This window comes from Orcinus orca, chromosome 2 (assembly GCF_937001465.1).
Source record: "Orcinus orca chromosome 2, mOrcOrc1.1, whole genome shotgun sequence".
Taxonomy (NCBI): domain Eukaryota; kingdom Metazoa; phylum Chordata; class Mammalia; order Artiodactyla; family Delphinidae; genus Orcinus; species Orcinus orca.
The window spans coordinates 178,919,961-178,992,049 of record NC_064560.1 but is presented as its reverse complement, the minus strand read 5'-3'; the positions used below and the strand labels follow the sequence as shown (position 1 = coordinate 178,992,049).

At 37.4% G+C, this 72,089-nt stretch overlaps 1 protein-coding gene and 2 long non-coding RNA genes across 4 annotated transcripts; 2 read left to right on the top strand and 1 right to left on the bottom strand.

Annotated features, from left to right (window-relative positions):
• Positions 1 to 19,870: 19,870 nt before the first annotated feature.
• On the bottom strand, positions 19,871 to 25,260 carry LOC117198681 (uncharacterized). The gene is made up of 3 exons (XR_004479908.2): positions 25,125 to 25,260; positions 24,038 to 24,460; positions 19,871 to 20,138 (listed from the first exon to the last, which is right to left on the bottom strand). It is a non-coding gene; the product is annotated as an uncharacterized LOC117198681 (long non-coding RNA).
• On the top strand, positions 24,054 to 38,339 carry DIO2 (iodothyronine deiodinase 2). 2 transcript variants are annotated; one of them, XM_033416132.2, is made up of 2 exons: positions 24,054 to 24,275; positions 32,673 to 38,339. In XM_033416132.2, exons 1-2 carry the CDS (start codon positions 24,054 to 24,056, stop codon positions 33,258 to 33,260), a joined length of 810 nt encoding a protein of 269 aa, XP_033272023.1. In that variant the 3' UTR covers positions 33,261 to 38,339. The 2 variants fall into 2 exon arrangements, with proteins under 2 accessions (XP_033272023.1, XP_004262346.2); XM_004262298.3 differs by having other exon boundaries at positions 32,673 to 33,299.
• Positions 38,340 to 42,059: 3,720 nt separating this feature from the next.
• On the top strand, positions 42,060 to 68,069 carry LOC125963396 (uncharacterized). Its single transcript, XR_007475314.1, has 3 exons — positions 42,060 to 42,852; positions 57,276 to 57,391; positions 67,952 to 68,069. It is a non-coding gene; the product is annotated as an uncharacterized LOC125963396 (long non-coding RNA).
• Positions 68,070 to 72,089: the final 4,020 nt, after the last annotated feature.

The following is a 72,089-nucleotide window of genomic DNA, read 5'->3' as shown; positions in this document are numbered from 1 at the left end:
AATGATCAAGGGATCAATCCAAGAAGAAGATATAACAATTATAAAAGTTTATGCACCCAACATAGGAGCACCTCAATACATAAGGCAAATGCTAACAGCCATAAAAGGGGCAATCGACAGTAACACAATCATAGTAGGGGACTTTAACACCCCACTTTCACCAGTAGACAGATCATCCAAAATGAAAATAAATAAGGAAACACAAGCTTTAAATGATACATTAAACAAGATGGACTTAATTGATATTATAGGACATTCCACACAAAAACAACAGAATACACTTCCTTCTCAAGTGCTCATGGAACATTCTCCAGGACAGATCATATCTTGGGTCACAAATCAAGCCTTGTTAAATTTAAGAAAATTGAAATCATATCAAGAATCTTTTCTGACCACAATGCTATGAGACTGGATATCAATTACAGAAAATAATCTGTAAAAATTACAAACACATGGAGGCTAAAAAATACACTACTTAATACCCAAGAGATCACTGAAGAAATCAAAGAGGAAATCAAAAAATACCTAGAAACAAATGACAATAAAAACACGACTACCCAAAACCTATGGGATACAGCAAAAGCAGTTCTAAGAGGGAAGTTTATAGCAATACAATCCTACCTCGAGAAACAAGAAACATCTCAAATAAACAACCTAACCTTACACCTAAAGCAATTAGAGAAAGAAGAACAAAAAAGCCCCAAAGTTAGCAGAAGGAAAGAAATCATAAAGATCAGATCAGAAATAAATTAAAAAGTAATGAAGGAACTGACAGCAAAGATCAATAAGACTAAAAGCTGGTTCTTTGAGAAGATAAACAAAACTGATAAACCATTAGCCAGACTCATCAAGAAAAAAAGGGAGAAGACTCAAATCAATAGAATTAGAAATGAAAAAGGAGAAGTAACAACTGACACTGCAGAAATACAAAGGATCGTGAGAGATTACTACAAGCAACTATATGCCAATAAAATGGACAACCTGGAAGAAATGGACAAATTCTTAGAAAACCACAACCTTCCGAGACTGCACCCAGAATAAATAGAAGGTATAAACAGACCAATCACAAGCACTGAAATTGAGACTGTGATTAGAAATCTTCCAACAAACAAAAGCCTGGGACCAGATGGCTTCACAGGCAAATTCTATCAAACATTTAGAGAAGAGGTAACACCTATCCTTCTCAAACTCTTCCAAAAGATAGCAGAAGCAGGAACATTCCCAAACTCATACTATGAGGCCATCATCACCATGATGCCAAAACCAGACAAAGATGTTACAAAGAAAGAAAACTACAGGCCAATATCACTGATGAACATACATGCAAAAATCCTTAACAAAATACTGGCAAACAGAATCCAACAATACATTAAAAGGATCACACATCATGATCAAGTGGGATTTATCCAAGGGATGCAAGGATTCTTCAGTATACGAAAATCAATCAATGTGATAAACCATATTAACAAATTGAAGGATAAAAATCATATGATCATCTCAATAGATGCAGAAAAAGCTTTTGACAAAATTCAACACCGATTTATGATAAAAACCTTCCAGAAAATAGGCATAGAGGGAGCTTACCTCAACATAATAAAGGCCATATATGACTAGCAGCCAACATTGTTCTCAGTAATGAAAAACTGAAACCATTTCCACTATGATCAGGAACAAGACAAGGTTGCCTATTCTCACCGCTCTTATTCAACATAGTTTTGGAAGTTTTAGCCACAGCAATCAGAGAAGAAAAAGAAATAAAAGGAATCCAAATCAGAAAAGAAGAAGTAAAGCTGTCACTGTTTGCAGATGACATGATACTATACATAGAGAATCCTAAAGACTCTACCAGAAAACTACTGGAGGTAATCAATGAATCCGGTAAAGTAGCAGGATACAAAATTAATGTACAGAAATCTCTTGCATTCCTATACACTAATGATGAAAAATCTGAAAGAGAAATTAAGGAAACACTCCCATTTACCATTGCAAGGAAAAGAATAAAATACCTTGGAGTAAACCTACCTAAGGAGGCAAAAGACCTGTATGCAGAAAACTATAAGACATTGATGAAAGAAATTAAAGATAATACAGACAGATGGAGAGATATACCATGTTCTTGGATGGGAAAAATCAACATTGTCAAAATGACTATACTACCCAAAGCAATCTACAGATTCAGTGCAATCCCTATCAAATACCAATGGCATTTTTCACATAAGTTGAACAAAAAAATCCACAATTTGTATGGAAACACAAAAGACTCTGAATAGCCAAAGCAATCTTGAGAAAGAAAAACAAAGCTGGACAAATCAGGCTCCCGGACTTCAAACTATACTACAAAGCTACAGTAATCAAGACAGTATGGAACTGGCACAAAAACAGAAATATAGATTAATGGAACAGGATTGAAAGCCCAGAGATAAACTCACACACATATGGTCACCTTATTTTTGATAAAGGACGCAAAAATATAAAATGGAGAAAAGATAGCCTCTTCAGTAAGTGGTGCTGGGAAACTGGACAGTTGCATGTAAAACAATGAAATTAGAACACTCCCCAACACCATACACAAAAATAAACTCACAGTGGATTAAAGACCTAAATGTAAGGCCAGACACTATAAAACTCTTAGAGGAAAACATAGGCAGAACACTCTATGACATAAGTCACAGCAAGATCCTTTTTGACCCACCTCCTAGAGAAATGGAAATAAAAACAAAAATAAACAAATGGGACCTAATGAAACTTAAAAGCTTTTACACAGCAAAGGAAACCATAAACAATACGAAAAGAAAACCCTCAGAATGGGAGAAAATAATTGCAAATGAAGCAACTGACAAAGGATATATCTCCAAAATTTCCAACCAGCTCATGCAGCTCAATATCCAAAAAACAAACAACCCAATCCAAAAATGGGCAGAAGACCTAAATAGACATTTCTCCCAAGAAGATGGACAGATTGCCTACGAACACATGAAAGAATGCTCAACATTACTAATCATTAGTGAAATGCAAATCAAAACTATAATGAGGTATCACCTTGCACCAGTCAAGAATGGCCATCACCAAAAAGTCTACAAACAATAACTGCTGGAGAGGGTGTGGAGAAAAGGGAACCTTCTTGCACTGCTGGTGGGAATGTAAGTTGATACGGCCACTATGGAGAACAGTATGGAAGTTCCTTAAAAAACTAAAAATAGAAGCACCGTATGACCCAGCAATCCCACTACTGAGCATATACTCTGAGAAAACCATATTTCAGAAAGAGTCATGTACCACAGTCGTCATTGAAGCTGTAATTACAACAGCCAGGACATGGAAGCAACCTAAGTGTCCATCGACAGATGAATGGATAAAGAAGATGTGGCACATATATACAATGGAATGTTACTCAGCCATAAAAAGAAACAAAATTGAGTTTTTTCTAGTGAGGTGGATGGACCTAGAGTCTGTCATACGGAGTGAAGTAAGTCAGAAAGAGAGAAACAAATACCGTATGCTAACACATGTATATGGAATGTAAAGAAAAAAAATGGTTATGAAGAACCTAAGAGGAGGACAGGAATAAAGACACAGATGTAGAGAATGGACCCAAGGACATGGGGAGTGGGAAAGGTAAGTTGTGACGAAGTGAGAGAGTGGCTTGGATTTATATATACTACCAAAATAGATAACTAGTGGGAAGCTGCTGCATAGCAGAGGGAGATCAGCTCAGTGCTTTGTGACCACCTAGAGGGGTGGGATAGGGAGGGTGGGAGGGAGATGTAAGAGGGAGGAGATATGGGGTTATATGTATATGTATAGCTGATTCACTTTGTTATAAAGAAAAAAAATTAAAAATAAAATTAAAAAAATAAAAAGGAGGAAAATTAATAGTGTGATGATCCAAATAAAAAAATAAATAATCTATAACCTCAGCATCCAGAAATGAGCATTGTTATATTGGAGTTTATTCTTCTAGTCTTTGTTCTATGCATTAGAGAAACATAAACTCTATTCATGTACCTGAATAAGCAAAAATTTTAACGTAATGTGAATATGTATAGCTAAAAGAATAGTCACAAAAGTAAATATCTATGTAACTATCACCCATGTTAAGAAACAGATTATTGCAAACTCCTAGATGACCCTCCTGTGCTCTCTCTATGGCTATCTTCTCCCCATCTCCAAACATTTCTATTCTGACTTAGAATATTATAGTTTGTTTTGCTTGTTTGTTAAACATCTATTTAAGTGAAATAATATGTATTCTTTTGTGTCTGGCAAATTATTTTGTTCCATGTTATGTTTGTGAGATATATCCACATTATATGTGGGACAGTGGTTTATTCATTTTCATTATTGTGCAATAGTCCATTGAATGAATATGCCACAATTATTTATTCACTCTAGTGTTGATTAGCATTTGAGTTGTTTCCAATGTGAGATTATCTCGAATAGTGCTGTTATGAACGTTCTTGTGTATGTGTACATTTATTTCTCTTTCAAATATGCCTTAAAATGGAATTGGTTAGTAGGACATATATGTATTCAACTTTTAGAACCCACGAGCAGTGTATGAGATTTTGTGTGTCCCACATTCTCAGCAACACTTAGTGTTACCAGTCTTATTTTAGCTACCCCAGCTGGTATGTGCTGATATATCTTATTGTGGTTTTGGTTTACATTTTCCTGATGTGTCATAACATTGAGCATCTTTTCATTCTGATGCCTTCTTTTGTGTACTAAGTCTCTACAGTATCTTCTCCCAGTCAGTGAGTTACATTTTTGCTCTCTTAAAGTATCCTTTAATAAGTAGAATTTCTTAATTCTAATGTCTTTTTGTTTAGCATTAGTGCCTTATGTGTCCTAGTTAAGAAATTTCTTTACCTCAAAGTACTGAAGATATTCTCCCAATGGTTTCTTCTGGAAGCTTCATTGTTTTATCTTTCACATTTGGATTTACAGTATACTTACTGATTTTTCTATATAATATGAGGAATATTTTCTTTTACAATATCTAGACCCAGAATAATTCATTGGAATGACCATCGTTCCTACACTGTTTTGCACTGCCATCTTTGTCATGAACCAATTTTATTTATATGTAAGGGTGTTAATGGACTATCTATTACATTCTGTTGATCTAGGCATATACCTTGTTGGCAATACCATGCTCTCTTAATTACTGGAGTTTTAAAATAAGTCTCAACATCTGCCAAAGTAGTTTAATTCTGTTCTTCAAGTATGTCTTGGCAAACTTTTGCCCTTTAAGTTTTTACTTTATCTTAGAGTTAGTTTGCCAACGTCTACCAAAAGCCCACAACAAAATAACAACAAAAACAGCAACGACGACAGAACTCAACTTCCTGAATTTTGACTGTGAGAGATTTAAATGTAAAGATCAGTTTAAGGAGAATACATATCTTTATTATATCTTCATTATATATTAATATATTTTTTCCTCTGATTATTTAAATCAGGAAGTAGTGAACTACAACCCATGGTCTAAATACAGTCCTCTGCCTGTTTTTGAAAATAAAGTTTTATTGGCACACAGCCACACACATTTGTTCACCTATTATCTATTTCTGAATTGGCATTACAGCGTAGAGTTGGGTAGTTCTGACAGAGACCGTCTAGAATGTAAAGGCTAGAATATTTATTACCAGATCCTTTACAGAAATATTTGGTGGCTCCTCACTTGGATACTGCTTATTTTTTTCCATAATGTTTCCTATTTTTCTATGCTTTAGAAATGCTTTACATGCTTTACGTATTTCCTTAGGTTATTTCCTAGAAATGTAATGTATCTGAATGCTATTGTAGATGGTGTCACATAAACTTTCATTTTCTATTCATTGATGATTAGAAAAATACCGCTGATTTTTAAACACTGACTTTGTACTCAATCTGTAGGTTCTTTTTGATTTTCTATGTACACAGTCCTATCAGTTTTTTTTCTTCTTTGCTACTTCTCATACATCTTTATAAAATTGGTGACAGCGGGAAGACTTCTTTTGTTACTGATAGCAGATAGAACATGTCACTATTATGTAGGGTGTTTGCTGTAATTTTTTAAAATAACTTTTTATCAGATTAAAGAAGTTTTCTTCTATTGCTAGTTTACAATGAGCTTTTATTATGCATTGTTGTTGAATTTTATTAAATATTTTCTTTGCATATATTTTCTCATATCATATATTAGGTAGTCGTATGATTTTATTCCTTTTTCAATTAATGTGGGAAGTTATATTGATAAGTTTTCAAATGATAAACCTCACATTGCTGAAATAAACACAATTGGTTATGAGGTATTATTCTTTCGGTGTTTGTTTGCAAATAGTTCATTTATATATTTTTTTATTTTGCCATTATAATTATTACAGAGTGGGTCATAAATTACCTTTCTTGTAAGGTTTGATATTAAGGTTATGCTGCCTCCAAAAAGTGAGTTGGAGAGTGTTTTTTTAAATTATTATTATTCTCTTGAAGAGTTTTTTTAAGATTGGCATTACTGCTTCCTTAAATATTTGGTATAATTTATCTATAAAGTCATCTATGTATGGAGTTTTCTAAATGGAAAAAAAATTAATTGAACTAAATTATTTTATAGCTATAAGAACTTCTACTTTCCTTTAAGATATATAAGGTACTGGCAGAACATTGCTTCTTCTGCAACAACTAGAAAAATCTGAATGAATTAAAAATTATATATATATTATATATAAAAGTCATTAGATAATTGTGTAGTGGTCTAGAGGAATCAATTTCCAGAGATTGAAGAGACCTTCTAGATGGGCAAATTTGGCAAACATCTTTCTCTCTGAGGGCTTTTATCAAGTCTGATCATAGGCTGAGGTTTCAAAACAGACAGGCAGACATTGCTGAGGGAAAGAGAAATCAGGAGCTTTTAACAGAGGGATGGCATAGCTACTTGGAAACTGGATGAGTCTTAAATGCATAGCTGTTTACTCCCCACCATTTTTCCCCACAGGATTCTTGTCTAAGGTTGTACAGTAGGGAGACTGGGCTAAAATACCCAATAAACACTATTTCTGTGTCTCAACACTTAGAAGTCAAAGTTCTGCAAGGTGGAGAGGTTTATTAGGAACACAGAATAGCTCACACCTTTGTTTAAAGTGGCAACCCAGCTCTCACCCAGCTCAATTCCTAATTACTTCAAAATGGTCTGCTTGTCACCCTGTCTGCCTGACAAGGGAAAAGGCATGCATTATATACGTATATATATATAATAGTTTGCATCTGCTAATCCCAAGCTCCCAGTCCTTCCCTCCCCTACCCCCCTACCCCTTAGTAACCACAAGTCTGTTCTCTATGTCTGTGAGTTTGTTTGTTTCCTAGATAAGTTCATTTGTGTCATATTTTAGATTCCACATATAAGTTATATCATATGGTATTTGTCTTTGATTATTCCTTAGGATAGTTTTGAAAATAGAAATAATTGTTCATTTCTGACCTAGATATCTTTGGGTCCATGATTCAATCTACTACAATATTTATACCAATTGACACTCTTACTAACAATATATTAGAGTTGCTATCTTAACATACCCTCACTAGGATTAACTTCTGTCTTAAAAAACATTTGTAATTTTATAAGTGAAAAATAATATCATGAATTGATTTAATTTATATTTCTTTCATTACTATTTCTTTTAAATATATGTTCATATTTTTTTGGTCACATTTTTTCCTACATTGTCTATTCATCTCTATTGCCTATTTTTCTACTGGATGGATAGAAATGTTCTCAATTAATTTAAATAACTATAGAGACGTTATATTTAGTCTCCTTTTGCAATAAATACGTTGGTTGATATTAATTTGGTTGACAGTAGTTTCTAAGCAGAGTTGTATTTAAGTGTAATATACTTAAATTTATATATTTTCCTTTGTGTTTTCTTCCATTATTTGCTTTAATTGTTCATCATCCAAAAGAGATATTTACCTATCTTTTCTTGTAGTTTTTTTTTTCATGATTTCATGCATTTTTAAGTAGGAACATCTTTCACACATGTGAATTTGATTATACACTTTATCTTTAAGATGAGGACCCCTCAGAGGGCAAGGTCCAAATTGTCATCATATTTTTATCTCTAACATAGAGTACAGTACTTGGAGTGACAGGTACATAATACCTGTAGTTAATAAATGTATACAGAATGAAGTTGTCTTTGTGTACTTATTTCTTCAACTACTTTTTTTTTCTTTTTTTTTATTATCTTTTATTCTTTATAGAAAAATGTATGACAGTATTGATGTATTATGAAGAGGTGATTAAAAAATAGTCACAAAATGTAAGAAATGTATCAGGTAGTTAATTAGTAAAGAATACCATGCTATTTTTCTGAATTTTGTGATGTTTGTGGTATTTCTCAGCCTTTTAAAATTTGTAATTTGTTGTGATGTCTTTTCGACATTCTGAATAGCTACTCATTTTTGTACCCAATTTTTGTATTTGTTACTATGTATTTTTTTTTCTTAAAGAGGGCCTTCCCAAATTATAGAAACTTCAGGCCTCATAAAACCTGATTTACCCCTGTATTCTCCCTTATGCAACATTATCGACTAAGAAAAATTGGTGGAGAATTCTTCCAATTTGTGAGCCAAAGTCCTTGGATCTACAAAGTCAACAAAACTCAAATCACATGAGACTTCTATTTTTAGTAACAGTAGTGCTCCTGTCTCTTTTTTGGGCAGTATAGGAGGAAGGGGAGGAAGACCTACATTTTGGCAGGTGAAACTGCTTAACTGATCCTGACAGTGACAAAGATTGTCAGCCTCTCAGGCTGCGACAGTCTCATCAATCAACCCATGCTTGAACTATTAGCACTGTCAGCTTCCTCTTAAGGGATGACTATTGAAGAGTAACTTCCTCACCCACTGAAACTTCCTCAATCAAAAGAGCAAAACACTTAATCAGAAGGAGGGGCAGGAATGCAACAAGAACTGGCCCCATCTACTTTCAGTCTACAGAGGTTGTAGTCATTTTTGCATGACTGTGAAAGAGATCCTCAGCAGAAGCCCTTGACTTGCTGGTACAAGAATTGGGGCAGGGCTTGTGTCCTTTGCCTTGGAAGGGAGTGGCTGTGATGCCAGGAACAAGAAGGTTCCAACAACTTTGCCTATATACTCTCACAAATGATGCCTGATTAAAAACAATAACAATAAACACATGCCCATATTTGTTCGTACATGCATTATCTTTGTAGGATGGGCAAAAATGTATTGCTGGCTGAAGGTATTAGAAATGAAAGCCAGCTATTAAGCTTCACCCTCACCTGGTAATAGGAGGAAGGCTGTAATAGACTATCTTTTGGGGTTGTGAGGATTATTTAATTCTGAAAGCAGAGTTGAAATTTTTTGACCCTAATGCAAATAGGATAGATGTCTAGAGAATATCATGTGACCCCTGCTATTATGTTTTTAAAAATTACATGATTTGGGACTTCCCTGGTGGCACAGTGGTTAAGAATCCGCCTGCCAGTGCAGGGGACACAGGTTCGAGCCCTGGTCCGGGAGAATCCCACATGCCGTGGAGCAACTAAGCCCGTGTGCCACAACTACTGAAGCCTGTGCTCTAGAGCCCGCGAGCCACAACTACTGAGCCCGTGTGCCACAACTACTGAAGCCCACGCACCTAGAGCCAGTGCTCTGTAACGAGAGAAGCCACCACAATGAGAAGCCTGCGCACCGCAACAAAGAGTAGCCCCCGCTCACCGCAACTAGAGAAAGCCCATGTGCATCAATGAAAACCCAACGCAGTCAAAAAATAAATAATGAAAGAAATTTATTTTTTAAAAATTACATGATTTAAAGAGAAATCACAGTAGAAGCTTCTTAGAGTTCTAGCAACTCAGATGGTGTCATTTCTACAAACATTTACAGAAATCTGTTATTGATGGATTTAAGATTCTTTGTGCTTACATATTCTATTATTTTGAAAGTAAAGGGCTGAAAATCTGCTTCCTAAGTTTCTATTTCTCTTAAAGATCATGCTACCTTTTTGCTATTGGGAGTCTTTTAACTAATATCACTTAGTTTTATTTTTTCTGCTGTAGAAAGAACAGAGATCCCATTCGGGGGTGAAACAAGGGGAAAGCATCTCAGTTGGCCTTTTACTAAATCCTTTTCTCCTTACCTCCACTTCTAAATCACCCAGGGAATTAAAAATATGCCTGTTGGCCACTTAAGTTAATGAAACTGTTAATATCTAATGCAGGAACATTGCCTTTGTGTGCTCTAGATACATATATGAATAGAACTGCTCTGGATGCACACCTGCCCTGAATGTCAGTGTAATCCATGTCAATCAAGGATTGGCTTTAAAATCCTCATTCTCAGAAAACTAAATTAAGACATCGAAGAGATATGGAACAGGAGCAAGCTGTTTTGGAGGCTAGAGATCAGTCACAAAATTGTCTGATTAAAAAATAAACTCTCAGAAAAATAACAAAAATAAATGAACGCTCAATTGTTCTTTTAAAGAAGTCTATCTTTTGTGTTCAAGGGGGTCCTTGTTGGCCTGCCTTACAACTTTTATGATTTCCTTTAAAGCAAGACCAATGTAAAAGAGGCATTAGCTCCACTCTTTGTTTCTTAAATTATCCCATTTCAGCAATTGGTTATATTAATTATTATTTATGCTTGTTCTAAATCAGTATTTTCAATGGGGATTGATTCTGTTCCCCAGGGAACATTTGACAGTATTGGAGACATTTTTGTTTGGGGGCTAAGGTGAGGTGGTGCGACTAGCATCTGGTAGATGTGCAGATAGCTTCACCTCTGTTGGCCATCCTATCACAGAGTAATCTAGTTGTGGTTTCAGAGTAATCAGTCAGGTTGGTGTAAAACCTTCCAGAGCTTAGGACAAGTAAGTGTATCTGTAATTTTTATAATTTTCATAAATGGACTAGAGGTCATGATGTCCCCTGTATTTTCTGTTATTCAAAATCTTGTCTACCATCACTAAGTAAATATATGTTGTTTCAATTTGTTGTAGTACCTTATAGATTAAATTCTCAGTATAGAAATCACAGATGCTATTATCTAACAATTTTTTGACAGTCTATTTGGATGACTAGAAGCAATTTGTGGAACTGATAGAAATGCCTGTAGAATAAATAATTAATGTTAGAGGAATTTTGACTAAATTAATGTAAGTATTTATAAGTTGAAGATCATTATTAATTCTGAAAATCACACAGCTACACTCACCCCATTCCATAGCTCTCTCCATTATGCTTAGATCTTGAAAAAAATCTAGTTTATTGGAAATCTGGAACCATTTCTGAGTTTTGCAACTATAGTGGGACTTCAGAGGAAAACTAGAAAGATAATCCTAACACCAGAAATTGGTCCTGTAATAAAGAGACTAAATAAATGAGAATTATTCATCCTGTGAAATTTAACAGTGATATGAAGTCATTTAGAGTATGGAGGACTTTCATAAAGGACAAAAATAAACTAATATCTCTTCCTATAGAAGGCAGAGCAAAAGGAAGTATATGATTTATAAATTAGAAAGAATTATTTCCAAGAGTGAGATGGTCAAATGTTGCAGTGTGTTACTGAAGGAAAAAGTTTAAAAATCTTCAGAGTTTTTAAAAACAAGAACATTTAACTTATGTTCAACAGTTTAACCATTCTAATTTCAGCCTGTATTAGTTCTCTACGGTTGCCATAATGGATTACCACAAATTAATTGGCTTTAACCAATAGAAATTTATTTTCTCACAGTTCTGGAGGCCAGAGTATGAAATCAGTATCACTGGGTCAAAAATCAATGTGTGGGTAGGGTCATGCTCCCTCTGGAGGCTCTAGAGAAGAATCCTTTCTTTTCCTCTTGTAGTCAACATCCCTTGGCTTGTGACCACATCATTCTAATCTTTAAGGCTGGTGTCTTCAAATCTATTTTTTCTCTCTTTTCTCATTACCTTTTCGTGTGTGTATGTGTGTGAAATCTCCCTCTGCCTCCATTTTAAAAGGGTGCATGAGATGGCACTTAGGGCCCACCTGGATATTCCAGGATAATTTCTCCATCTCTCATCTCAAAATCTTCAACATAATCACATCTGCAAAGACCTTTTATCCAAAGAAGTTAACATTTATGAGTTCCAGGGATTAGGACTTAATATTGCAGGGGAGGTTTTTGTTTGGTTGGTTTTTGGGTTTCTTTCCTTTTTTTTAGTCTACTACACAAATTGAGGGATAAACCGATTGAGTGCTTCATGAGCCCTTCTAGCATTAGGGTTTTGTAATTCAGAGACTGTGACCTTTGGCAATTTGCTTTACCCCTCCCCTGAGCCTTGGTTTTCTCACTTACAAAGTGAGCCTAATAATGGTATTTAGGCCAGTAAGATTGTTATAAAGATTAAATGACTTAATACAATTAAAGCATTTAGAAGAGTGAGTAGTATATATGAAGTCTCAATACGTGTCAGCTGTCATTACTTGTTGGTGCTGTTTGTGTTGATATCATCATTATCATAAAAGAAGGATTAAGTGAGATAATAATTGGGTACTTACTTGGTGGTCTATTATATACTCCATATTTCTTTACTGTTACTTTATTTTGTTTGACAAATTTAATGAAGGTACGTCATGGAAGTAAAGTAGTGACTTGGTGTCTAAAGAATGTATTTGGTCTGCTTTGTGGAGCTTATTGAACTTTGTCTACAATAGGGACAGACTAAATTAACCCCCAAATTGAGATGGTAACTCAGAAATCAAGTCTTTAAAAAGTTCCCATTAATACTAATACCTTCGGAGTAGCAGACATGAACTATATGATCAGAGAAGAAATTATTCTATACTTAAAATATCTGAGTTACCTTTTCAACTTTTTATGGACATACGTAAAATTAGACTGTAACAGAAGCCCCTTCTTGCTAAACTGAGTACCATTGTTATGTAACCTGACTTTATAACATCAGTCTTCATTCGGGTTGACTTTTCTACTTCCAAAACTGTCCATCCCCACACCACCCCCTATCATTACTATAGAATAAGCACATCTAATTTTTTAATAACAAAGCAACATATTGTCTACAAAACATTTTCTAGTTAAAGGTTTTACTAGGTCTTATAAATAGTGACATTCTGTGTTCTCACATACATTTTAGGTATCATAATTTTGAAGAAGGAACTGCTATGTCTACTGAACACACTAATTGGTAGGGTGTAATTTCTTCCAGGGGCTACATTAGGCCAATGACAGAGTCATTGACTGACCAGACTAAAAAACAATATTAATTTTTTTTTATTATTAATATGTTATGATTTAAAAAATAAAATTTCAATAATGTCAAGGGTACACCAATGGAAACAATACTTTCATTTTTTTCTATGCATTTCACCAATAAATACCATATGTAGCTTAAGAGAAATGGCAATCTGTAGACTTTTTGCTATTTGAAATACTATTAGGTTAAACAATATGAAATTGCTGTTTTTGTAGGTCAAAAACTGTTGAATATGGTGGTTTCATATAGTACAAAGCAAACTACCCCTGTGAAAAAGGAGCTCAATTTTCCAGCGCTATTAAATGAAAGTGGCTAGATGAAACATTCAGGTATATAGGGAAAAATTTGTATTTTCAAGTTACTTATATTTCTCCAGATAAATATAAACTAAGTCCTGTTTCAGATCCTTTACTTTAGTATCCGCGATTATGGGAACATACATTATTAAAAGAAGGGAAATGAGCAAGAGAAATGCATAGTGGGGAAACTAGGTAAATAGAAAGCAATGAAAAATGCAGATTGTTACAAACTTTGTCATCATTTCTGTTTGACAGTGTTTATGTCTTTAATGTTTATCTTCTTACTTATTTTTATTTCATTTTTATGTGTCTCATAAAGTTGGATATCACTCAATGTTTAGCTCTTTGGTGTCTGAGCATGGAAAGCAGATTGCCCTGGCATTTTTATGTACTGTAGGAAAAGAAACTCATTTTCATTTATTGAGATTTATTATTTGAATATGTTTTCCAATATAGCAAAGCACACCTACAGAATTTAATGGACATGCATATGCAAGTACACTATTCTGGAATAGCATCAGGTAAAATTTTATACTTCCTGTAGGAGAAAATACAGAGAATCAAATAGATGCACGTCCTTCTCCCCTCCTCCCCTCCACCTTCTTCTTAGTGATCAGTAATATGGTATTATATGGTATAAAATAGAAAGGTATTATATTTTCCATAAAACACTGCAAAACATCTATTCATCACTTTTGGGGCTGGGGGTTGTTCTGGAATTCTAAGTAGCTGAGAAGATGCCAGATCTCTAATGGAAGAGATTATTCTGTTTAGGGAATGTTTGATGACTCAAGGAAGAATAACTTTAGAGAATTAGGCATACAGACCTATTATTATGGGTTTCACAAAGAAGTTAAATTTTATATTCATGTGATGTTTGTTTTTATATTAATTTTTTTATATTCTTGTATCAATGAAGTTTCACTATTAGAAATTTCACATCAAGAAACACATTAGCTTGTCATTGATCACCTCCATGAATTCTTATCATAAGCTTTTGTTCTGTCAGAATTGTCAGATTCTTATGACCTAGTAGGCAATTTCATGTCATACCTTGCATTTGGGGGTGGATGCAAATGAGTAAACTGAGACCACCTTGTAACTTAAAATGCAATCTCACTCTGAGTCAGCATGTGTACTGCATACAATCAAAAATGAATGAAAAAAGGAAATGACTGTGGTTCAGTAACTTATGAAAAATGTTATAGTTTTATTATCAATGTATGTATGCATTTTTTTTACAACACCCATCACTGTAGCACAAGGGTACTCAGATGAAAGATTGGATTTAAGCTCAGAAATAATGGGGAGGAATGTCTATTTTACATTTCTTCCTTAGTGGCTTGACAGATGTGTCAGTGATTAAAAAGATAGAGACAAGAGAATATCAGTTAGCTAGCTAATTTATATGATGCTTTCTGTAGTCAAAAAAGCATTGTAGATGTTTTGGGAGAATCAAAAATCTTGACTGGAATGTCCTGCATAATTACATGGGAAGCAGGAAAGTGGGTGGAAATGAAACAAGATTGGTCATGAGTTCATATTTGTTGAACTGGCTGATGGGTACATGAGGGTTCCTTATTCTTATCACTCTACATTTACATGTGTTTGAATTTTCCCATAATAAACACTGTTTTCAAATCCCAGGATTTAACTATTTCCCAGGAGGAGTTTATACTCTAAATATGGAAATAAGAATGTTCATTGTGCACCTAAACCAGAGGTTCTGCATTTCACAAATATACCTATTTCCATAAAATCTTGATTTCCACATCATTCTTGAACTAGCTCATAAATTTTCCCAGCAAGTAAACATCCTCAGTGTTTCTAACCCTGCTTTCTGTACATTGTCAGGGTGATTCGTCATGAGAGGTCAAAGGTAATAAAAATCACAAATAAAGAATCAAGAGAGGTACTCTAAGCTATAGACTGAAAAGAACAGAAAGACTGAAAATTTGGATTAAAGTCATTCTGAGTTTCTGGACCCATTTTTCCCTGTAGCAGTTTAAAGCCTACATTGTTCAATAGTCACTAATTTGGAAGCTTAATGTGCTTTATTAGCTTCCCTGGTGAGGTACCTGGAGAACCTAAAAATGAAATGAATGCCTTGAAATCATGTAAGTGTGGTCATGGAGAACTGGAATTGTTCTGGTCACTGCTATGCCTGTCACTGAGGTATTCTTTAACTAGACGTGAACAGCACTGCCAAGAAGTGCTTCCCAGCTTCCATGGTATATCCATAACATTAAGATGTTAAGATTGAACTTGTACATAGTAACTTCCTGTCAATTGAAAATCAAAGGATATACCCAGGTCCCTGTTTCTTTTTGTTACTGATAGGATCTGTCAAAACAAAGTTCTAAGCAAACTTTTTTCATTATGTGTAGCTATAACAGCTTTATTGTTTATCAAGAGAAGGTTATTGATTCCTAAACAACTTATGTTTCAGAGTCAAAAAATACTATGTAAGTCCCTCTAGTAGAGATTGATGATAAAATATTACAAACATGGATGTATATGAAAACATTGTTTAAAGCTTGTTCCATTAACAAAGGCCACATCTCTAAATTAGATTTTGCAGAACTATATTTAGTGGGGCCTGTGTATATTCTTCATTAACTCTTCCTTGACTCTTATCCCACATAGAATTGGCTAATTTTTCCTTTATACCATACTGTATGCTGCAATTCTATTATAGCCCCTAGACTGTTGAGTTGCCGTCTTTGGTTTACATATCTGTCTCCCCCTACTGGACTCTGAATTTGATTGAGACCCAGGGATCCTTTTCAATGCCCAGTACAATGACTAGCTCTTTGTAGGTTTCAGTAAATGTCTGTTTTAAGAGGATGGCTAACTGAATAAATGTCATCGTGGCTAATCATTTGAGTGAACTTGAGCTAATTTCACAAGGTAAGCAAATGTCTTTGACTTTTTCCTATCCCCTTTCTCCCATTTCCCATATCCTTTCGCTGGGGGCTGCATATAGAAAAACAAAGTATTTTGCCCACTGACTTCCAATTTCACATCCTTTCCTTGAACCTCTACATTCTTTATGTTTCTCTGTTTTTCCCAATATACATCTGTTGTGATCAAGGAATCAAATGCTATTGATTATGCACTGCCCCCCCCCCAATATTTATTACATTTATTCTAAATCCAGCTCTGTCTTCCATCTTTTCGCTTTGCCTCCTGTCTCCTCCCAACACGCAAAGCCTACTAATTCCTTCTGGAAGAGTCATTTTGTCACACAAGAAAACTAATAGCTTTGATAGCTCTTTTGAGACCACAGTTCTGGATAGTAGGGACATGTTTCTGTGTAGGATGAATAAAACAAAATAGTACCACACATATTGGCAGCCATTGACTTTTGTTAAGCCTTCAATTTGACAAGCACGTTATCCACTAAAATGTCAGTGGTTTTCCTCCTTTGTTATTGAACATTTATCTATCCAATTCTGGTCCAGGAAACTTAGGAGAACAATTGTTTTCTAGGATCGGAAGTATCTGGGCAGCTTTTCTTTCTATTCTCCCTAGAATCATGGAAGGTGCAGGAGTGTGACGTGGTGAATAATTTATCGTTAAGTTCATGCTTTTCTAGAGGGCTCTCGAGCAGGTTCAGTTCAGCTTTGAGTTTGGGCAAAGATTCAGGTTGATTATTATCATTCTTTAGGCAAAATTTGCCCATTTCTAACATCCCCAATTACAGGTAATCTTTCCTGTTTTCCACAAAGTAACCAAAATTTCCTTAAAGTCAGGTAGAGCAGGTAGGTAATTAATACTAAAATCAGATCTGACCTGCCAGGAACTTTTTTTATCCAAAGAAGTTTTTATTAGAGGGAATCTATTGACATTGGCAGGTCTGAATAAACATCATCCAAGATTGCTTTTTATTTTGAGCATTTTTTTAAAAAAGACTAAGTTTCTTAAAAGCATGACTATGTTATGACTATCTCAGCCACCAACCTGAGATAAATGTGGGAAGACATCTTTAGCTCCATTTTATAGGTAGAGAAATCAGTTCAGGGGTTTGCTTTTGGTCATACGGACCTGTATGGCCCCAGAAATAGATTGAGTCAGATGATTGTCAGAATAAGACATCTCTTGATAGGAGGTGAATGCCAATTTTTGAGTAAGCTGGTGTTATTTAACATTTACCAGGAAGCAATAGAGATTATGCTCTGAGGAATTTGAGGTCTTAGATTTGTGTATCATTTAGCTCATTACTAATACAACAATCATAAAGAGTATTGTTTCTATTTTGGGAAGGCAGATGTTGAGTCCTCAAAACATGATAGAAAATTCCCTTCAGAAAACAAAATAAGACTATTCAGGAATTTGTATACATCTATTTTTTAAATAGTCATTTAGCTAAGTAGTTGTGTCTTGATAAAAGATACCAGGGTCCATCTAATAAATGAGGCTGAATTTTAAAAATAGATTTGAATTTCACGTCTTATATTTTCTCCTTAGAAGACATCTAAGGAGTTGTCTTCTCATCTCATCTACTCTCCCTTAGAAAAGCATAAGGATTCACTTAATTGTACAAAAATTAGTCTTCAAAATTGAAATGGGCATGGAGCAATAATTTATGATTATGGTATTCTGCCATTAGCCCAGTTGGACGGTTTTATGTATGTGTTATATATTAACTTATTCTTAACTATTACCTTAATAGCACCAGAGGCTTGAAAGGTTTTGAGAGATTATCTTATGGGCTTCCCTCTTTACCTTGAGAATAGGTCCACTGATAACATTTCCATAACCTCCCTTGGTAGCATATCTCATTGTACAATCATCCTCATTGAAGGTATCTTACCCCCATATCAAACATGGATTTTTCATGCTACAGTTAATTCTATTAGCTTCACCATCTCCACTGAGCTTGGAATAGAATATTTCCTCTGTGCATTAGTATCTACTGATTCTTAAGAGAGGTGGTGTGGCATCCTTTGCTCTCAGTGGGAACAAGCTACATTATTACTTCTGGAATGGCATGAACTGGCGTGTATGTTAATACATTTTGTCGTGTTCTGTGTTCATGTACTCAGCGTATGAGTGTGGTGATATATAAGGGATTTTTTTTAAAAGCTACTATAAAACCATTTATAAAGTATGACCTACTTTATTTTAAAACTTAATATCATCTGGTGGTTTCCTATGAGCTGTGGAATGAAACAAAGTAGAGGAAAAGTTGCTCCAAAAATGATGACTGATTTTGATTATGTTCCCTTGTTTCTTTTGGTCTATTGCATTGGGTCAAGGATTTAGGGAGAATGAGGATGTTGAGTCAAATTTTTGGAAAAGAGAGGGTGAGTTCAATTTGTTCCTTCTGAGGGCTTTTTGTCCTGAAGGAATTCACCATGTATAACTTTACAGAGTGTTCTTCTCATCTATTCCACTACCCTCCATCCAACCCTGCTGTCTCTAGAGGTTAATAAACTAGTCTCAAAACTAACACTCAGAGAGCCTCATAGCACCTAAAGAGGTTTGACCAGGTGGGTTGGGGACTGGCCATCAGTTTAGATCTAGATCAGGTCAATAGCAAATGAAGGCTGTTGTCTCTTAACAGCTGTTCAGTGGCCACCGTGAAATGCGGTGCTGGCATCCATCCAGTTTCTGGACAGCTGTCTTCCTCACAAAAAGCATTGCCACAATTGGCATTAATTGACTCTCTGGCTGGCAGCCTCTGCAGGCAATTCATCGAATCTCCTCCTTTTTTCTACATTCCTCTTTCTCCTCTCCACCCTCCTCATCTTCCTTCTCTCCATTTCTGCTTTCCCCTCCTCCTGTGTTTTCCCTTTTCTTTTCCTTCTCTGTTTTGCCAGTAGGTGGCCTGGAAGAAAAAAGAGCAGCAGCAGTTCCTGAGGGAAGAATGCATTAACACCTCAGACCGCGCTCTCTGCCAGGGCTTGCAAAGGGACCTAAGAACGGCTGGGCTGTTGGGATAGAATTCTCATACCACCCAGAGCGTCCGCCTTCTCGACCCCAGCCCTAAGCTGCTTTGCTCAAGGTGTGTCAGAGTTTACCCTGGGGTTGTCTGTTTTATCCATTGAGCTTCTCCTTTCATCACAGGGCAGGGAACATGGCTGTGTTTGTAGAATGGATGGGCCCACAGGGAATTTTGAGTGATTCAGTAGTTGTGGTGTAAACCCTTCATTATAACTCACTCTCAGCACAGTCAGGGGTCACTAGATATGGGAGGTTGTACAGTTTGTGATTTCCTTCTCTGGTAAGAGGCGCACTATTTGAGTGGGGGGCAGGGGGTTATATGTACGGCAGTCATATTTCCAAACCCAGAATCAATGCACCTGCCCTGACCAGACATTATTGGATTTATAATATATTTATTAGACAAGTTTTTATTAAAGTAAAATTTAATCTCCATTCAAAAATTATATTTAGCAAATCACTTGAATTGGAAGGAATAAAATTTTATGAAACTAAGACCACTTGAAAATCCACAGCATGAATTCCGTAGTGTTCTTGAATGCCCTTTGCTGCCTTCAGATAACAGTAAGGAAAGAGTAGTGGTAGCTTCCATCCTTGAAATCTCCAGGTGTGCTTTCAGGTTATCCAACTTCATTTTCTTAATCTAAATTTAAGAGTCAAAAAGTGGACCAAAGGAAGCCTTATCACTCATATGCTTATTTTTCCAAATGGAAGGACGCTATGGTAGGACATGCTGCTCTCAAACTATGAAAAGGGAAAAAAATTAAACAATTTTACAGTGGTTCTGTTCTTATTAAAAAGCCTAAAGCATTTTTCTCTAGGCTACCTCTCTTTGGAATTTAAAACCTGTGTACAGCATTGTGTGGGGAAATTCAACCAACATACCACACATTGGTTTGCATTTAACTCATTACAGTGTTACAGTGTTGATTGCTAAGAACACTTACATGACCAAGAAGATATCCAAGCCTTTCAAATGGAACCAGGAGCTTGAATTGGGGCAATATTAAACAAATGTGAAATCCCAGATATCCTTTGGGCAAGGGTTTTCATTCTCAGAGTTACGACCAGGACCAATAAAATAGTCATATAGGAAAAGCATTGAGGTTTAGAGTTGGGAAAAATATCCCAACACCAGCTCTGACTTTACAACCTTGATGATCTACTTTCTCTCATTTACATGATGGGACAAATCATACTCTATCACCTTATGGGTTGTTTTTGTTACTTAATTGGTATAAAATTACTTGAAGATCAAAGTGCTATAAAGTGCTAAATATTATTAATAATTAGAACAAGCAGTTGTGAATCATGTATAAAAAGAGAAATAGCTTTGGAGAAATGTAATTTCTAGATTGGACAGACTGTCTAACAAGTAAAAGAAAGGCTCTCGGTTTTGTGATTTATTTATTCATTCATTTAAAGAAAATGACAGAAGAAATCTGAGAAATGTCACAATCAGATTGGCTATCTGCCAATTTGTTCTTCTTTTTTTAAAAAAAAAACCTCTCAAATACTTCTGACTTTGTAAAAAGAAAAAAATTTTGATTTATAACCATTTGTAGTCTGCACGTGCCTTGAACTTTGCATTTAAAAAGAAGGCATTTTTTCTGATTCTCTACCAATCCTCCTCCTTGTCTTGCCATTTCCAAACATACGCCTCTCATTGAAAGCAAATGACAAGTGAGGGAGAATTGGTTTATAGCTGCCAAGAAATCTCTACCTTAAAGGAGCACTGGTTTAATTCAAACAGGGCAAAATGAATGTCTGAGAAGGGGTGAGATTTTAAGGCTTGGGCGGTGAGTGGAAGTGTCATTTCCTGAGTCCACACCTTCTTCTGTCGTTGTTGGCTGGCACTCCGTCTGGCACGGTAGCTTTCCCATCTGTACCAGTTAAAATACCATGTTGCCACCTCCCTTTTTTGTCCTTTTTTTTTTTCCACAAGGAGAAGATTGAGAGAATGAATGGAGTAAATATATATTATGTATACAAATAATATCCTTTGCTAACAATGTATGCTAGTCATAGGAAAAATATTTTTCTATGTGGTTTATGTTCATTTTTCTAGGCTTTGAAGTCTTCTCTAAAAATTTAGTCCATGGGATGCAAATCCAAAACTTGTCATGGGCTAAACTGATGATAAAAATGAAGGAATCAGGTTTTTAGGACAATAGGGAATGGTGAGGGTTGTGTCAGTGGGGAGGGCCACACCCAAGTCCACCAGGATGCACACAATTCTGGGGTACCCCAGTCATGGTCACAACATATGGTATGTGAATGGTGCCCCTGGTGTGGAGCAATGCATGCCTGGCCCATTTATCCATTCAGGACACCTTCCTTGCACTTACTACATGCCAGGCATGGTTCTAACTGCTGAGAGATAGCAGCGAACAAAGCCGACAGGAAACTCTGGTCTCTCGGAACCGAAAGGCACTCTCATTCAATTATTTTATTAAAGGCAAAAAGCACTGTGCCAAGCAAATAAAATGCATATGCATGCAGAATTTGGCCCATGGGCCCACCAGTTAATGACCCCTACTCTAGGCTTTTAAATTAGTTCTCTGATCTTGCAGGTTTTAACCACAGGGACAAAACACAGAAATGTACTGACCATATATTTGCACCCACTGCTTAACTCATGCTTAATGAGATCTCCGTGAACACGAAGAAGTCAGCTAATTAATTTTCAATTTACATTCTATATCTCCACCCCAATGTCTGTACTTGCCACTCCTTCTTCCAAGAAAACATAATTCCTAGAGGTGATCTGTTAGGTAAGTGAGGAAGGAAAACTAGAACGGGATGGGGGCCGTGGCATTCTGCCAAAGCATTGTCTGCCTAAGTACCTGTCAGTTTTGGAGGCTAGTGGGAGAGGCAAGCCACTGAGCAATGGTCAGTGTGACTCTTGAGCCAATTCAAAGTCTGCTCTTAACCACCTACAAATTTAATTACATTTTTTTTTTCAAGCAAAAAGAAGGTTCATTAAAGTGTCAGGTCTCTTAGGGGCTAGGTTAACAGAAGCAGGGCAATTGCAGAAATTAAAGAGTTCTCTTATAAAGAATTTATTTCTTATCCTTATGCTTAATGCCACTTAATAAAAATTTTATGTAATCTGCATATAGGCAAAATGGAACTAAAAGAAGGTCTGGTCACCCAGCTACTTTCATGTCTAGAAGATTTTCTTTTTTTTTCTTTTTTTCATTGGAAGCTTCAGTAAAACTAAAAAGAAAACTTGTACTAATTTTCAACAAGAAGCTTTAGAAAAGTGCTGTGGTGGTACTCAAAGAGTTTAAAAGTTTTCCACCTCACAATTCACTTTGGATTTTCTTAAATAAGGTTATGACTCAAAAATATTTAAAGAGCTTAGGTCACAAATCTGACGGGAGACAGTCATAGTATATAGGTGTAAAGATGGAAGGTAAGCATTCACATCTTCCAAGAAATAGAACAGAGACCATCTATGATTAATCTTCCTCTTTTCTACTCGCCTTGCAGGATCCTTTCTTTCCCAAACCCCTTATAAATAAACAATAACAATAATAATAATCAGAGGAGAGAGAGTTTCCCTGTCAATCTACACATTGTATTAAGTAACTTTCCCCAAAGTTTGGGAGCATTTCCTGAAAACCCTCAAAGGTATTAATATTTTTCTCTCTTTAAATCACAAAGCAAAATTCCACTGTCCCTCTGCCCCCCACCCCACCTCCTAAAAAAAAAAAAAAAAAAAGTTGCCGAGTTTTGCTTTTCTATTCACTGCAGTCCTGGCCAAAGTAAAGCCCTCTTTCTCAATGACGTCAAGATCTTTACCAAGATTAGGCTTTCATTTCTCTATTGCAGCAATTAGCCAGGGAATGTATAAAAGGCTTCAGGGAGACTCACTGGGCTGCAGAGAGAGGCACTTTGCACCACAGACAGATAGCACGAAGGAAAAGCCAGAGGGAGTGAGGAAAAAGAGAGAAGTCAGTCAGTCGCTCCTGAGGAAGGGAGAGAGTGAGACAGGCTGGGAGAAGGAGAACAGAAAGTGTGTGTAAACGGAGTAAAGAAGGGAAAAAACTACCCTTAAAGCACATTTTAAAAACTCTGGCAATTCTAGAAAGAAACAGGCTACGTTTCTGAACATAGAGACAATGAAAAGCTAAAGAAAATTTTGCAATCTCTGCCACAGTCTCATAGGTGCTTGGAAATGAAAGTAGAACTGCCTGTCTTTAACCGACTCTGAGAGGGGTAACTGGATTAGGGACGGGTACGCCAGTTTGTTTGTTTTTTTTTAACATCTTAAATCCTGAAAAAAAAAAAAAAAGCAGCAGCTCCGAATTGAATGAATTGATGGGCACACTCCAACTGCTGGGCTGGAGAGACTGGACTTGGTCTTGCCATTTCTGCTTCTTTGAAAAAGGAGACAACTTGGGCTTCCTTTTAATTTAGTTTTTCTCCCTCTCCCCCCACCCCCAACCTCCCCCCTCCCCTCCCCCACCCCCTCAATCACCACCCCCCTTTTAAATAAGAGGGTGAAGGGGAACCAGAGCGCACAAGGCAACTGACCCAGGAGGCAGAGAAGATGGGCATCCTCAGCGTAGACTTGCTGATCACACTGCAGATTCTGCCAGTTTTTTTCTCCAACTGCCTCTTCCTGGCGCTCTATGACTCGGTCGTTCTCCTCAAGCACGTGGTGCTGTTGCTGAGCCGCTCCAAGTCCACTCGCGGGGAGTGGAGGCGCATGCTGACCTCAGAGGGGATGCGCTGCATCTGGAAGAGCTTCCTTCTCGATGCCTACAAACAGGTGAGCTGCGCCGAGAGGGGCTTCTCCGCAGGGCGGCCGGGGCAGGGGCTGGAATGTGGGGGGCCGGGGGCCGGGTGCCAGCTGGAGCACTGGAGTGAGAACGGTGCAGCCCTATTTGGGGGCCTAGCGGTTATGCTCAAGGTTGCTCCTGTGTCTGCTCTCTACACCTGTCACACACAGTAGATCTGGGGATGACAGGTATTAAGTCACAGTGACTGCGTGACCTGAGAAGGAGTCTTCCTAATAAGGGTCGTTAATGGCTTGCTGTGACTTTGGAGTGGGAGGTATTGGTGCCTGTAGAATAACTTTGAGAAAAGTCAGAAAGTGTTGGGGGAGGGCAGACGGCTGCATTTATTCTGCTCTTGTCACGAACTGGCATTTTTTGCTTGATGAAAGGCTATGTGAGGTGCATTAGGAAAGACAGTTCAATGGGTAGGCATTAAAAAGCAAGAAAAAAAGAAAACACCACTCAAAACTCTCAGGGAGCTGGCAAGATTTCACAAAATAATAACAGCAGGTATCATTTAGCAGAGTGGCTGCTTCGTTTCTGGTAGAAGTAAGAGTTAATGAGAGCAAGCCTGTGTGCACCATCATCTACCTTGATTTGGATTAGAACCTTTTGAAGCAGTTATTAAGCACTGAGTCTGGACTTACTAGATATCTGTTTGAAGAAGAAAGATCTGAGAACTAGCTGTCAAAAATCCAGACTTTGTTAGAGAAACCACATTTGCTTTATTTCTCAAAAGTTAAGTAAGTTGTCTTAGAAAGAGCAGATAAATCTATGGTTCATGGCAATCTCAAAGCTCTTATAACTGGTGCCTGGAACACTGTAGCAGTCGCCTCACTTACCTGCAGAAGCTGCGTCCCAGGGGCTGCCCTTTCAAAACCAGAGTGATCTTTGTTTCTAAGTGAAGCATGCTGTTTGGAGATGGTGACGCATCCTCAGCTCAGATCTTCTTAAGGGGCAAAGAGGAAAGGGCACTGGTCCTTTGTCAGTTTGCTGTCTCTCCCTGTGCCCGTGGGACTCCTGAATGTCCCTGGGCTTAGGAAGAATTGACTCATCTGGCAAAAGCTAGTATCAAAGCAGACATTCTTGGTTTTCCCTAACAGTATTGAGAGACCTTGTCCGAGATGCCAGGAAGGGAGTTTGAGAAGAATATGGGAGCTAGTGAAGTGGTGTACTATAGGCAGGCAATACCTCAGAAACAGAGCCGGAAAACTCAGAATAAGAGGGGGAAGGAGAATGAGTCCTCCATAAATAAATACTAGAAAAATAAGTCTAGAGAAGGAACTTAGGCTTACCAAGGGGGGTAGGGTGGGCGGGAAGTGTTAGATTGGGAGTTTGGGATTGACATGTACACACTGCTATATTTAAAACAGATAACCAACAAGGACCTACTGGACAGCACAGGGAACTCTGCTCAACACTCTGTAATAACCTGAATGGGAAAATAATTTGAAAAAGAATAGATACACGTATTTGTATAACTGAATCATTTTGCTGTACACCTGAAACTAGCACAATATTGTTAATCAACTGTACTCCAATATAAAATAAAAATTAAAAAAAAAAATCTATGCACCAGGAATGGAAAAGAAGTAATTTCTAGTAGCAAGGAATCCAGAGTAGGATCCTTCCATTGAAAATCAAATAAGTGTTCAAGACGAGAATACTCATGGTGGATTAGGGAAGTGTTCCTACAGTACATGTCTTTGTTATTGAGAGCAACCTGCAGAAGGTTGGCATTTGTTGTCCTAAAGACAGGAACATAGTAAGAGCTCTTCTTAGTAAGTGAAAATTTCTTTATAATAGTTCGAAACGATGCTCAAAGTTCTAACAGTAAAAACTCACTTTATATTATGTACATGGGGTGAATGGGAGATGTGGGAAGGACATACTGAGATGATCATTTCATTTCCACAAATGCATACGCTGAATGTGAAATGTTCACATTTTGTTCTGGGGGTAGAGAATTTGGAGGAGGGTGGGGTGTGCACGCACAAGTATGTCAGGCATGTTATGAATTAGGAAGTTCCCTCATCTATACCTGTATTTCATAGGTGTTAGGAGATAACAGGGCAATGTCAGTTATTTGGTCTCAGCATATTAAACTCTTATTTTTTCCAAAGACAAGTGACTTCTGCCTATAAAAGAAAAGGCACTGCTTTGGAGAATTTTACCTGTATGCATGTATATTCTCACATAAAATATGGGGGTTGATGTTACCCACAAATATTAAGTGAGGTCGTTTCTCCTATTAAGCAGCTTATTGAAATAAAAAGGGAAAAGGAAACAAATGCCTCTAATAAACTTGATCATTTGTTTATTTTTTCACCAATGTATAGTGTTTCATTGTGTCGCAATATTTCGTTATCCCTACGCTGAGAGACTGAGAAGGATGAGTAATTTGTTTTCCTTTTTGCACACGGTTTGTGTATTCTTCTCCTGTATTGTTTCTGTCTACTGATTTGATTAGTGACCAAGTTCATGACTGACATTATTATGTTTGCTTTTATGACTTATATAATAGCTGCCAGGAGAAGAAGCAACACAAGAACCCATATGTCCAGAGATAAGGCTGGACTGGGTGTGTGATGGATGGAAGCATGGTGAACACAGCTTGCACTGAGTTTAGGTCTCCTTCTGTCTCCAAGTGTAGCAAGGGCGGGCGTTCGCGGCTGTGGTGGCACTTGAGGGTCACTCAGAATCTGTGAAACAGATTGAATCACTTCCCCAAATGCTACTGTCACCTGTGCCACTGCCTTTGGGTGTAGCCCTGTCTAGAGACACACTGGAGGAGTCTCTGTTTGAGACGGCATCACAGTGTTTCACAATCCTGACTTGCGTTATTTTGAGGCTGCCACCCCCAGAAACGGAGTTTTGCAGGGTGAGGCATGTGCACACGCCATACGATGAGGCATGTCATTTCCAATTCTCCCGGTTGTTGAATGGCAGATACTTGGGAAGCTATTTAGAGAAAGTGCAGTAAAAGCGCTGTGCCTGTGTTTGGCTCCTACAAGAGGCAACAAAGAAATGTAAACAAATTAGAACAAAATAAAACAAAAAACCCTTCTTCATTAAAATGTTGAATGGGATTTAAAATTAACTTTATAGGGAAGCCTTTAAAGACAGTTTGGGTTTGGTTAGAGGGAGGTCCATGCAAGATTTGGAGGAAAAAGAAAATCTACTGAATTTTGTGAGAGACTGAGGTGTATAACAGATGTTTATTATTTAAGTTTTCCCTAGTCAGTGTCATTGCATCTAACACTGCATCCTTGTGCTGGTGCTCAAAGACTCAAAAATACAACCAGTAAACAAACTACTCTGTCTGGGAGCCTGGCTCCCACCTAAATGAAGTGTAAAAGTAAACACACAGTATAGATGCTGACAAGCAGTTTAGCTTCTACATGGTCAATATTGCTGTGGCACAGAAAACATATTCATTTGAACATATAATTTTGGTTTTGAAAGGGTCTCTTTAACATTCTCTTCCTCCTCTTCATTCACCTCAGCCTTTTGACACTCGTTTCTACAATGGAAAATGGCTCTTTTAAGAAAGAAACATTCCGAAAAGAACACAAAGAAGGCTACAGCCAGAGCTTGTCCATCACTTGGATAAAACACTGGGAAGTGATAGAGCTTAGAGCTATATTTTTCAAGTTACAAATCAACAAGAGAATAGCTAACAGGGAATTGAACTCAGAGGAAGGAGTAGGTAGCTTATCCTTCAAAGCTGATTTATTGGGCCAATTTGAATATAAATGGTTAAAATGCTGCTTAATAATTGTTTGGCCACATTTGTAAGGACATTGATGTAGGCTGGTCATTATTGTCAAAGAATTTGAAATTTCCTGACAGTTAATAAAGCCATTCCAGGGCTTTGGAGAGCAAAAAGGATGTGTAAAAATAATTCTGCCACATACCTACCCCATTTTTATCATCTGCTTTGCTTTCTATCATGAGATTAGGTGATATTTTGTCCAGGAGCCTTTCTCAGGCTGTGGAAGAGAAAAAAAAAACAAGGTTAGTAGTATATGCTCTATTTCCAGCTTCTCCTTGATGAATGGTTCTTTCTTTTTTTTCCCCTTGCCCTGCATTTCACAGTCCACATGCTAAAGCAGCATTATCCTTTTCCCCATGCACTGAAAACTGTCAGCAAAAGGAATCCCATCATCAAGGGAATCAAATATATGTCATATATTTACATTCTTGTTCATATTTATAAATATGGCTATCACAACATTTGAGCTTGGCCCAGAGATGTCTTCTGTTGTAAAAATACAAACCCTTTATTTTCCTCCCTTGTTGGTGTTGTGTTCATGTTGATTATAAAAACATAAGAAAGGACAACCGTAATAGTGCAGATGAGAGAGAGAAAAGTCAGTGATGACGATATTACATTTTACGTATGTCCTTTCTGATCCTTGCAAAATAAAGAGACCCTTTGGGAACATCGGAACTTCAAGACCAATTAGTGGAAATGATGCTTGTGTTTGGGCATTAAATACTGGGCAGGGTTCTCTTTAGAGCGGCTAATGCTGGCAGGGAAAGAGGTACCGACCTAATTACTCTTCCGCAAGAGTAAAAAATGCCTTTTGAATGCCTCTTTGGCAAATATGTCTCATTAAGGACAAAAACCAAACACAAACCCTCTAAGAAGGAGAAATTAAGATGATAGGTAACTTGTGGCCAGGAGACTTTCTGTGCCACTGTGGGAAATTAAAACAAAGTTTGGGAGTACCAGGGGATAACCTGTTTTTGTCGAGCTTCTTTCCTGCAGCCTAAATGTTATTATGGGACCAACTTTATTTTCTTCATCATTCTGGCTTTTTGTCAAGGAATGATTTGCTCCTGAGGAAAGCAAAGATCTTCCATCATTGAAGACAATGGTGGTTCTCCCATTCCATCTCAGCAGGGTGAAAAGCCAAGCAAACCAAGAAACTCTCCATTTGTAACTTTGGTCACAATACGTATTTAATTTTCATGGTGACCGAATAGGAAGACGAGAAATGAACAATAATGTCCTTCTAAAAGATTCTTTTTTTTCAGTTTAAGACAGACTTGCACTTTTTTAATTGTTAAAGTTTTTTTTTCTTTATTTTGCTAAATTGTCCTCTATCAGCAGTTTTTAGCAAAGATGGACAAATTTTATGATTAGTCTGTGACACTTATAAAAGCAGACTACTGGTCTACTCACATCTGGACTTCCAAAAAATGGGTGTGTGTTTTTCCCTTGTAGTTTTATTAATAGCACTGTTCTTACCTGTGCATTTTCTCTTACCTAGTCATGCTCATTAAAAGGATAATTCTGTTTATGACATTCTAACCTGCAGTCAAGTCCTACGGCTGCTCAACAAAGTGAAGAGGATTTGGTTACTTTCATTTTACGCACTGACCAGCTGGGATAATCAAGAACAGATCAACAGCATTAGGTGTCGATCGTGGCGGTACTCTACAGTGGGATCCAGGATTCGCTCTTCTAAATAAGCTGCCTCAGTTAGCTCATCCATCACCCAAATGTGATTGTGTTCAGTGTAGGTTAAGGTTATTATTAAGCCTAAAATTCTTCACTGACCTCTACCTAGGATTATAGCAACAATTAATAGTAACAATAATGTATGTAATAAAAAATTTTAAAGTGTATGTATAAATTTTCCCCCAGCTTAACAAAATACCAACACCTCCCACCACCCCCCTCCCCCAAATACCAAAGAGCATTACGTACTTGGTAACTTTCCTCACTTTTGATTTTAAAGTTAAGATGTTGTACTTGTTCTAAGTTTTCTAAGTTGAACTAGTCTGTTTGTATTTTGAAAAGAATTATGTGGCTGGATGATACATTGTCACTAAGGAGAAGGAGAAGGTGCTTTACCTTTCCAAGAAAATTAATTACAGGTAACAAGAGTGTCACCTGTGACTGAAGTCAGATTAGATTACTCAGTTGAATAATCAGGAATAATGCAAGGATCAACAGTTCAGCTTGGGTGAGAGTCAGGGGCGACAGAGGCCCATTTAACAAGGCAGCACAGTTGCTCAGAATTCTTAAAAATGACTCAGAAATGCAGGTGGATGTTTTTACCTACCAAGAACCTCCAAGTCTGTAGTCCAGAGATGATTTTTCTCCTGTGTATGGGTTGCTCACTTAATGAGAAGTTGCTAAAACAACTAATGGATTCAGACTGATCTGAATGCATTCAGATCGTTATATCACAGTGTGTTGCAAAACACAGCACAACAATATTGTTAAAAGCAGCCGTCCTAGAATCATTATTGCTATTTGACGTGGGAAACATCTAACAAGAAGGTGATGGTAACGCTACCTATTACCTAAATCTACAAAGAAGTACAAAAAGAACCCATAGATTTAAAAGTTTATAATACCTTTAAAAGGTATATATCTTTAAATTTTAAGTATATTTTAAAACCTCAGAGACAAGTCTAGCTCATATAAAACAGTCCAGCTAAAAGTGGCTTATTCGGTTTCTTCACCTAGTGTCACTTGCAAATTAACCAAGAAAATACAAATGAAACAACTTTCTTCCTGATAGTGACTGAAAACAAATGAACTTATTTAAACCACACCAACAGCGTCCTTCTCTAAGAAAGAAGTTTGTTATTCTAAGGTTTCTTTTAGAAAACTAACAGTACTTGTTTCAGACCTGCCCTGCTAGGGTTTTTCACAAGGGAGAGAAAGGGCTTCTTTACCTCTTCCTCTGCAGTGAAAATGAGTTATGCATTAACATCAGATAGAAGCTTCTGAATAAAAGCCCTTGAGTGCTTTTTTTTTTTTATCAGTTCGGATTGTTGAGTTTTTAACAATTCACTTCTAAGTGACTTCAATTAACAGCAATGTTGTATGTGGTGGTATTTATATGAGGGGAAAAAGTCGATCCAGTTGGAAGTGTTTTATAATGTTAAGGATAGTGTATAAAAATCAGCTATACTGTTGTAAGTTGTCCCCAATGTTACTGGCTTTGATTAAAGCATTCTAGGGGAAGATCCAATTGTATTAATTCAAACTGAAGTAATTGGCTCTTTTATGTTGCCTGCTTTTTATTATCAGTTTACAGATTCAAAGACCAGCAAACTTCCTTTCAGTCTGTGTTCAACAATTTAAACTACGTGCAAAGAGGGTACCTGGAACAATTTTCCTCTATACCTCTTCTGCCTGAGTATTTTATAATTCAGAGGAACTTGATAATAAAATGTGTGGTAGAAAAGTAAATGGTTTGTGACTTCTTAGATTAAAAAAGTGAAACCAACAAAAAACACATGTAATATGAGAAATTAAAAGTAGAATTCTGCAGAAAGTAAAACTTTATGTTTTTGTTCACTCATTTGTTTGTTTAATGGAAATGGCGAGGTTCTAGTCAAAAGAACCCCAAAGTATTCAGTAGCCATAGAAGTCTTTGGGAAGGATGTCACACTGAGGAGAGCTCAAATCACTTCTAACAGTAGATATTTTTTCAAACAGAGAATTGGTCAGGAAAATAGTATTCTGTTTCACATTTTTGGGCGGCATCTATAATGGCAAACTACACACCCACAATGATTTATAGTGTACAAAGCTCTTTTCCTGTGTCATCCTCCTATAACCGTATGAGGAAGATAGGGGTTGTTATCACCATTTTACAGATGGGAAAGCTGAAGTACTGAAGAGATTAAATGGGAGTAGCTCTTCTTATAAATGGTGGACCCCCGGTTTTCTAGTTCTGGGCAGGAATAGAGCCCACTGGTACCCTTGTCCATTGGTTGAGCTTAAATGACTTAGTATCAGGCAAGAAAATAAAGGTCTTTTCTGAGTACTTTAGAATTCAGAAGTGGGAATACAGAAAGAGGTACTATGTCCCACAATTCTGATAATTTATTTTAAAGTGGACCATTCACTTTTTACTTTTAAAATGAAGGCAAGGACTTCCCTGGTGGTCCAGTGGTTAAGCCTCCGCAGTTCCATTGCAGGGGGCACGAGTTCGATCCCTGGTTGGGGAACTAAGATCCTGCATGCTGCAGGGCACGGCCAAAAAACAAAAAACCCCACAAAAATGAAGGCAATTAATCATTTGTTGTATATTGTGTGCTAAGCACTGACACAAAATAAGGATAGTAAAGAATACCAGTCTCAACTTAATTATGAAGAGAGTTAACTGCAGCGCCTTCAATCATGAAAATAATTACCTTTAGTGACTATACAGAATGAAAAGGACTTTTATTCTCTTCAGGGCCATTCATTATATTACCTGCCACAATGGCTCTTTACTCAAATCAATATATGTTTACCATATCCTCTGAAGGAAATACCACATTTTATTAGAGCCAGTTGTTTCTATACAGAGTGAATTAAAGTGACAATGTGTTCAATGTGGTATTCTCTCCCTCTTTCTTTTTTTCACCACCAGGTGAAACTGGGTGAAGATGCTCCCAACTCCAGTGTGGTGCATGTCTCCAGTCCTGAAGGAGATGACAGCAGTGGAAATGGTGCCCATGAGAAAACAGTTGATGGAGCTGAGTGCCACCTCCTTGACTTTGCCAGCCCTGAGCGCCCACTGGTGGTCAACTTCGGCTCAGCCACTTGACCTCCTTTTACTAACCAGCTGCCAGCCTTCAGCAAACTGGTGGAAGAGTTCTCATCAGTGGCTGACTTCCTGTTGGTCTACATTGATGAGGCTCATCCTTCAGATGGTTGGGCGGTGCCTGGGGATTCTTCTTTGTCTTTTGAGGTGAAGAAGCACCGGAACCAGGAAGACCGATGTGCAGCAGCCCACCAGCTAATGGAGCGTTTCTCCTTGCCGCCCCAGTGCCGAGTTGTGGCTGACCGCATGGACAATAATGCCAATGTCGCTTATGGGGTAGCCTTTGAACGTGTGTGTATTGTGCAGAGACAGAAAATTGCTTATCTGGGAGGAAAGGGCCCCTTCTACTACAACCTTCAAGAAGTCCGGCGTTGGCTGGAGAAGAATTTCAGCAAGAGATGAAAGCTAGATTAGCTGGTTAAAGGTATGATTGTAACAGAGATTTTTTTTTTTAAGTTATGTAAAGACAAGGAAACTAAGAACTGAATCCACTATTTCAACTGAGTCCCATTGTCTCACTGAAAGACAGGAATTTACGTGTCAGAAGAACATAAACCTCTAACATCTCGATACTACTTTCACCACTTAAATGGCTTTTGGCTAAATAGTAGCCCCGTTACTTCTCTTCCTGGTGAAAAGCCCTGAATGAAAAGATCCCAAGATGGAGAGGAAGAAACCTTGTTTCAGCATGTGTTCCTTTCTGCCCTGAAAAAGAAGTGATACCTCTGATTCATGCCTTGGGACCTGAAGAAAAGACTTACCTGAATAACTACCATCCTTGTTACTATATGGGGTATTGCTTAGGCTTTCTTCAGCATGGATAGAGCCCAACTGGATAATTCCCAAATGTTTACTTATAATGAATCTTCAAGCCCAGGCCGTGTGGTTAGGACCTTGGTGTTTAACATGTCACAGTAGTCTCTGATCTTCTAGTTTCTAGCCATGTGGTGCTCTATGCCAGTCTAAATATCCCAGAACTCGCAGCTATATTTGCAGATACCAAGAATGGTCCCTACCTGGAGGGTTAGAATGATCATCTGATCTCTGATGGTTACTTTCTAGGCAGGTGGGGAAAGTGCTAGAAGAAAATCGAATTGACAAGCTAGGAAAAGGAGGCGGCAGAAAGATTAGGAGACTTCATAGTGCTTCACCTTGCAACTGTAGAGAGTGGGACTAATTTGTTAGTCACAGAAACATGGAAACATACACAAAGCTAGAAAAAGAAGAAACTCCACTAAAATAGCATCAAGAATATACGTATGAAATCAATGTATTTATCATATACTCCTAGATTGAGGAGAAGGAGAGATTGAGAGGGAAGAGACGCTTTAATATTTGTATTACTTTTTGAAACATGTTTGTGGCGTGTACATTTTCAGTAGGTGAATTATACCCCATGATGCTGATGAAAGGTAAAACCAGTGGGTCCAGTGGTGCTGGTCTATCCTTCTCCATCCCTACGATTTTGCTCTGGTCCCACTCCTTCTTGGTCTCGGTCTCTATGGCAGTGTTCTCTGAATGCTGAGCTCAGCAGTATATATTTTATATATACACATTCTCAGCTGCTGTGGGATGTAGGTTCCCTGGCCATTCAGCTGCAGCACTGTTTTTCTCCCAAAGTAGGTGAACTATAATGAATGATAGGTGAAAACAAACAAGGTTTCTTCAGGAGCAAAATGGAAGAAGAGTAAGTTTGAGACAATTCCCATCAGTGATTTTGGAGGCTTTGCTATAAGGCAATTCTCAGTACCATGGAATTCCCATTAATATTTGAATTTGGACTTGGGTTTTCCTTTGTTCCTCTTAGCTGAGGTATAGTAATCTAAGGCCTCTATAGTACATTTTTATAATGCTATTTTAATATATACCATATTTCTCTTTAAAATGAAGATACTATAGTTTTACTCATAACTAATATAAGTAATAACTAATATCCTAACCTCCAAAAGAATAGACCAACCAATTTTGTATCTTAATTTTTTTATTGTAAATTTGAGGATGTTATCAAATCACAGTATATGGCCATATTTATATGTACAATCAAAGGTTCCTATGACCATTCCATTAATAATTGAATCATAAAATAAAACTAATAGAAAAAGATATCTAAAATTGAAACTACCTTCCTGAACTAGTTGCCTGAAATGAGAAAAAAGTGGGAACTGAGTGTACAAGAACCAAAGGTCTATTTTTTTTTAATGGAACAACATAATAGTCATATCACTACATAGTTTATTGTTTAGATATTAAAGCACCATTTTAACTGATTATTTTTAACTGCAACATTTAAGTTTCCCACTGTTCTAAATTCTACAAAATGCGCCCACAAAGAAACAAATTTTGAAAATGTGACATTATCTAATGAATTTCTGGAAAATCACATTGAGAATAGACTATTTCTGAGTCCTCAATAGTTAAACTCTGTGACTCAAGGCTTATCGGCGGACCCCACTGATTTTTATCTTCAAAATGGTGTTGAGATTTATGTGGTACCCAGGAGAAGAAAAATGAAGAATTGGTGGCAGCCCACTCACACTGTTGTCCTTAAAATTCCCCTTTGTTCTACATGTACAATAAGGGAACAGGATGTTAGAGATGCTGGTGGGGGGATGAGATTTGGCTAAGGCAGGCAGTGCTAGTCGTCTGGGGAAAAGGATGATGGGAAAACTACCCAGCTGTGATATATTTTTAAAGAAAGAGAAGGTTGTGTGTGTGCAATTCTTCTCCCTGAGGATAGGGCAATGGAGAAGTGAAGCAGCGGAAGTAAACATACAGAGGCATAGGCTGACTATCAGGGACAAAGATATGTTCAGTGGAACATAGAAGAGTTACTGGAAGAAAGGCTTTAGGGGGCCAGAAGAGAAAGTAAATTGACAAAGCTCAGGAATCCTACAATATGTAGAATGGCTTGATGTTATCAGAGTTAGGATAAGCCTATAATTATGTAACTTATTTATCTCATCATGAACTTTTATGATTTCCTGTGATGTATCTTTTATGAACTTAACAAGAACTCATTATTTGAGATAGAGGAGAATCAATGTTTAGCTGGTATGTTCAGAGAAATTATTAGATTGTCAATACCCACCCTACCTATCCTATCTTTTATAAGGTATGTTTCTTTGAAGAATTGTAGTTCCTATTCTCACAAGGCAAAAATTATAAGTTTTATATATATATATAAACTTATACATTATAAGCTTATATATATAAACATATATATATGATTTCTTCTTGTTAATACTTAAACATTTGCCCCCCACCCCATAGGCTATGTTTACATGGAGCTATCAGTTTAGTCTTTTAAACTGGATTAGCTTGTCCATTGTAGAAATAGTTTCCAAGCAATTTTAGGTATTATTATAACATCTGGATTTACTCAGACATTTAGTGTTTGAAAGACTTATGTCTTGGAACTATTCAAAACTTACTTTATTTTATTGCTTAGAGAAAACATTAGTGGAATCAAGGATGACTTTCTTGAATGGGCATGACTGAAATGTCTGCATGGTAGGGTAGAAGTGTTTGATACAGATATTAAAATGTAACTGACCTCCTCAGAAGCAGGTTAGTAATGCTGTTCTTGCTTTGTATAGCTAAAGTTACAGTCGTTTAACTCATATGACTTTCGATCTCTGGTCCTTTGTCTTCACCTTGTTTATAGAATGTACCCCTGATTTTTGGTAACATCAACTTTGAAATGGTCTGTTGATTTAGTTAAGTTCTCCTACCATTAACCAGGAAATGCTGATTCTGTGATCAAGGAGAGAAGAAAGGCCTGCTGTCTTTCATTTTGCCTGAGTGTATTTCACTTTTTGGGCTCTTGAATAAAAATTATGAAATATGGTGAGGTCATGCACGGGTGCTGCCTTGATGCATAAAATACCAGAGAGGTAGGTTAAAGGCAATGTCTACGCCTTTTGGAAAACTCCCAGCTGGATACAAGGTGCCCTCAGCATGCACTATGGGCCATGTCCGCAGCAAGAAGAACGCACTGATGTGCAGGACTTCCTGTTCTGTAAATCGTAAGAGGATAAACATGGACTTTTATTCTACCTAATTTCTTATTGATAGTTGGAAGATAAGCTTAATTAGAATCACATGGCCATTGCAAAATGGAAAATGTAGACGCTAACTTCTGTCCCACTGAAGAATTAATAAAAACCTTTACCAGCACTTAGAGCTTTTCAGAATATACCCAATGTTATGTCTCTGAGCAGTGGAGATTAACAATAAGATTTTTAATTCCAGGAGTTTTTTTTTAAAATGATACTGCCAAAAATCAGAGCTAAAATGTTTTTAGTTATATTACAACCTCCTCTGTACTTCTTCCTTTATCTTAAAAATAGAAGCTAAACCCAGTCTTCCTGTGTAAGTCCAAATGGGGCATAATTACCAACCTCTGCTTGGTGACCCACGCTGTCTTGGTAGTGTCCTGAGGTCCCCTATGAAAGAAGGGGGACAGGGACTTGGAGATCCAGGAAGTTGCTAACTGGGAAGAACTAGGCCCTGAGGGCTTGGTCTACTGATCCTGGAAGATTTGAAAAGAAACTTCTCACCTTTGGAGGAGGGCTGATGAGTGTCATTGAGTGACTTTAGCAAAACATTGGGCCACTTCCTAATGCCTTCTGTTCTGGATAGCACTAGAAGCAAGGTCTCAGACTTAAGATCCAGTTCTGTTCCAAGGTGAGTCTGAACCAATAGAAAGCAAACATGTACAGATCTCCAAACAATACTGCTCGTGCAAGTTGGGGCTCTCTGCCCATCTTGGGCAGCTGCACTAGAACTCCAGGGAGTTCATTTACTATTTGCTGCAGAGACTTCGAAGACCCAGGAGATGTTTAATGAAGTCACTATTTTGGCACAAAACTCCCCTTTTCCCCCAGAAAAGCAAATAGGTGAACACGTAAATGAAAGAAGACCCCAGAGGGGAGTGGCAAAGAAATAAAATTGTTTCAAGACTTCTCCAGACCATGTCACTGGTCGGTGTGGTTTTTGTGTGTGTTAAGATTGGAAGATGTGAAGACATTCGTATCCAGTACTTTATAACCAAAGCAATTAAAAGATATTGGGTAGGGAACGTTGGCCAGTTTTGTTTAAATTTGCGTCACATTATCACCAGACTCTATCACTAGCCCAAGTAATCGGGCGCCCAAACAGGGAGATTGGGATGTGCAGAGGTTACTAGTGTGCAAATGATAACTACTGACGAAAGAGTCATCGACTCAGTTAGTGGTTGGATAGAGTCACATTCGTTTGCCTCTGCCCATCTTTGCCTCCCTATCAAGGAGAATATTCGGGGCATGATGCTATGAGTACTGGGTAAATGTGGTGAGAATGTGTGTGTGTATATCTCTGCTTCTTAGCTGCAGAAACAGAAATGCTTTGGAGATTATCAGTAGAAATCAGTTATTATATTGGTGCTGAGTGGTACATGTGCTTTTAAATTTGTTCTTGTATTTTAATAAACTTTGAATAAAAAGAATAAGGTTACTCTTTGGTTCTGTTTGTTTATTTTTAACTTACTCTCTAGACCTTGCCCCTGGCTGGAATATGTTCATGGTTGACAAGGGAAAGGGAATCCATCATTCTAATATTTATTCCTTGGTATTTGTGGGCAAAATCACCAGCAATGCCAGGTTATTTTAATCTCATGCTGTGCGCCAGAGTCTTCAAGGAAATCAAGACAAGTTAAAAGAAAATCTTCAGATACTTTCCATATTCATGAACAAGTTGCACACAGAATTAATGGAAAGGGGGGCTGTTAAAGAGACTGTGGAGCAAACTTTTACTTTGTTACATTTATACCCCAAGTTTCTAAGTGCAATAAAAAAACTTTCAAGGAAGTTGGTTAAAGCAGTACATATAACACACACTGTATGTATGTATGTGTGTGTGTGTGTGTGTGTGTGTGTATATATATGCGTGTGTGTATACTTCGTTACATGATCAGTAGTACAATAGTGTGTGATAAAAACATCAACATCTGAAAACATTTATATCAAGCACTTTCCACTATGCGAAGATATAAAGGATAAGAATGGTTTGTGAAGGCAGTGGCCTGTTAATGACAAGGAATATATTTGCAACATGGTTAAATATGTGCATTTTGTTCCCCAAAACAGGTGACTTAACCACAGTATTAGTATCTGAGACTTTTGCTCATATTTCCTACACATAGTAATTAATATTTGTAGTGTCATATAATATTCCAGAATTTTAATGGAAATTTAAAGAATCATTACTTTGATAACTACTGACTGAGTTTCTATTCCTTGCAGGGTGCACCCTGTGCTAGGTGCAATGGGATGTACAAAAGCAGTAAAACTAAACTCACAAAGACGTGACTCACTCAAGGCACCTGTCATGGATTCGTCAAAACTGCAAGTGACAAGAGCTTCCCTGGTGGTGCAGTGGTTGAAAGTCCGCCTGCCGATGCAGGGGACACAGGTTCGTGCCCCGGTCCGGGAAGATCCCACATGCCGCGGAGCGGCTGGGCCCGTGAGCCGTGGCCGCTGAGCCTGCGTGTCCGGAGCCTGTGCTCCGCAACGGGAGAGGCCACAACAGTGAGAGGCCCACGTACCGCAAAAAAACAAAAACAAAAACAAAAACAAAACTGCAAGTGACAAACTGATGTTAGTCTACAAAAAAAAGTGAATATATTGGCTGATATAACCAAACCTTGCAAATAGTTGGGATGAAACTTACCTCAGGGACAGCAAAATCCAGTGACTTAGAAATCTTCAGTGCTTGCTAGGTCTTTTGTCTCTTCTCTTTTTTGGGTGTCAGCTTTTTCTTTCAGACCAGCTTCTCCTTATGCTGGGTAACCTGGCTGGGGGAAGCTCCTCACTTATTCTAACTATCAGGTGGCTCAGATAGAGTTTGAACCTATCCCGAGGGAAGGACTTGAGCTGGACCAGCTTGTGTAACATGCTCACTCTGTTGTCAAGGGAGTAGTGTCTGTTACCAGAAGGACAGCAAGAAATGCTGAGAATATACAGAAATTAATTCAATGGCTACTATTTTTAACTTCCCTAAAAATGAGGGGCACCTCAATAAGTGATCGGATAGGTACAACATTAAAAACAAGTTCAGAGAAAGGATAGAGCTCTCAGGGGAGACTTTGTGGAGTTTAAAAGGACTTGAATTGACCTAGGAGGATGGGCAAGATTTAGATGGAGAAGAAGATGAATGTCTCCCATTTAATCAGTATGTATTTACAGAGTGTCTATTAGTTGGGACTAAGAAGGCCAAAGCAGTCATAAAGACACTAAAATATGTCGATGATTTTTAGAGGGGAGAATTCAATCCAATTCATAAAAATTGAGAGAACTGAGGATAGGAGATACGTTTTGTATTTCTTTGTATTTCTTCCTCTTTGGGGTGAGCAGACAGTTAAATAACCAACAATAAAGTCACCAATGAATGTTTGGGCACCTGTTGTTGTAAATAAAGCACTAGTCATCAAAACATCAAAACCTACCTTCGGTGGGTATATATACAAATGGTATAAAATATGGTTTCCCATACTGTAAGTGTTTATAGTCTGGCTGGTAAATGAAAGATCTAAGCATCATAGTATCTAATGTATAATCTTCAAATATACTGAACTGTAAAACCTTGAAGTTTTGCCATTTAACTCCATCTAGAAGGACTTGTAGAAGGAACTGGAGAAAAAGAAACATAGAAAAGGGTGTTTTAAAAATAAGGGCGTCTTCCAGCCAGCATTGAGCCCTGAAATATATTCCAGGAAAATTTGTAATAAAATTCCTTAGTATAATAATGTGTTGCATTGGGGCATTTTGCAAAGGCATTCACAATCCTTTCCCAGTTTTCTTTCCCAGTTTTCACAGGGGTGAGGATTCACTGTGGTTTAGTCATCTTGGTCAAGATGTGGCCTAGATTTATGCAAGAGACAAAAGGAAGATCTGCTAGAGTAGAATAAATTCCCAACATACACTAGTGAAAAAAATTGAAAACTTAATCAGGAAAATGCAGGGTCTGTTATTATGAAATTAATGAGCTGTCCTGGGTGAGCCTGCACATCTAGACTTTGGGAATTCATGGTTCTACCTTCAGGAACCAAGACTGGCTAGAGCCCTGATCCCCTTGGAGCCCAAACTGACACTTGTACAATGTAGCTTAAATACCCAGGGGTGACAATTCTGGGTCTTGCAGTTGCCTAGGTCTTCTAGAGTAGTGGCAGAGATTTCAGGTACCTCTTGATAAATGGTAGCCATTTTAACTGGCCCAAACCAGGGAGAGTGGACTGAAAGAATGCTAGGGATCCAGGAACCCACCCATTCCCATTCCTGCTTCATAAAAGGGAGTTTGGGGATGTCCCTTGCGTTCCAGTGGTTGGGACTCCACGCTTCCACTGCAGGGAGCTGGGTTTCCCTCCCTGGTCGGGGAACTAGGATCCCGCATGCCATGCAGCGTGGCCAAAAAAAAAAAGTTAGAAAAGGGAGTTTAACTTCTGTTTCCTCTCCTGGCTTTGCTGTCCCCTTCTTATTTCTCCTCTCCTTCCAAAAAAAAATAAGAACTTTAGCCTAATGCCATGATTATGGATATGGGATGGAATGGAGTGGATTGTGTTGTTGATTTAGTCTAGGTAATTGAGGCAAAAAAATCTTGATTCATATATTTTAGACAACACATGTGAGGCAGTTTAGGCAATTTAATAACGTGTGTACAGACCACAGGCCTAGGTGTCCTCATAGGCCACTCCTGTAGGAGGTGGCATCCCCAATAAATGCTGCAGGATGTCTATTCATCAGGTGTTCCTACTTCAGCCACCAAGTTTTCATTGCTTTTTGTGTTTCTATTTATCTATACCTTATAGGTTGCCCTTGCTACCTTAATTGTTTGAGGTTTAGGTGCTCTACCAAATTCTACTGGGAGGGGTGCATTGTAAATGTCTGGCATAGGAAAGTTTCTTTAAAGTGAAGAAAATCCTAAGGGAAAGTTTAGGAATTTCCATCCTCTGATGGTACTAGGGGACCATAATCCCCCATTTCCAACAGTCATCACCCTATGGAGACAAACCTCCCTTGCTTTTGTAATGGCTGCACTTTCCTTCATCAAACCCAACACTAATTTTTTTTTTTTTTTTTGGTCAACTCCACTACTTACTCTGCCCATTTAAGTGTGCTCCCTATTATACTTGAAGGATGTATAAGTAGAGGCTATATGTTGTAATGACTGAAATGAAGGATGTATAAGTAGAGGCTATATGTTGTAATGACTGAAATCCCCTATATTTATTCTTTACCACTATTTCTTATGGAAAAATTTCTTGTGGCCTATGTATTCTCAGTTTGTGCACATTTCTGAAAAGCATCTCCCTTGGGTATAACCGGGGAATGCCTACTCATGTTTTGTTAAGTTCTAAGTTCTGGCCTGCATGCACTTCTTCCATTGTTCTGGTGCTCAGGGCTTCCATACAGATGGTGAGTGTTATCAGGCCCACATTTTAGTTGCACCTTCAGAAGATTTGTCATTTTCTGTTACAGGTGGACACTTCTATGGATATCTATAATACACATTGGTAGTAATCTATGTAGTTCATCCCATGGCATAAAATGGTTACCTTCTAAACAATAGAGAAAAAAGAATCCCCTTGTTTAGTGAAGATGAGAGATAGGTTGGATCCCTATTGAATTATCAATTCAATTGTGACCAAATTACTACAGATAGAGTAGACCAGGCGTGTTCCTACTGGGTGTGTCATAATTATGGAAGAGACATTAAGAAATTATCCAGGGTAAGGGTTATTTCTGTTTCTTGATGATTCAGGTACATCTAGTTACACCCGTAGCCCAGAAACACCAAACATGTTTGTATGCTGGTTTTGTGTGGAGCTGGAAGGCCTCCAAGTAACGTGCAAGTGGCAATAATCCCTTGAGTGTTGTGTTGCTTCACTGACTTCTTAGTCATTCTTTGGAAACATTCTTTGGAGTCCTCTAAAGTCACCAGTGACCTCCTTCTAATCTAGACAAGTCCACAGGTAATTTTTTTCCCATCCTCACTCTCTGTATTTCACAGCATGTGGCCCTTCTAAACTCTTATAGCTTCTTCTTTCTTTTTTATTCTTCTCTCTTCCCATTTAGTCTATTAAAAGTGGATGTTCCTATAGGATTATTCCTATCCTGTTTTTCTCTTGTAGACTTTCTAAAATAAGGAGAGAAGACATGTCATTGCAAATTGCGCTAGTTAGCATTAGGTCTGCCTGTGCGTTAGGAGCAGAGACCTAAAATAATAATGACTTAAACAAGACAGAAGCTAATTTTTCTCTCTCATGCAAAAATCCTGAGGTAGGAAATCTGCAGAAGGTAAGGAAGCTGTGTTCCATGAAGTCTTGAGAGATCTAGGCTTCTTCTAGCTTTCTGCTCCACCCTCATGATGCCTTATTGTTCTTATATACCCATATCCCAGGCAGAAGGGCAAAAAGGAAGAGAAAAAAAGGGGGGTAAAGTATGGGTGTATATCAGCTATCTTTTAAGGAGATTCTTAGAAACTTTTTTATGGACATTTCCACTTATACCCCATTGGCCAGAACTCTTGTCACAAGATGACCCTACCTGCAAAGAAGGTTAGAAAATGTCTTTATTTTGGACAGCCATGTGCCCACCTGAAAATTTTTTTACTATAGAAGAAGGAGAAAAACATATCTGTAAAGACATTCTCCTATGTTTTCTTCTAGCATTTTAAATATTTGCTTTTCATAAGTATGTGATTATCTACCTGGAGCTAATTTTGTCTATGATATTAGGTAAGAAATCTAATTTGGCTTTACTTTCCTAACAGGTAATTAATTATTACAGCATCTTTATATTTTTTTTCTTCCAATGGTCTATAATGCCAGTTCTGACAAGTTTCCAAATATGCATGGGCCCGGCCCAAAGTACTCTAGTCTGAATTTTCCTCATCTATTTGTTGTTCTCTAAACCAATACTTTATTACATCTTTTTTATTATTATATTGAACTATGAGAAGTTAGCAATATTAGTTTTTGCCCTATAAAAATGTCCATTTCATATGATTCAAAACTAACACTATAGTTTCATAAAAAACTTTGTTATTACAAATTCCTTCCCCGACTTTCCTCATACATACTTGTCTTCCTGAGGAGCATCTTGGTTATTTTTGGCACTTTGCTCTTTGATATAAATTTTAGAATCAATTTTCCAAGTTCCAAGAAAGAACATTTTTAGCACTTCAATTAAAAGTTTGTTGCATTTCTAATTATTTTTTGGGATAATTGACATTTAGGTGGTATTGCATCTTTCTATACACGAACATGATATATCTTTCCATTGGTTTAGGTATTCTTTTTGTTTTTCAATGAAATTTTGTAATTTTCTCAATAAATGTCTCACACATATTCTGAAATGTTATTTTGGTGCAATATTTTAGTTCTTTTCTTTCCAAATTACTATCATTTCATATACAGATACTCATTTACATTTACTCGTATATTTACCAATTCATTTGCTTGCCAATCCTTCTTGACTATCAGGTCTACCTCATGAAATGAGTTTCTTTTCTCCTAAAGTTCATTCTTTAAAACTTCTTTTAGCGATGGTGCATTTGTAGTAGACTTTTTATCTTTATTTTCTTTTTATTTAAAAATATCCTTTTTCACTCTTGTTCTTCAGGCAGGGATATAATTATACATAACTTTTGGAGATATTATTCTACTGGTGTTTCCAATATTGCTGCTGAGAGTCTGTGAACAGTCTGTTACCAATTTTTATGCACTTTTCCCTTCCTCTGGCTACATTTTAGATTTTCTCTTTGACAATAGTGTTTTGAAATTTTACTATCATGTAGTAAAATGGAAATTTCCTGGTATTTACTCTTATTAGTATTATTGTGCTTCCTGAATTGAAGATGCATGTCTTTCAGAGAGTCAAAAAAATTCAAAGCCATCAATTCTTTGAATATCAATTCTCTTCATTTCTTTATTTTTTCCTCTGTTAATTCCACATAGGTGTATGTGTGTTCTTATTCTATTCTCCAAGGCTTTTATACTTTTTTCAACTTTCAAAGATGCTGCATTTTTTTCTTTTTTTGAATTTTTCAGATCTGTCTTATGATTTTCTTATGATTTCTTCAGTTCTCTCTGCAGTTGTGTCTAATCTGTTGTTTAACCAATCCACTGAGTTTTGAAGTTCAAAATTCATGTTACTAACGTATGAAAGTTCTTTTGAGTCCTTTTCCAAATGTTCCTTGGTATTTCTTGAAAGTACCATGTTCTATATTCTTATTTTTAATTCTCTCTTTACCCTCAAAACTTTTAAATCATATTTTAAGATAATTTGTACCTGATTATTCCAACATTTGAAGACCATGGGCTGTTTTTCTCTGACTTGTTGTTAGTGCATTGTTTACCTGTGTTTTTGACAATTTTACTTTATATTCTTCCGTTTTGCTGATATTAATTTATGGCGTTTCTGAGGAATCTAGGTTAAGGGAATTGTTTCTCTAGACAGGATTTGTGTTTCCTCCTGTCAGGTGTCCTGGGCCACTAATAACCTAGAAGCCCTTAAAAATTAATTTTGCTTGCAGTTTACTAGAATACAAAGGTAACATGTGTTCAAATCCCTACCCCATGTGAGGGCAGGCTTGTCATTATGAATTTCCAATGCAGATTCATTTTTCCTTTCTACCAAGACCTAAGGCAAACTGGTTCCTCTGTTGCTCTCTTTCCCAGTGGATGAATCTTTTTCTGGCTCACATTTTTATTGAGTGAATATCCCTTCAAGTAACCCAACTTTCTGTAGGAGTCTCAGATTTGACTTATTACTGTGACCCAGACTGAGGTCTTCTCACCTTTCTTGGTCTTGGCCATCTAGATTTCTGCTGTCAGGAGATGCCCATAGGCAATCTGTGACTTTAACACTTGCTTCCACTGCGCCACCAGGGAAGCCCTAGGCTTCTTTTTTTAAACCTGTGAATTTCTCTTACTCTTTTGTTGCTCATCTATGCCTTAAAGTCTGTTTGTTTTATTTTATCCAGAATTTCTCAGGGTTTGTGGTAGAAGGTTTTTCTGGAATATGTAGCTGATCCTATTGCTGAAAGCAGAACTTGATGCTATTCATTTCTATGGAATGTTATCCATTCTAATCATTATTATCATCAATTCTATGCTAATGACAGTGAATCCCAAATCTATGTCTTCAGACCTAAACTCTCATCTGCTTTCTATTTCCTTTAGGCATTTTTAAATATGAAGTAGAAACTTGAGTATTTTATCAGCTGTTAAAGCTCAAGGTGTTCAAGGTGGAAGTTATCTTATTCAACAAACTGCTTCTCCCATCAAACATTGCTACTTTGTTATTTTAACAAGTCAACATTATTCCTAGCTTTTAGCCTGTAAACCTTGAAAATACTAGAAATGATTATTGCACCTTCATACCCTTTATGCAATCTGTCACTGTTTCCTCTCTTTGACCCAATATCTATATCATAAATTATCATTTTAAATCCCTACTCAGAATACAAGATCTAAGCACCTCATTTAAGATTAATTTGATATAATTTTAATGCATCTAGTATCTATTGATCATCTGCTTTGTGAAAGGTAGTATGCAAGCTGCTACAGATGATACATAAGAATTTCTGTTTTTGAGCCAGTGCAGCATATGGTATTTTAACAATTAAAAATGATTTTCAAGTATAAAAAAATGCTACTGGTATTCTATCAAATGAAAAAGAAAAAATGTTTTCACCTTTGTAAATAAGGACATCTGTAGTTAGACCAAAATACATTTGAATGGTGAAATTAGGATTCAAATTTATATCATTTTTCATATTTTTTGCATAGATTTTCTACAATTACCTGGGATTATTTTTATAGTAACAAAAAAAGCAAACAAATGCTGTCAAGAGCTTGGCTGGAGCCGTGTTTGGAGGACTTGGATACCAGGTTAAGGGGTTTGGAAAGGTTCTTGGCCAATGGGGAGCCACTGAAGCTTTTTAAGAAGGGAATTAATGTGAACAGATTTGTATTTTGAGAAGATTAAGACAGAAGTCTTGTTATTGTTTAGATTGGATTCAAGTGGAAGAATGACCGGAATTTATTGTTATGGTCTAGACAGGAAGTAATAAGGGCCAGAACTACATCTCTGAAGCAGGGATAGGAAAGAGGAGAGACATTTGATCTAATAGAGAGGAAGGTCAAGGGGACTTGATGACAGCATTAATTGTTAGAGAGTTCAGGAAAGAGAGAAACTGAAGAGATATAGAGTCAAAGTTATTGGGAGAACAATGCTGCTCTTAGCAGGGATAGGATAGTGAAGGGAAGAAGGAAGAGGAAAAAGTGTTGAATTTGATTTCAAATATGTTAAATCTCTGTTGTTGAAGAGACATCACATCTTTGGGATTTTATGGAATAATGGCTGCACTCCACCTAAAATACTCTTTTGGAGCTGTGATGGTCTCATTGAACGATCCTTCCCTTCCTTGACAGCACATGAGCAGAAATCCAGACACTCGCAGCTCCCTGTGGCTAATGACCCGTAGAAGCTCCTGCTGCCTTCCCTGCTTTGAGTTTAGAGGCATAATTCTAGACTCAATGTCAAAGACTTCACCTGGGTCAAAGCATGCCTAGGTGATTTCTGACATTCTTGGCCAGCCAGCACTGCTCTTGGACCATGGCAGCTAAGGCCTCTGACCTTGGCTCAGCACTTTATAGGGTCAACCTCTCAAATAGGGTGTGCTCCCTACACTAGACCTCTCCTCAGTTCTGTACTGCTCTGGGAACCTGAGATGCTGAAGGCAGTTCTCAGTGCTTACTCAGTCCTCTTCCCCAGTCTGTCCTCCCAAGAGTGAACTACACTGTTGTTCTTTTTCTCTTGACCCCAAAGTAGCCAAAGGGATAATTGCTTTGGAGGAGGAATATGGATTGAGGTGGGTGTTCACTCCATGTGGCTAAGGCTCTTTGTGGTGAAAGATGGAGGCAGATGTGGAAAAGAAGGCGAGTGGGCCATGGTATGGGTTCTTCATTTGTACTTTTGCAGTGACTTACACAATCTAACTGGCACAAGGCAAGCACAAGGCAACTGAAAGACATTTACAATCTAGGACTATATTAATATTTTGGTTACTGGTGATAATATGCTGAGTGTACTGGCTGGTAAGGGGAAAATCAGGCACAGATTTTTTATAAGGCATTTTTTTTCTAAACCACAATTAGACGCCCCCTTGAAGAGTTTTCTTTTCCCTTTATGACTCACAGAAGGCTGAAATCACTATTTCCTATTGAGGGGAAACACAAGAAAAGGGAGGAGATGTATCACACTTTGGTCTACCCTGGTTTTGTGCTTTATTGGCCTGGCTCTTAAATAAAGGAGACCATTTCCCGCATTTTTCTCCTTAATCCATGCATCCTTGGCACCATTAATAAGCCCCAAACTACTCTTGAAGAGTAGATTTAGCCACTTAAATGATTGCATCTCTGTCTTCATCCCCTTTTTTAAAACTCTGCCTTTACACTGAGCCCTACTGCCTTCTTTTATCATGTAGCCCTGAATTTAATGGTCATACCTGATAGGATCAAAGGAGAGGCACCTGAGCCAATGTTCCTAGGTGTTAAAAATGAGTGATGGTGGATTTCCTAAGACGTTATGTTGGACCATATGCAACCAAAGGAGGCCAGTCAAGATAAAGAGGAGACACAGAGAGGCCAAAAGGCAGATGCCCATGCTGTCCAAGAGAAACAAATAAGGTGCCCCACTCCTGGACTTCCCAGTTCCAGTTATTATACTTTTGTGGCCCTGCTCTTTCTCTTCTCTCAGCTGCCTGTAAAACTTCTTGTGTATAAGCTTTTGTATAAGCTAGCTAGGTGTCTATTCCTTGTAACAAATATCACAAAGACTGTTATGTCAACTATACCTGGGAGAACTTAACCCTTTATTCTTAAGATTCAATGGTTGGCTCTACTGGATTTGGTCATGTTGACCATTTATCTCTCATATAAGTTTGCTGGGGCATGAGACATTAGTCCCCCCTTCTTAGTTTATTCTAGATGCTATACTGAATTAAGAGGCCAGTGAGTAAAGTTTCTATATACATTTCTTTTACCCTACTCATCATACATTACTCAAAGAATGTTCCTGACTTTGCAAGAAACTCCTCCCAGGGAAGGCAAGAAAATAAATTTAGCTTCATTCTCAACCCAATCATTTGGCAAAGCTATTATAACATTGGACATGTGAAGAGTATGCCAGAGCTATCTCACTGACCTCTGGTCTCAAAACTCAGTTGATCCTCACTGTGGACAGTCACAGGTTATGAAAGGCATGAAACCATCTCTTTTATCCAGTGCCTCCTCTTCCATTGCTCTGATTTCTAGGGACCCCTGGGCTGTACTGCCTGGATTGCCCAGAAGAGAGTCTCTGCATATCAGCCATGGATTATATGCAGTCCACTGTGGAATTACACTTAGCGGAGAATACGGTTGACAGGCTCTCTCCAACCTGCAACCCAAATAATTTTGGCTCACATTCCAAAATGTTGCATAAAACCCTCACAGCAAATATGTAGGTAAAAGGAAAAAGGGAGTTATAGCTTCAAATTTTATAAGGCATTTCATTTTACAAAATGCTTTTACCACATAGGCTTACTTGTTCTCAGAAAGCTCTATGAAGTAGATACTATTATATCTGTAGTTTTTACTGATGAGCACACAAATCTCAGAAAAGTTAATTTCTTTGATAAATGGCAGAGGTAGAACTTGATCTGTAAGTCTGCATTTTTTTTTACACCCTGCTAGCATTCATTTCTTCACTCAACAAACAAACATTTCTTGAGTACCTACCTGGATTGTACACTGTACTTAGCACTGGGCACACAGTGGTGAACTTCTCTGTCCATCCTGGGAGATCAGAAAACACTTTGCAGTAGGAGTGGCGTCCAAGACGAGAAGGAAAGCAGCGGTAGATGTTATTCAGTCAAAGTGGGAGGGCTGGGAGCATTCCAGGCAGACCAAATTTTTATCTCTAAACTATCCCAATGGACCTGAAAAGTAGAAACTAGGCAAGGAAGCTGAGAACTAAATGTCCACAATTGTGTAATCTCATATTTAAACATGAAGAGATATGTATCCGTTAGATTTCCTCTTTCCTTTAAATGTCTTGTCATGACCTTCTCAAGACCCAAAGTTTAACACTTTCACAATGACCTTTGATTTGTTTTCACTAACAAATGATTACCATCACTTGGCAATCTTGTTTGTTGTCGCTATCTCAATGATAATTAAAAATAGAATTTTGACTATGTCTTTCACAAGAACAGTGAGGCTGCCTCCTCTTTTGAAGCTGCCCTTTACAAAGGCTGGCCTGCTTTTTCAAAAGCCAAATGGTATAGGGGGCTCACACTCCAACCATTAGAAAGAGGGCAGCTGGCTGCAGGAGCAAGGCCTATTCCTGGATATTCCATGGGGTGTTTATGCAGGTGGGAAACACTTCCAACCAGTTAAGCAAAGTCCTGACTCCTTTTACTACACACAGGACATCTCTCTATGTGACAAGGACTAACAAAGCCACAGGCAGGGCCAAACTGACAGCCTGGTTTGGATGTGTTAGAAAGGTGACTTTGCCAGCCCTCAGATTGACAGTTGTCAGAAAAGAGGAAAGGATAGAAGCCTTGCTAAATCATTAAATCTTTGGAGCATAGTTCCATCATCTTCCTAATGAATCCCATATTCCACTGGCTTTGAGGAGAGTCAACACCCAAGCAACATAATAAACATTGCATTTGGAAGCAGGAGACTATTCACAGGGGTGAGGTAACAAGATAGTTTACAATAAAACACTGAGAACAACAGCACTAGAAAGGAAGAGAGTAGGGAACAGTGCAAGAGCAGGGCATAAAACTGGCCTGGATTGGATAACATATAACATGTACAAGGAGATAAACCCAGGACACTTACATAGGCAGTCAAGGGACATGGTTAAAACTCTGTGTTCAATCACCCCTGAGATAGTTATTTCTAAGTGAATTCATTGCAAGTAGCTAGGATGGCAATTCATGAGGGGAAGACTCACTACAAGGTCCGTAATTATGGGCTATTTGAAGGACAAGGGATGTGGGCAGACCCCTGCTGCTGGTTGAATGGCTCAGAAGGCTTGATTTCAGTATGAATGAATAAATTTATAAGTGAATAAATTAAGGTATCAGGAAACACTTTTAGTATGACTCTTGCAGAATTATTATTACTATTAAAACTAATAAGACTCCGTCCTTACTTTGAAGGAGTTCACAGCTTAGAAGGGAAGACATTTAAATTAAGGTACATTGTAGTGATTTAGAGTGCTCTGGTAGAGATTTGCATGGAGTGCTGAGACAGTACAGAAGGGACTATCTCTGCCTGGGAGAGTTAGGGGAAGCTTCCTGGTGGCGGAGACATTTGATCTAGATCCTGATGGATGAATAAGAGTTTGCCAGGATAAAGAAGATGGAAGCACATTCCAGGACAAGGGAATTAACTGTTCCCTCACATACCTGTCTCTACAACCTCCTGTTAAAATCAAACATGTTATTTGAGAAAGCTCACCCTTGTCATTGTCAACGGTAAATGTATCATATTAGAAATAAAAGCCCTGAGGATAGAGAACAGTGTGCTCCAAAAGAAATAAAATGTAAGCCACAAATGAAAGCCACAAATGTAACCTTAAAATTTATAATAACCACATTTTAAAAAAGAGCAAAGGGAAACAGTTTTATTTTATTAATATATTTTATTTAACCTAATATATCCAAAACATTTTCATTTCAACATGTAATCAATATAAAAACACCAGGGTGATATTTTACATTCTTTTTCTGTATTAAATCTTTGAAATCTGTTTTGTGTTTTATACTTCATAGCATACTTCAATTCAGGCTAACTACATTTCAAATGCTCTATAGACACATGTGGCTCGCTGCTACTATACTGGACACAGCTTAGAAAACCAGCTTGTTCATTTTGCAGGTTGGGATGCCCGCAGGGAGGGCAAACCTAGAATGAGTCACAGAGGAGACCAGGGGAGTATAGAGGCTGAGGGTGCTCAGCAGGGGCCCGATGACTAGCTTTGTTTGCTTCCTAATTTCATCCAAAACTGGTCAGCAAGGTCAGGGATGGTGTCTGCTACTCCACCCGCAGAAAGTATGTCCAAGTCAAGTTTTCCTGGGAAAACTCTCATTTTGCCTTCCCTTTTTAATTTGATTTTAAAAGCCCACAGGCTATTCTTCTCAGTACCTAATAATGTCTTTTCCAGCTCTCTTAGGAAACAGGGCCCTGAAATTTCTCTCACGTATTAGACCCAATGGACTCTGTCTCTGTTCCATGGAAACCTTGCCCAGAAATGACCTCACGGATCGTCTCATCATGGCCAGAGGCAAGTAGTACTGTCTGCAGCACCAGGAGCAGGGGGCAAGGGCAAGTTCAACTTCCCTGAAATAATATGCTGCCATTTCTACCCATAGAGACCAGTCATAAGCAGTGCTCAAAACTACATCAGCTCTGGCCAAGGCATAAGAGAGAACAGGTCCTTGACGTTCTTGGACCCCATTGTCCAGAACGGCCAAGGGAGCCACAGTCACTGTAGACTTTCCTCTTATGTCCCAGCGTCCTGCTCCTGACTGACCCCCTGGCTTACAGCCAAGCTTCTGGCCCTCCTATGTTACCAATTCTTAAAATGAACCAGGAGATAGGATGCCACTGCACTGGACCTGGTTGTTTTCTCTAAGGAAAGTTTCCAAATATACTTTTACTCCTATAAGTTCAGGGGGGAGCTATTTTGGATATGGCTGTAGTTGCAGTATCTGTAATTGAGACAATAGGGACCACGAGAAATTAATCAGTAGAAGAGATGCCATTTGGTATGAGTCCTGTGCTACTCCTCACTGTTTGTGAGAGTTGGCTCTGTTGTGCATGGATGCCAAAGGGCTATTTGGAAGAAATAAGCCATTTCTATTCATCCTTTTTTGGCAGTAGATAACTCAGGATCTCTTTGAAACTTGCTGGGAGTGGTTAAAAGGCATGTACTCTAGGAAGATGCCATATATCTTTTAATGGAAAGCCATGGCAAGTTAGAATGGAAGTACTAAGTAGTTTTTGTTTGGATTGTATCATCTGCAGCATCAGTTATTATTGTTGTTGTTTTCTCCAGTTTTGCTTTCTTTTTTTTTTTTTGCTCCTTTCTTGAGTCTTATATATTTTAATTATGTAATTTTGTTTACATTCTCTCTACTAAAAGGCTTTTAGGCAGCCTAGTCCATCAGAAGACAATGTGTGTGCATGTGTGTGCATATATGCGAGTTCAGCCTTTTGAGTACAGGTAAATAGATAAGTCAAGTCATTACTTAAATCATTATAGCCTGGGTCATTACCCACAATACCATCTGCTGGTATTTTCTCAAGCCTTCTTCTATTAAAGAGCCATTAAATTACTTCTTGTGGGAAGCTTATAAATCAGCCAATATGACAGATACATAGGACACCAAGTAACTTTGGTTTTTTTGTTTTTGTTTTTTTTTTTCGGTACGCGGGCCTCTCACTGCTGCAGCCTCTCCCTTTGCGGAGCACAGGCTCCGGACGCGCCGGCCCAGCGGCCATGGCCCACAGGCCCAGCCGCTCCGCGGAATGTGGGACCCTCCCGGACCGGGGCACGAACCCGCGTCCCCTGCATTGGCAGGCAGACTCTCAACCACTGCGCCACCAGGGAAGCCCATAACTTTGTTTTAATTGTCTCTGCTACCATCCAGTGTCACTCAGTCTATTTATTCATTGATAGCACTTGAATTAAAGATACCCTAAATCTGATCTTGTCAATGGATGAGGGTTGGGGATGGAGATAGGACTGCAGTCCTGGAATAAGAGACTGAATTCCACATGGTTCTATTTATACAGTGCAATCGATAACGTAATTTTAAATATGTACCTCCCTCTGGTGGAAAATAATTTGTTTGTTAATAATTTGAGAAAGTAAACAGAAGTGGAGAGGATTTTGCATTTATACTTGCTGATGATACATTATACTCATAGAATCTCAGTTGAAACACATTGTTACCCCAGAGTTGGGGGCCTGTGTTGGTTTTGGTATGTATCAATGTATATTACATATATGGAGTTTAATCCTCTGCTGTCTAAGCCTTCCATACCATTTGCTATCAGTCCTGTTTTAGTCCTTACTGCCTATGGGAGTTGCCTGTGTTGTGTAAAGATGCCTTGGGGATAGTTGGGGCTGGTCCAGCCAAGGGCCAACTTAAGGGCTTTGTTCTTTATTGCTGGAGCCAGAGAAGGGTTCTCACTCAGGACCAAAAGATGCTGAGACCAGGGGACTTGTCTCAATCAAAAAGAGTAAGAATAGGGCTTCCCTGGTGGCACAGTGGTTGAGAATCCTGCCAATGCAGGGGACGCGGTTTCGAGCCCTGGTCTGGGAGGATCCCACATGCCGCGGAGCAACTGGGCCTGTGAGCCACAACTACTGAGCCTGCGCGTCTGGAGCTTGTGCTCCGCAACAAGAGAGGCCGCGACAGTGAGAGGCCCGTGCACCGCGATGAAGAGTGGCCCCCACTCGCCGCAACTAAAGAAAGCCCTCGCACAGAAACGAAGATCCAACACAGCCAAAAAAGTAAAAATAAATAAATAAAATATTTAAAAAAAAAAAAAGAGTAAGTACCAAATTTCAAAGGAGAATGAAAATGAACACTAAATCTGGAGAAGTCAAAGTTGGAGGCCAAAGTTGAAGTGTAGAGTCAAGAATTTGGAACTAGGAAGATGATATCAAACCACCCAACTACATGCAAGATTTGGACAACAAAGCCTTGTTTACCTGACTCCACAGTTCTTCGTATAACACCATACTTCCTCCTATTAATAACTAGATGTTAGACTTTGGTCATGTTATTGAACCTCCTGTTTCATAGGTAAAAACACAGCCTCACAAGATGGTTATACTTGTGAATAAGTTCTGAAAACATTATGCATACACAAGTCATTATCATCAGATAATCAGCCACTTCCCAGGAATACTCAGAACCGTACTTCAAAAAAGAAAAAAAAGCTATGTCTTTGCATGGTTCACATAGTCTACACATCCATCTGAGTAGACAGAAATCTATATTAGTGGGCTCTTTCATTTACATATTACTGAATTTTGATGGAATGTTTTCCAAGGAATCAAAGAGTTAATTGATTGAATTGACTGGTTGTTAATTAAATCAAAGCAGCTGAACCAACTTTGTATAGACACATCAGAAACATTCCTTTCTGATGATCCTGGTTCCTCCAGAGTTTTAGGGCCTGCAGTAAGGAAAATCTTATGACAATCAAGTTTGCTTTGGCTCTTCGTGGGTGAGCAATGCATGTGTCATGAAGTTCACCAGGGAGGCTGTAATGGTTCTACCCATTGGGCAGCTTCTGAGATTTGCTTATCTTCTCTGGCTCCACTAAAGACCACATATAAAACTTCATTGAACGTTGTTCAATATTTAAAATGCAGTTGATTTATTTCCTCTACTGCTGGGTGGAGGCTAAATTTTCCTTCCCATGAAATATTAGTATAACTTTTGGATATTTTCATGGATATTGAGAATTGTGTAACAGATCATGTCTCTGTTTTTGCTTTAATTTTCAGGAAGTTCTGAGAAAATTTTGGCTGACATATAGATATGTATATATATATATATATATATATGCCAAAGTATGATATATATTTGCTTATATATGCATATAGCATATATATTTGATTACATGCTTAGATATTTGTGTTCAATCCCTCCCTTTCTTTAATTCCTGTTTTTGTTTGTGTTTTTTCCTAATATTAGTTTTAAAAATATTATGACATTAATTTCCTAAAAACGGACTCAAGCCCTATGTGATATACAGACATTTAAACAGATAAACAACTAATAAACATTTACAATCGTGTTAAACTGTATACATAAGACCCTAGTACATCTACATGAAGAATAAGATAGTCATGTAGTACTTCATTTTGTCTGCTGGATTACAGAAACATCAAAATAAAAATAATTTTTCTCCCTTTTCTGTCTGTTAGCAGAATCCTACTTGTCCTTCATGACCCAGCTCAAGTTCTACTTTCTTCATGAAGTCTTCTTGGCTGTTCTAACCAAATGACTCTCTTTTTGGAATTTCCATAGCACTTTGAGCTCACAGGGCACAGTTTAACATTCAGTTATGCTGCCTTTTTATTGTTCCTTCATTGTTTCTGCTCCAGCCACACTGGGCCTGCTTATTATCTCTTGATTCTGCCTGGTGCTTTCCCAACCATGACTTTGTTCTTGCTGCTTCCATCTGTCTGGAATGGTCTCTCCTGCCCTTTTCATATCAAATTCTACATACTTACCAGCCTCCAGGTCAAATAAGCTTGTCCCACAAAGCCTGCACAGCCCAGGACAGCCAGGGACATCTCTAAATTAATAGTGCCTACCATCTATCTTATTGAAATTATCTTTATAGATATTTTGGGGTATCTTCTATATGGTTCTTATAAACCAATATTGTAATGATTTAAATTTCAAATTTAACTTGGGAAACTATGGGAAATATACAGATGTTACTAAGAGTCACTTCTATTTCTACACCCTATGGCAGTGGTTCTCCAAATTAGCTGTGAACCAGAATCACCTGTAACATTAAATAAATACAGATATATAGGCCCTAATCTAGATCAGTGATTGATGATTTCTGGGGTTTGACCTGGATATCCATTTTATTTTGTTGCATGGCCAAATCTAAGAACCATTGGTCTATGAGGATACTTCTGGAGAATAACTTGGAAGAGTTTATAAAGTCTCTGAATGCCTAAGTTTAGACCTTGATAGAAAGTGTTAAAGAAATCAGTCACTCCATAAGACAGCACTGCATGCCAGTGCTTAGAGAAAAAGTTTAACTCTTAACAAAATGACAGTTTCTTAACATTCTGCTGGACATTATGACCTTTTTAAAAGTATGTTTACCACCTCTTTCATGTCTTACTTTATAGTCTGAGTCTTTTCTCTTATTTTTTTACAACAAAAATGAATAATGAAATCTATACTGCAATTACCTGAGTGATCACCTGGGGAATTTAGGACTTATCCTTATCCAAACTTATATTACTATACCTAAGACCAGTCTTAGTCATACCTTTGGTTGTAAGTGATAAAATAGTAAATCAAATGAGTTTAAGCAAAAATAGCAATCTGTTAGATGGGTGTTTACTACCTACAATAGAAACAGTCTGGCTGTTCATCAAAGCATTGTTCCTCTCCTATGGGCACTCAGCTGCACTTGTTTCCCATCCTCTCTGCAGTTGGGCATTCCTGTGTGACTGGGTTCTGTCATTGGAATATGGGCAGAAGTGATGTGTACCACTTCTGGATCTGGTCCATGAATCCCTCTTCTGTAATATTCCGTTTGCTTTTCCCCTTTAGTCCCTGAGTGGAGAAGTCTCCAAGGACAGAGAGAGGTGATGCATGAGATGGAAAGCACCTGAGTCATCACTCAAAGAAAAGCCACCTAATGGAGGTACACAACCATTGAGGACTATGTGAGTGAGATAAAAAATATCTTGTGTTAAGCCACTAAAATTTTGGAATGGTATGAACCATTGAGTACACTGGGGTAAGGAATGTGAGAGAGATCATGTACCATAATTTTTACCTGTAAGGGAGAGATTTATTGGAATTTAGAGACAAGTAGGAAAGAACACAGAAAAGAGGCACTCCCCAGAGTGCCTCTTATCCAAAGAGACATTGGAAAAGACTCAAAAGGGTAATATGCAGGCCTGGCTCATTATCTTTTGGGCCTCAAATTCAGGAAGGTTTTCAACCTCCTTTGAGGGGAAAGGGATATAACTCTCTATTAATATTTTGATAGGGCTTAGGACCCTGCAACTCTGCCTTGAGTCTGCTAAAAAAATGCAGACTGTTACAGTGACTTTTAGATATCCAGACCAAAGGATGTGTATTTTACTCTTATAAATTATTAATTTTTTACTTATTTGTGCCTTGGCTGCCATCGAGAATAAGTGCCTTGTGAACTTTCTAACACTCCTTTTGACTCTGCAGTCTTATCTCAATGTGTCTAATATGTTTTCTCATTGATGGCTTATTGACTTGTCACTTCCTCCTCTCTTCATCCCCAAGTTTTATTTGGATGAACAAATTCAGATTAGAAATTCCATTAAATTACTGAGAGAAGGCACACCATTGTTTCAGAGGAAGCCTAAATTAGGAATGCCTTTCTTTTCTGGACTACGTCATACTTGCTTCTTTGGATTGTATTGAGATAGGAATTTAAAAATATTAATAATCATATGCTGATCAAAGAGGTTTAAATATTCCTCACTCCCTGTCAAATACTCTACAATATCAAGGAATGCGGGAATATTACCTGCTCTAATTTTAGCCATTTGTTGAAGGTGGGAATCTTCAATAGTCAAAACACTCCCATACCCTAGAACTCAAGAAGGAATATAAGCAATGATAAGTGAATCCAACTGCATTACAAATGAACCACGTAACCACAATAAAGAGGATGGGGAAGAAAAAAGCTAAATAACCTTGGAAAGCACTATTTCAACTGGGTACTGTAAGGCTGAAGATTAAAAAGAACTACATACAATTCTTGTGCTTTAGTTAGTAAATTTGTTGTTTACAGAGATATGGATTAGCAATTCTGCAACTTCTTTATTTGTATTCTAGGATTGAATAAGTAAGTGAATACAATGATATGATAATGAAATCCAAGTTTTTTGCCAGAGAAAGAACTTGCAAATAAGTAAAAAGGGAAGGCTAAAGAGAACCCTGTGCTATTGGAGTGGAATCTGAGATATCTGATTATAAACTCAGTTATATTTGAGTGTAAACTCAAGATTTTTAATCTACATAGAAGTAGATATATATGTATGTATGGTTTGGAATACATTCATATATTTTCTGCCTCTGCCACTGAGAGAGCCTAGAAGTAATGACACCCCAGTAGCAAAAAGAACGCCTACCCGCCAGATCTTGGTTTCTAACACTACTCACCAATTAGAGGATCCATACTCCTCAGAGCAATGTCTGACTTAGGGCTGGGGTCAGGAAAGTACATGATGAACCTGAAACATTTTATGATGCCAGAAAGTAAGAAGTGCTCAAAAACAGATGGTTTCATCTCAAGGAGTCAACCTGAAGGCGTTCCAAACACATTTGAGACAGTTTGTGTAAAGAAAGATAATAATGGCAATGGCTTAAAATATGTATACTAAAATAAATATCCATGAGCCCATACAAACATAAACAATTAAATAAGTGGTGGAGAAAGGACAGTTCTTTAAGTTGAATTCCAATTAATAAATTAGGAAGTCATAGTGGAAATAAGTGTCTGAGAAACTGTCAAAGCAAGGGGAGCCTAAGGAGACATGGTAACTAAACGTAATCTGGCATCCTGAATGGGATTCTGGAATAAGAAAGGATGGTAGGTAGAACTGAGAAAAAATGAGTAAACTATGCACTTTAGTTGATCACAATGGATCAGTATTGGCTCATTAATTACAACAAATATATTACTGTAAGCTGTTAGTAATAGGGAAACTAGGTGTGGGGTATATGTGTATTCTAAAACTGTTCAAGAATAAAAGTTTAAAAGTCACCATTTGGTTCATACCATAGTAATAATTGTTGCAGTCAAGTATCATCAATGGATGTTAAAGTTAAGGGGCAAAATATGAAGAGAAATAGGATGTTTGTGTAGTTTCAAAGTATCTCAGTGTAAAATGCCTATTAATTACAAAGGGAAAATAAATATAGTGGAATAACCTAGAAGATACCACCTCATCCCAATGATCAAAAGCAACACCAGTAATGAAACTTATTGACAACCTGTGCCTCCTCTTATGATGCAATGCGGTGCTTCTCAAGTTTTAATATTTATACAAATCACCTAGGGAACTTGTTAAACATGAAGATTTTGTTTGAGGAGGGATGGGGCTTGAGATCCTGAATTTCTAATAAGATCCCTGGTGATCTGATAATGCTGTCAAGTGGACCACACTTTGTGAATCAAGGCCTGTAGGAAAACCCTGTAAGCTTTTCAGCAATGGGGGAGTTGGGTGGCAGGAGAGTGTTTTCATCCCTTTTATAACCCTCCTCCAGACTTTCCTTTACCTTATTTGAGATTTCTTTCTCCAGTGCTTTTTTAGCATCATAAATATCCAAAGCTCAGATAAGTATTATTTCTAAGCAAAAAGCTTTAAGTGAGGGATTTACATGTGACAAGAGTTTTCCTTTCTTGGAGCAGATATGTACCCCATCTGTTTTGGAAGAGGCAAGAGATCTAAGCATACTTTACTTAGAAGCAATCGGCGATGGGCTCCACCTGTTAATATTATCTGGTATCTATGAGTAGAAAACTTTGTTGCACCATGAACGGAAAAGGCACCATTTAGGGAATGATCCTGAAGGTTCACAAATACCACAAAAGATCAAGTAGTGCATTAATACCAAGGCTGAAGAGATTTCCAGCGGCACAGGGCAAGTCTATAATGGAAGATAGGTATCACTGTGCATCATTTATTGGTATTGGTTCAAATAGAATTTTGTATCCTCATAGAATTCTGCATTTGGTTGCTGTTCAGGCTTCTCAGTAGCCGGTGAGGTTCCTGCTGGCCTGGCCAACATCCCTAACCTTCCCATTTCAGAGTCTGCAGCTGCCTAATGATATAGAACTAAAGGGCCCTCTTCAGCAGCATGATTTGAAACGGCACTTGAGCCATTTTGTTCTTGGCCTTAGTTGCTGGACTGGAAAGATCCTCAATTGTAAGGAAACATGAGTAGCTTTGCTCCCTGGTGTGATTGCATTTTATGTGTCAGGGTCATATATGAATTCATGAGAGCTGAGCTAATCTCATCTAAGAAAATGAAATTGGGGTGGGAGAGGGTCCAGGTGTCAAGATTTTGGTCAGCCCCCGAAGAGGTTCCCTCTCAGCCTGCTGCTGGCACCAAGTCGAAAGTGCCTGGAAATAGTTTGTATTTTTTTTTGCCCCAGGACACTTTTTCTGGCTCCATGCAACAGTCTCTACTTCCAATCCCTTTGCTCTCAGCAGGCTTTCCTACCATGTTCTTTCATCTTTGAATCAATGATGCTATGGAAAATCTGCCTGGCTTTTGGTTCAGCCCTGTCCCCTCACCACTCCCCTATAGTGTTATCTCTCCAGTTATCTTACCTGACTTTGTGTCTTACAATCCACAGACAAGCAATCTTTCACCTCTCACATAATCTACCAGAACCTCTTAAGGCAGGTGATGCCTTCAAATTTCTAAGGGATAGTCATATCTAACCTAGGATTCTATTCTAAGTCAAACTTGTAACCACTTTCCTCCCCAAAGTAAGTATTATTTTTTATAAGAAGTTTCCTGGAAAACTGCTGAAGATATGATGCACCAAGGTAAAGAACAAACCAAAAGTACAAATAGTTGAGATCCTGGAAACATGGAAACCAACACAGGAGAGGACTAAAAGGAATAGTCAGCATAGTGATCAAGTGAGATTCCCCAGGATGGCAGCTGTGAAACTGTCAAGAATGACAGTCCAGATTGGAACAAGAAGGTAGAGAGCCCGAGGAGAAATTAAGGTGAACTCTATTGGAATTTTGGAGAGGGGCAAAATATGTGTGGGGGAAAGGGAAGACATGTAAAAAGATCAGTGTTCATCTTCCACTTAATAACATGGGAAAGATAGGCAAGAGCCCTATATACATGCTTTGGAAACATGAAGAAGAGAAGAACAGCTAAAGGAGTTGCAAGGGTTTGCCTCTGAGGATGAGACCAGGAAAAGAGCGCAAAGGGATGTCTATTTTTGTTGAAAGTCTTAGAAAACATATTATTCATACCCACACATATATATATGAAAACGTCAGATGTTAATTGTTTTTTCAAATAAGTGGCTGGAGTGATTTACTTCAAGGGATAAGTAACCCTGATAATGGTCTTATGAGTCAGGTGACTGAAGTCATTCAGTTCGAAAGCCACTTATTTAAGCATGTGCTGTGTGCCGGGTGCTATAGGGACGAGGATGAATAACATACCATTTCTACCCTCAAGGACCTCACAATCTAGGCCAAAGAGGACATGCACACAAATACTATGATGCAGAATATGATAAGAAATATTGCAAATAATGCTCTAGGGAGTATGGAAGAAGTAGCAATGACATCAGAGTGGCTGGATTCGGGGAGGATGCAAGCAGATTTGCATGGGAATGGCCTTGCCCGATATCTTGGGTGAGCTAGTTTGTTTTCTAGTTCTTGTTCCTCTTTTTTCACCTGAACAGAAATCAAATGATAAGGAAGCTCTTCCTTAATTCTAAATATTCTTTGGGTTAGGAGAGATTTGGGCCTCTGGAGATAGGAAAAGGGGAAGAGCACTACAGATGAAGAAGGAATTGTAAGAGAGTTACAGAAATAGGGCACAAAGGGTGTGTGGGGAGAATGGCAAGTATTATATGTGAGTATAACGTGCATGAAACAGATTTGGCCTACGGTCAGTGGAGAGCAGTGAACGCTCAGAGGAAACTGATCTATTTAACCAAAAGAAATGAATGAGATTCTGAAAGTAAACTGGTCCATAGAGGGTCCTGTATGAGTTGGGGCTGTCTTTGTATTTCCAGTGCCTAGTTAGTATCTGGCATGAAGTAAGCAAGTCAAGTTAACAGAATGGAATCATTCCATTGAGGTTAAGTGCAAAGGTGCCATATTCCCTGAAGGATTATCACTAATGATACTAGTAACACAAATGCAGATGATTCACATTTATTGAGTATTTAACATGTGCCCCATTGAAGTAAACACTTCATTGAAGGAGCACGGGCTTCTGTAGGTGTTCGGTATTATTAGTAGGTTCATTTTATAGATAAGTAAAACTGAGACTTAGAGAAGTTAAGTGACCTTTGGATTTTGAAACAGATGCCATTCTTCTCTTCATTTTAAATTATGTAGGTGTTTAGATCACCCAGTTATGAAATTATGTAATATTTTTAAAGGATTATGATACTGTGGTACTGCTTTATTTGATCCTACAAGGAGCTCAAATTGTTTCATTTCATTTAAAGTTGGCCACAAAATTACATAAATATGATCCCAATTTTGATTTGAAATAATACATATAACTGGAAGAAAATAAATTTCATCAAATCTAAGATGGCATCAGCAATATTATTCAGCATTATTTCATATACCAGTAAGATATAAAATAAACTGCTAATGAAATTATAATATGCCACCAATTGTAAGGCAAATGCCATTTCAGAAAAGTTACAGTGTGAGAAAATGTCCATCTTATAATGAATTAAATATACCGGTTATAGGGTAGTGAAATTATAGGTGGTTTAAATTCTCTTTTTTACAATATATGTATGTTTCTAAAATTTCAGCATTACTTTTATACCAAAAGAAGTTAATTTTTTAAGTGTTGGAAACATTTAGAACATCCTCACAACCAGGAATATAGATATATAATATAGATAGTAAACATCAATATAGCTTATACTGTTCTTATTTTTTGAATTAAATTCAGTAAAAGCTTTGTGATTGACATGTGTGAGAATAAATTCCCTAAAACAGACTGCTGTCAAACTGTTTAAAAGGGAAAGAGGATTTCCTGCAAAATATGCTGGAGTAAAGACATGTTTATTCTAATTCCTACCGCTACCCCTTGCCAGAACCCTAATGAACACAAAAACTTAAATTTGGAAATATAATATCTTACTTGTATTAAAACTTGGAAATGACTAAAATTCCCAATTACAGTCTATGAATTGTAATCATCCATCAAGTGTAGTAGGACTTGGATCAAATAGAAGGAATCTATTGAAAGCCAGTATTCATCTCTCTGAGCCTTAAGCAGAGTATAGATTCCTCTCAAAGTAAGTAAGGGTCCTGATAGATCCATGTAATTCTTTTTTTTAGTTGGGACAATAAGGAGTAAGGGTGTGAAGGATCCTGAGATCAATGAACATGATTGCTGGGCATGTACTGCTGACCAAAGAGAAACAGTAAATCATCAGATAAAAGGCCTTCGTGATGAGGTGCTTCCCTGCAAGTCACATAGACTCATCTGAGTGATCTGCTGCAGAAAGATCTCCCCACGACAGAGGACAGAGCAGATCTGGTGAAAAAAAGTGCAGAAATGACAAGCCAGTTAATGCAGGTCAAACAACTGCCCATTCCCATACTGTTCTGAATGATAAGCAGAAGGGATCAAAATAGAAACTTGGCACAAATGCTACAAAAACAAAAAGATGAAAGATACCTAATTTATATTAAAGGGCAGATGAAGGTACATTTTAGAAAAACATAAACTTCCTAGGAAATAGAAGAAAATTCTAGCCAAATACTCTTTATACCCTCAAGGAATTAGAGAGACAAGGAAATATTTTGAAAAAAAAATTGAGATAAAAGTAATTAAAAGAGACAGCAAGACAATATTAGGAGAGAGAAGGGGTACTGACAAAGCTCAGGAAGAAGGTTAAGGAAAAAATACACTATTGCATAAATAGAAACTGCATTTAAAATAGCGGCAAAAAATAGAATGTATAGCACTAATAGTCTTTCAAAACGGAAAAATCTCATGTCAGTGACATATTTAGGCTTGAGATGTCACAAAGGAAAATATAATTAGAGAGCTGATAGATATGGAAGCTAGAGGAGATCAAAGTATCAAATAGTATATCTGAGGTACAGAACATTTAGAAATGGAAATATATTCAAAGATAAAACAGAAAAAATCTCCACAAATAAAGGAAGACAAAAATGTCCAGGGTGTAGGGGTGGGAGATCAACCCTGTAGACATACAAACAGAAAGAGCAGTTTAACTTAAAGTGTGATCTAGTCTGAGTTTTCTCATTGTCATCATGGAGTTCTGAGATAAAATATGTATATATATATATATATACACACACACACACACACACACACACACACACACACATACATATGTTGGAACAATTCTATACCTAGCCAAGATGTTGGTTTTGTATAAATGCCACAGAATGATAAACATGCAAGGACTCATGAACCTTCCTGGATTACAAAAGAAAAAAAAAGAAACTTCCTTGATGATAAAATTCTTTGTAAGAATTGTCAGAAAAGGTAGGCTCAATTTAAATATGAGGCTCAGCTTGAACAACAGTGGGATTACAATAACGAATTGAATGTAAATGTGAAAAACCTTGACAATATAAAATTAAAATATGACACATAAATATCTGACAGGATAAGAAAGGAGAGTTGGAAGAAAATGTTGTCATATTTCATAGCTGGAAATATTACCTAGCATAAATACTGCCTAATGTTGAAAAGAATCAAGAAATAGAGCTTTAGTACTTAATACTAAATTATAAGTATAATCACTAAAAAAATTCTCGTAAGAAAGAATAAAAACATAAGCAAAGTAGATAAAGGAAACCATATAACAATAGGTAGAAAACAAAGGAATTTTAAAAATATATATGACATATAAATAGTTTTAAGACCCAACTTACCTGTTATAATTCATACTAGTGCTAATTCAACTTATTCAATAACCTAGTATCAATTAACTGTAAGCCAGTTAGCTTCATTAATGAGTATAAGCTCCTAACAAAGGCAGGATCATGAGCTCAATGTGGGCCAGTTAAGTTTTATCTATTGGAGGAATATGTGTTATACTCTTAACCCCAGTTACCCAAGTTACCCCTGTCATAAGTGTATTTGGTCATGAAAGGAATGGAGTGGAGATGGCAGGACATGGGAAGTAGGCAGGGCAGAATTTATTTAAAAAGGAGAATATGTATAGTTTATACAATCCATTACTATGCTAGAAAAATAATTTAAAACATCTATGTTGTAAAGATCTTTAGCATCTTCATCTAGCATCTTTCGCATCTAGCATCATCTTTATTATAAAGGACAAGATATTATTATTTGCTAAATATCAGTAGGTTACTCAACCCTATACCATTGGTAAAAATTAATGTTTATCAATATGGCAATAAATTGGATGCTCTCCTATTCTTGGGTGATTTTCATATACTTTTAGCAAGAGACGTTTTGGTTCTGTCCAACAAACACTGCAGGGCTTGGAAGTGACCTTGAAACATGCTTAATGTATTTGGAAACTGGTGGATTGGCAATGATTATGGGAAGGGGAAGGTCTTTCCAAAGTTTCGATGGGGGTGAGGGTCCAGATTTAAATACTAAGTGCTAAAGACCAAACAGATAATGGATCAAGAATATACACTGATAAATAAAAAGCTGTAGGAAACATTAGATCATAGAAAATTTGAGTTTTAATGAGGACATACTGGGCCAATTCTGAGTTCAGAAGAGACTCATTAATGTATGCTTAAATGTGTTCAGAGGAAGTTACAGACCAACAATATACATGTTGTCTACATAAATGCACATATAAATACATAGCTACCTAAATGTGTGTGTGTGTTTGTGTGCACTTAGATTAACTGAGTATCAATGGACAAGAGCCAAGTAAATATCAGTATTTAAAGAACAGTGTATGTATCATATTTTCATTTATTCTTTTATTAAAAGAATAGTTGCTGAGGCTAATAATTTTCTGTTAAAGGGTACTCTAAAGACCTCTGAGATTCTGCCCAGCTCAGCAGTTTTTATAGAATTACAAGCACTGAGAATTTACCATGTACAAGGTCCTTGACATTTATTTTAAATTATTTAATTCCCTACAATAACTCCATGAACTCTGAACTATTATTGTCTCTATATTAGAAATGAGGAAATTGAAGCTGGAAGAGAATAAGTCATGTGCCTAAGGCCTCATGATTAATGGAAGGACTAAATTTTGATTCCTAAACCCATCTTTTAATTCTATACTGCCTCTTTTTGTACTTTATTTCAGGATTGGTAGCATGCTAAAAAAGAAAAATTGGTAGAATTGGTGGATGGGGTTAAGCTGTAAAATTTTCAGAATTCAAAAACACTTGTGAAATTTAAAAAAAAAACATAAACATAAAACAAATTTTATAGGTGATAAGGCAGATAAACAAATAAATAAGCAATTAGACCTGACAATAAAAGACTACATAGAAATAAAAGTGTGGTTTTACAACTTAAGTTAATATCACTATGGTTAATAGCTGCATTTCCGTCTTAGCCAAAATATGAACTCAATATGATGAATTATGCATTACTTGAGCTAAATGTGATTGCGAAATCCTCTGAAGAATTTACTTGAATCCTGTTTTTCCAGTTAGAGCTTTTACTTGCTTCAGGGAGAATTTGGTAGTGAGGGGAGGTTCAAAGAAAAGGAGTAAATAAGAAAGAGATTTCTCCAACCCACCTCACTAGGGAATAACTGGGAATTTATGGACATACTACCATAAATAAAAAGCAACAAGAGTACCAATAGCTGACATTTCTTGAATGCTTACTCCCGTTGGGCTCTCTCTGAAGGGCTTTGCGTATGTTAACTTGCTTAATCCTCACAAAACAAAGGCAAGAATAAACCTGATAGGAAACCCTGGCATTATGGAACTACTTTTTCTGGTAGAGATGCACTCTGCTTAATGAAAGAAGTGAATATTTCAATCGTATTTATGAGCTGTCCATCATTCATTACATAGAAAGAATCATTATAGAGTTGCTTTAAATAGCAAACTTTTCCAACACATTTCAACTGATTGGATTTATAAAACATCGATTTAGATAGAAACTTTCAAAAATATCATTTTTAAATTAAAAAATATATACACCATGTACTTCTCATATTTATTTGTCAACCCCACTAAACCTAAAGATGCCTGGCTTAGAACCTTAGAGAGATAAGGTTAACTAGTAAGAGGATTCCTCTTTTGTTTTTGTCTTTGCAAGTGTTATTACTAGATCTGTACTAAATGAGTGGCTTAGGGTTCTTCTCCTGCAAGCCTCATTTTCACTTCCCTAGGTCTTACTTTATTTTCCCATGGTCATGGACCATGTCAGCATAAGCAGTTGAAAAGGATAATGCATAGTCTGTTTCTGGTTGCCTGGTCAAGGTTGGAATCATGGAAGGCTTAAGCTGGAAGGAAAACCCTATATATCATGTAGTAGTTTACCTTTCCTCTGTTTCTATATAGATGAGGGAAATAAAAAAGAAACCAACTGAAGAGTGGTAAAGTGACATGACTTTTGCTGAGCAACACTTTTAATTCATTTTTTTCAGCATTGATTGAATTATCCACATGTTTACTTTTGGCTATTTTCTCAGCTCATGCAAGTAGGTAGGTAATGTAGAAAGTAAATATTTTGGTAGACTGGATTCTCGGCTACATGTCAGTGAAATTTGTCATTTGATTCCTCTTCAGCCCACCTCTTATTAATAATGTAGTTATTCTTTCCAAAAGAACAGTTTGACCATCGTAGTTCATAATCTGAATATCAGAGTCTATTAGCTGGCATATAGCCTCACATGTGTTCTTGGCCTTTGTCCTTTTGCCCAATAATTCACTGAGAACAAAGTAATGAATATTATTACAGATCACACCCTATAAGATTTAATGGCTTAATTAGAGTCATGTTGCTTATAACATCTCTTTAACAATTCTCAAGGTGTCATTGGGTCATCTCACCAAGGCACCAGAAAGGGAGGTATGCCTGACTGACAATTTATTGTCGGGGGACAACCAGGGCAATTTGTCCAGTAAATACTTTGTTTTTACCCATTCTATGCTGAATATAATGCTAAGTCATGTGGGAAACTCAAAGAAGTAAAGGATGTGGTCTTTAAGAAGTTTCTGTGGTACTAAGGAGTTTCTGTGGTACTATGAGTCAGGATGAGGTGTTGGCATGGGTAAATCAGAAGAGAAATCTAGCAGTAGATGAGGTAGATGGGAAGTGAAAGTGCTGATCTGAGGTGAGTGAAGGTGAACTAGTTCCAAGAGAATAACAACTTGTTTATTGAGTTCTTACTTTGTGCCAGACACTGTTCTAAGCACTTCACTTGTGTCAATATAACAATATATATAATATAAACATTTATATTAACTTAATTTATAATAATCCAATGAGGTAGACCTTGTTATTTTTCTCATTTTGAAGATGAGGAAGGCTAGACAGAGCTGTTGGTTTACCTGCCTAAGACCAGTTGCCTGTAAAGTGAAGGAAGCAGATTTCAATTCCAGGCAATAAGGCTTCAGAAGTCACGTGCTAAATCACCAAACCATAGTGACTTGAATAGCTGATTGTTCCATGACAACATAATTAATTAATTGGCCCATAGACACAAATGTCTTAAAGGAATCCCAAGAGTCCATCTTGTTCCCTAAATATCAGCATAGATTACAACCACAGTGACATTTATTTAGCTTTTGATGCTTTTAAAAGCTCTTTTCATCTCAGTGCAGGAAAAAATATGGGAAACCATGTACTTTAAAGAAGTACATTATAAAGAAATCATTATCCCATTTATCTTTTAAAAATATTTCTAATATTTTGTTTTAAGAAATTTTTTTATTTTATTAACATATATTTAAAAAATATAACTAAGATATATTTAATTATACATTTTAAAACACTTTTAACAAAGTCAGTATACAAAGAGAATCAAAATGACTGCTTAGTGTTATGCGCTAGGCAAGAAGATTACCTAGCCAGAGCATCACACTTAGACATTATGGAAAAGGTAAAATTTCTAGTGATCTGAGTATATAGAGCAGACTTGGAGGAGAACATTATATTAGATGAAGGGCAGAGGGTGAGGTAGGAGGTCAAATGTAGCAATGGCAGCTTGAATGGCAGCTCCTCTTTGAGACAATAGTGAGATTGCCATTCAATGCACTCATTCATTCTCTTTCCTAATAGCTTGATGCATGTGATGATTAAGAAAGGCATAAACTGCTCTTTTAGATAGATAACCAATCTTCCAGTACCTCACTTTAGATCCTTTCCAAGAAATGTGAAAGAAACCAGTCGTGAAGTCTATTCACCTCTTCCAAAATGATCGTTACCTTAGTTAGACGTTAGGCCCAGTGGTATCAAAGGCTGCTGAGTGTTGAGATAATTATCCAAGATAACCAATTGCTGTCCAATTGATTCAGAAGGCATCAACATTTTGAACAAGGATGCCTGGTTTTTATCCTAAAATCATGAGTCAGTGAAAAGTTTCAAGGATATTATAGAGTCTCGATGGAGTTCCAATTTTTTTTTCTTCAAATCTATCAGAATTCTCTATCTGTAAAAATGTATATCACTCCATACTTTCGGTAATGGCCTCAAAACAATATGCAGGACAAATTACTTGATTATAATTGTCTTGATTATATCAAAATATCCAAGCCGTGTAATTCATGTATACTTTAATAACAATGCAACACTCAGGCCAAAATCCAAGGTAGCAATTGGTTAATAGTTACTAATAAATATTTCCCAATGCCTTTGGTCTTTTATTGTTAAAATGATTATACCTTCATCTCATATAGGCATGGCAACACAACATGTTCTCTCTCATCAGGGAACTCCAGATGGGGTAATAAGTCATTGGATTTGACCTGTAACTTTTTGTGGCCCTGCTGCCAAAGCACTGACACCATTATCAGATTTAGTTATAAGAATCTTTCCAAACAGGCTGAGTGTGCTGAGTTCGTGCTGTTCTCTGACAAACAACTTTACACACTGACATGTTCCTAATGCCATGAGAAAAGTCTTGGAAGCTTGGTCCACCTAAGGCTATAAGGTTGACCATTTGGGCTGAACTGGACAGTCACTGAAACAACTGCTCAACACATTAAAATTATAAGTAAATAAATACATTAAGCCATAGTTTTAAATAATTGATTATGCCTCAGAAACGGGTTGAGATAAAGTTTGGCACAGTGAGGCCAAGTGATATAGAAGAAACCACATTGGATGCAACAAAGAGGATCCTAGTTCTGAGAAGCCGTGTAAAATGTGCAAGTCACTTCACTGTTCTGAGTCCCAGTTTCCTTATCTATTAAATATTGAAACTGCTGAATGATTTGATTAGGAAACTTCACTGGAAAAACTTACTGGGATGGTTAAAAGTTACTTATTTGAAGCTGTTTAAACTTTTTTTAACATTAGCTAAGTTGATCAAGAGGAGGCTGTAGTTCTCCCCTCAGATTCCTATTATTCTACCTACTCCCCATACAAACCGTAAACAATAGCTATATAGCAAGTTATTTGAAAGAAAGAACCACACTTTGGATCCCACTGTATCACACAGTAAATAGTTTTCAATAAATTTAGTTGAATGGAACTATCTTTTATCCACATTTGAAGATCAAAGGGCAAATAGCTTTGGGAGTCTTAGAATTATCTATTAGTTTAATTCCAAATCAAGTCTCTTTGGATCCTAATAAATGAGCTGCCTGCTTAATTCTTACAGTTTTCCCACTGAAATAACCTCTTCCTTACCACTGTGTTTGGAGAATTCTTTTGGCCCCCAGGACTGCCTGGTACCTCACCCACTAGGAGAGTCATCAGAGTTCAGCTCAAGCTCAAAACTCTCCCCTGTCTAGAATAGATGTGAGAACTATGTACCTGTTCTTTACTGCATTTTATCACCAAGGTTAATCTCATTAAGTGTTGTTAGAAAGTAACTTAGTTCTTTCTGTGTATGACTCCAAAATGGGACACTGCTAAGGACCTTTACTTCTTTTTGCAGGAGCTCATAGGACTATTGTGGCAATTTAATGGGATTATGTAGGTAAATTTCCCAGTACCATGCTTGACCCAGAGTGGATGTTAAATAAATGTTAGTTCTTTCTGTATATCTTTTTATATTTTCCACCAGGAAATACATATAAGAGCCAACTTTCATTTAAAAATGTTTTTTGTTGAAAATTATCATTCCTGAGTTTTTGGCTTATTGGCTCCTTCTGTACTGAGGAAGCAACTTCAGTTTCCTGAAGGGGTAAATCTATAACTGAATTTCCATGGCTAATTAGTCTCTTTGACCTCTTTTGTTAATATTGGGAATGTTGAATACAAAATTTACCCAGATTCCTACTTGAAGTTTTTTTGAACTGCATCCTTCTTTCTTCATCAGTCTGACAGTTGAAATTCAAAAGGCTATTTGTCACTTGCTAGTGTTATCACCAGCCCATGATGTTAGCCAGCTGCCACATTCCACCTCAGAAATGACTGCAAATCAGCTATTAGTGAAGGACCCCAATATGAGGGCTTTTCAGCTACATGTTGAATTTCTCAGGAACAGAATCCTAATTTGTTGAGCTTGCGTTATTATCCAGGCTTGGC